At 41.3% G+C, this 72089-nt stretch overlaps 1 protein-coding gene across 3 annotated transcripts; it reads right to left on the bottom strand.

Moving 5' to 3' along the window:
• Positions 1–32058: 32058 nt before the first annotated feature.
• Nab1 (NGFI-A binding protein 1) lies at positions 32059–65833 on the bottom strand. 3 transcript variants are annotated; one of them, XM_027396853.2, is made up of 7 exons: positions 64999–65833; positions 52999–53132; positions 51618–51669; positions 41303–41392; positions 39114–39273; positions 36489–36605; positions 32059–33973 (listed from the first exon to the last, which is right to left on the bottom strand). In XM_027396853.2, exons 1-7 carry the CDS (start codon positions 65812–65814, stop codon positions 33885–33887), a joined length of 1458 nt encoding a protein of 485 aa, XP_027252654.1. In that variant the 5' UTR covers positions 65815–65833; the 3' UTR covers positions 32059–33884. The 3 variants fall into 3 exon arrangements, with proteins under 3 accessions (XP_027252654.1, XP_027252655.1, XP_027252656.1); XM_027396854.2 differs by having other exon boundaries at positions 39114–39270; XM_027396855.2 differs by lacking the exon at positions 41303–41392.
• Between the last annotated feature and the right edge of the window lie 6256 nt (positions 65834–72089).

Raw genomic sequence — 72089 nt, 5'->3', positions numbered from 1 at the left:
CTGAGAGCTGCTTTCAATAAATCATTCTGCAGTCATTCCTGCTGCCCCACAGCTGCTGTTTCTGCCCCTGGCTCTAGCCCTCGGTGTCTTCAGCACCACCAGCATGCCTTGCCTTGCATCTTGTACCCTATATTCACAAGCTTAGAGTCTCCTCCACCCTTCATGCCTATGTAGTCTCTTGAGTAAATGACTTGGCCATGCTGTGACTCCACTACCCAGTAAATACTTACTGAGTTACCTCTATGGGAATCATATGAGAATCTTTTGTCTTGAATTTCTGCCTCCTGACACTCACCCGTGAGTATTCCCCACCTTTCCTTTGCTTCTGCATAACACTTGTAACTTAGTCTCTATGCATACCCTCTAGAAAACTTTCCTTGACCATTCCCTCCATTCTACTCCCATTGTGACACCAAGTCATTTGCCCCTCACATGTCATACTCATCTGCACTCAATGAATCGATCATTTCTGTGTCATCCTGATCCTCTAGATGTATGGTGGTCACAACTGGTTCTATTGCAAGCTGATAGTAATGTAAGTCACACATGCACTTAAAACTCCTAACCTATTGTAGCTTGGCCTGCTCTATCTTTTTTTTTTGGCGGGGGTGGAGGGGGGCACATTTATTTGGGCTCATGATTTCAGTCCATCATGGTGGGGAAGGCATTGTTAAGTTCATGATGAGGACGGACTATGGTGCACACACCTTATAGTACACTGACCAGGAAGTAAAGAACCACAGAGGAGTGAGGGCAAGGTTCTAACTTTCAGAGTCTTTCCTTAGCAGCCTGCTTCTTCAGGCCACATAGAGGTGTTAGCCATTAATTAAGGCAGGCCCCTGCTGGGGTAGAGTCTTGTGTTAATGCACAAAGTATCTTTTCTGTTATGTTTAACTAAAACTTAGGTGCTCAGAACACTCAACATTAGCATGCAGTTGGGAAAAACGGTCTATCAAAGCCTATTTCACAGTGGTGCATTGAGTATACCGTGTGATTCATTGACTCCTGTACTAAAGTGGAAGCAGAACAATGGTACAGCTACTGTCACTGAAGCACCATCCTAGACTCAGAACACGGGAAGTGTGAGCACCAGAGGTCAGGGACTGTCTGTCCTCACTTTCTGAGTCTCGGGCAACCTAAGTTAGTAAGTAGGGCTTCCTCAGCTATGGTAGTTTCTTTTTCTTTCTTTCTTTCTTTTTTTTTTATCATGAGATTTTATGTAAAGCACTTAGCACAATGTTTGATATACAATAAATTTCTCTTTTAAAGACACCCTTGATCAACACCAAGTATGAAAAGCCCTCTTTTGGATTGCTGATAGGGTTGTTTAATAAGACTCCCCAGACAGGCTATTGCTATTGCCCTTGGTTGTTCCTCAGAGGTAGAAGGTAAGTCCTTATTGCAAAGATACTGTGTACTTCAGACACAGGGCCCAGAGTCCTGAGCTGGAGCTGACCTGAATGCCCTCTCCTCTCCCTGATGACTAGCTTTTATGGCACCAGAAGGCACCATGCAAGCTTCAGAAGGAGGAGAGCAATCAACAGTCCTTCTCAGCTACAATGCCTATGAGCTACTCAATGACTAGCATGGCACAACAATGCTAAGGGTACAGTCAGGGCACACACAACTTGATGGTCATCAACAGCTCTCTAATTGGACTTAAAACCTACTCAACAAGAGGTCAGTCATTCCTGGTACTGGAAATCTAGTCAACTCCCCAGGGTTAGTGATGTAATAGATCTTGGAGGAAACCTATAACCACCATTTTACTAAACCAGTATAACCTCTAACTATATTCTAAATATGTGGTTTTTTTATATGTAGTCCTCATCCCTCATCAAAGAATTTCACTTGGCAACATATGGAGAGAGACCATTACACAAAACTACAATCAATAAAAATGAAGAGCTCTCAAGCTCTGTCCCAAGAGATACATCCACACAGCAACTCTCACTCCTAAGGCTCAGGGAACATTGAGGAGGGGGCAGAAAAACTCTAAGAGCCAGAGGATCATGGAATTTGCTGTGAGACTGTGTCTCCTAATAAGGACAGAAGCTATATTCATAGAATCTCATTAACATGATTGCTTAAACACGAGCTGAACAAGGACAACAGTGAGCAGGCCAAAGCTGAAGCACACCAGGCTTCAACTCTACACAAGGAACCACACGCAACTAAGGAATACTGACAGTGGTAGAAATAGTCCTCCCTAGGGAAAAGCACACCAATTGGTTATTGAATAGCAAATCAATCAACCTTTAGACATTCATACAAATAGCATTACACAGACTGAGCAAGTTATATTTATGAATATATATGTATATGCATATATACACACATATGCACAGAACAACAAGTAGTGAAAAAGAGGCCATACTTTTGCCATTCATTTTTAAATTTATTCTTTGACCTACAGATATATAATATATTTTATCATCTTATGCACCAAGTCCTTTCTCTTATCCTTGCTCATCATCTGTGGCACCAAGTCCTCTCTTTTACCCCACTCACCATCTCTGGAATCCTTCTCCTTCTCAGTTTTTCCTTTTTCCTAACATAATATTTTTATTATTATTTAGGAATTTCATACAATGCAATCCAACCGCACCCACTTCCTATTCCTCCCAGATGCACTGGCCCACCTTCTTTTCCTTTCTTTCTTTCTCTCTTTCTTTCTTTCTTTCTTTCTTTCTTTCTTTCTTTCTTTCTTTCTTTCTTTCTTTCTTTCTCTTTGTGAGGCAGGTTTCTCTGTGTAACAGTCCTGGCTGCCCTAGAACTCTCTTTATAGATCAGGCTGGCCTTGGACTCACAGAGATCTGCCTGCCTCTACCTCCTGAGTGCTGGGATTAAAGGTGTGTGCACCACACCTGGCTCACCCTCCCATTGTTCAGTATCCCTTCCTCAAAAACAAAACACAAAAAACCACCAAGCTCAATGTGTGTTGCCCATACACTCATTGCAGCATAGTCAAACTCCCAGTGGCCAGCCCCCTTTAGGAAACTAAGTCCTTCCTCACCCACTGGACAGAAGCAATCAACCCTGAAGAGCTACACTTCAGCATCTTCATTGTGATTTTTAAGGTAACTCTTCAATAGTTCCCTGTCTGGACTTTTCTTCTGGGAGGTGGGTATTGGCACAGAAGCCTTAGATGTCTCTCATTCTCAGGTATGTGTCTACAGTCATCCTCATCACTGCAAAAGAAGCTTCCCTACTCATAGCAGCCACTGGCAGCCCGGATCATGGACATCCACATAGTTTTTGGTGGCAGCATGGATAGTGGACATCAACATGGCCTCCAGTTGCAACTTGGACCACAGACATCAATGGTGCTTCCTGTAGCAACATGGACCACAGTCTTTGGTGACAGCACAGATCAGGGACATCAAAGACCACGATTTTTTGAAAGAGAGCAAGGAGGGATATATGGCAGGATTTGGGGGGAGGAAAGGCAAGGGAGAAATTTTTTGAGATTATAATACAATTGTATAGTTAAACAAAAACAAGGGGACACCCTTGAAAAAAATGCCTAAAATTAAAATATTTATTCTCTAACAACAAGGAGCTTGTTCCATTATTAGATGATGTAATTAAACAGTAATTAAAGCAATAATGGCTTGACTCACACTGATTCTCTTGACATAAGCTAGCCCCCTCAAACCCAGTCACCACCACAATCCCAGTATCCTTTGTTAGGCATAAGAATCTTGGGACTTTCTCAGGGTTCCCTAGTATGTGATCTCAAGACCTGGTCCCTGATGATGTAATCAGCTGTTATGAGACCATCACTCGTCTCAGATAGTCTCCAGAGTGGATACTCTCTTCCCCTTCATTCCCTTTAAGACAGCAAGTTGGTGGAAAGTGTGAGAAGTGTGAAAGGAAAGAGGAAGGCAGAAAATCTGTAAGTGGTGACCCTGAGTCCAGTCTTCTCGAGAAAGAAGTACCCTGGGTCTCCAGGAGTCTCCATTCCTGGGGGATCCAGTCAAGATGACTGCAGGTCGTGAGTCCTGATTTCCTGCCCCTGGACTGACCTCTGCTGAGAATGGCTGTCAGGGAAGCCGCACCCACATAGGCTTGCGGTGACTCATCACCAGAGTGGTTCCCCAGAGATCCATGTTCAGACTTGCCTTTTGTCGATAACGAAATAGTAGCTACCACATCTGGCTCACTGAACAACCCATCTCCACAGGAAGCACAAACACAAAATGAGTTCATTATTCTACCAACACTCGCCTTCTGTCTCTGTCTCTGCCATGTATATAACCTGACTCTGGTGTCCCCCAGTAGCAGCTCTTATAGACATCCAGGTTTCTGGCTACACTCAACGAATAAAAAGCCCAATCTAGTCTAGTTCACTTTAAAATTTCATTCTTGCTCCAATGCAAATGACCATGTTCTCCAGCCCCAGAGTATAAACTTTCTTCTTGGGATATGCTCCTCTGTTTCCTGCATCGCTACTCTCCATAGTGACTGGGAAGAGGGGCAGGAGAGAGAGGGGAGAGGGGGAGAGATTCTTACCTTCCTGAGGGAATATGTCCTCTCTGCCATTACTGTCTGGCTATTGTGCCTTCCCTATAGCAGATATTCAAACACTGGCTTCCTCTTTTGTGCTTATGTGAACTTTCCTAAAGTCCCATTGAGGACCTCCTATTTTACCCTCCTATTTTACAACTCTTGTCAGTTGACTGGTGTTTGCTATGGGGGTCATTTTCCTGCAGTAAATTATCTTGGCGTACTGATGAGACAGGCTCAAAGCTGGCTGCCTTCGTTGTCCTCTTTGACCACGGCAAAGTTGCATCTATCACCAAATGCTAACTGTCAGGTGCAAAAGATGCAACTCTCTACTCTCTGTCTCTGTCTCTGTCTCTGTCTCTGTCTCTCTCTGCTTTGACTTTGATTTCAGATTCTTTTTCACCTGACAGATTTGACATGTGACCAGGCCATAGGTACAGAAAATCATGTCTGGTACACAAGTGGTACTGTGTAGTACTTAAGGATGGAGAAGACTTCCCAAAGCTACTCCCTCTCAGCCCCCATTCACCTACAGAGACCAGAGCCAGGCAGAACTATTCAAGGTCAGAGAAGCAGAGCAAGTCCAGCCAATCCTTAGCAAGCTCTCATGGAGACAGTAGTCCGGGTTCATTAACACAGCTGTACACTGAAAAACAATCTTTGGTGAAACAGGTTATAATGGGGCTGAAAATTCCTATCCCCTAGTGAGGTCATAGATGTTTCGATATCGCAGGTCAAGGCATTACTTGTATATTGTGAGAGATGTTAAGGCTAGCCATGTATTTTTGGTTGTGAGTCTAGCCTTTAACATCTGAGCCATGTCTCCAGCCCTCTGCTAGAGTCACATAAAAGTACAGTGCAGGGAACTTGGGGGATGGCTCAGTGAGCAAGAGTATTTGCTGTACATTTACTGTGGGGACAGAGACAGGAAGGTCACTGGGGATTGCTGGCCACCAGTATAGCTCAAGTTTCAACAAGAGACCCTGTCTCAAATGAAAATGGTAGAGTGATAGAGCAGGACACCTGATGTTGTCCCTTGGCTTCTGCACACATACACAAGGGCACGCACCTGCACATAACCACTCAAACTATACCCACTCACTCTCTCACACATGGGCACAGAAATGCAGTATGTACAATTGCTTAGAGTTCCTAATGCCTGATAGTGATAAAACAACTGTTATTGGCTTGTAGAAGTACTACTCTACTTTCTATAATCTTATGAAATATTTTTACTTACAAAAACTTTATGTACATACTGTGGTGTGCTAGACAGGAAGAAACCTCATATGTCTCCTATGTCTGTTTACCATGTCTATTGCTTGCATCATTTTCTCTTGTGCTTGGTTTAATACCATGTTATTTACATTTATACTAGCCTGAAGGTACACGATCTCATCTTACCTCATACCGTTTTGTTTATCATGGTCCAAGGATTAAGGTTGTACTGTATAGATTATACTGACATCTAGGTTTGTATGACAAAATCACCAATGATATATTTTTCTATTGTTAACCAAAATATCTCTGTATTTAATTATTTACTTATGTATTTATTTATTATCCAGTTAGTGTGTGAGGAAGTGTGAGAATAAGTTCATGCATGCCATAGAGCATGTATGGAGGGCAGAGGACCATTCTCAGGAGTTGGTTCTTTTTTACTGTGTGGGATACTGGGAATGGAACCTCGGTTGGGCTTGGTGGTAAGCATCGTTAGCTGCTGTTCTGCCCTTACATATATTTATTTACTTAATTAATTTGTTTATTTGCTTATTTTATTTTTTCTCTGCTAATTATTAGATCCAGGGCCTTAAGAATGCTAGGGAAACAGTCTCCCACCCATTTATACCCTCAGTCCCATACGTGCTTGTTTGATTTTTATGATACTTCTTCATCTTCAACTTTACATTACAAAGAAAAATTCCACAGTAGAAAAGTGCTTGTGAGTACTGTGCTGTTACCTGTGGTGTTTGAATAAGAATGGTCTCCACTGGCTCAAAGATTTGAATGCTTGGTCACCAGGGAGTGGCACTATTTTGAAGGGATTAGGAGGTGTGGTCTTATTGGAGGAAGTGTCACTGGGGATGAGCTTTGAGGTTTCAAGAGCCCAAGCCAGGCCCAGTGGCTTTTTCTTCCTGCTTCCTGAAGATAACAGATGTAGAACCCTCAGCTACTTCTCTAGCACCATGTTTGCCTGCATGCCACCATGCTTCCTGCCATGTTGAGACCATACTAAAACTTTGAAACCATAAGCAAGCCCCAAGTCAATGCTTTCTTCTGTAAGAGTTGACATGGACATGGTGTCTCTTCACAGCAACAGAACACTATCAAATACTAGAAAATTGTTCTAGGGCAATTATCATTATTATTACCTTTATTTTATTTTAAAAAATAGTGACTCCAAGGGTTTAAGTAGATTTCTCAAGATCTCAAGTTAGTAAGGATCCATCCAGGACTTAGACCCAGTGAGCTGTATTTTAAAGCCTTTTCACTCTGACAGAACATCTCTCATAGGAAGCTTTTGTAGGGATGAATAGAAACTTTAAACCTCACAGTTGTTGTGAAATATTGATTTAACGAGGCAAAGATGATGGGGAATGTACTGTGTATGTTTATCTTATTGATTGTTAAATAAAATACTGTTTGGCCAATGAGACAGGAAGTTAGACAGACTAGGAGTCGAAGAGGATGCTGGGAAATGTAGTAGAGAAGTGGTGATCCAGGCAGAAAGTGACATAGCAAGGAGACTCATATTTAAGCGAAGGAGAAACAGGAAGGGCTCTCTTTTTTCCCCTTCTTCCTCCAGCGGCAGGATGTGAGCCACCAGCAAGGAGGGATGCCAATAAGGTGTCCGGTAAGTCTTATAAAATATATAGATTTATGATAATTAAGACTGAGCTAACAGATGAGGAATCCTAGTCATTGGTCAAGCAGCTTTGAACCTAATACAAGTTTCTGTGTATTCATTTGGGCCCTGACTTGGGCAGGCGGCTGGCATAAAGCGCACACGTGGCAGTGGGGCTCAGGCAGCTTATGGTGGAAAGATTTATCGTAACACAAAGATGTGTTACATTTGTTTATTCTGCAGAATATTACCTTAACTATGCAAAAGTGTGTTACACAGAGATGCACTTGCTCTCTATTCAGCTTCAGATTGGTAGAGGAAACATCAAAGGAAGTTTTCCTTTTAAGCCTTAAGCTTTTTTATTTAGTCCAAGATGGAGATCAGTAGGCAACCAGTTGAAGATAATGTTGGAGAATTTACCAAATTTTCTCATGGTGACCCATTTCTTATTTGTCTTTTCCAGGATGACTTGCTGACTGGAGGTAATCTCTGTAGGTGAAGTTCAGCATCTTGGTCTCTTCCCACGTCACCTTGATGGACCTCCCTCTCCTCACCTCCCACCACTGTTGGAGCATCTGCTGTTTCAACCCCATCATGGTGGCCCTAGGATCTACTGCTTCAACTTCTGGGGAAAGTTTTTAACAAATTAAGGGCTATAACAAGATTTTTATCAGTTCCTTTCATTCCTTTTCCATTTTAGCTACATACTTGTCACACTTCATCTTGAGGCTTCTGAAGACTCCACCAAAATCTTTTAAAAACAGCCAAGCAGGCTTTATTCTTAAGAGGAGTCTGAAGATTGAAAGGACACCTATTTCTCTGCAATTGTTACTGGACTTTACAGCTAGTTTGAGCTGGTTAAATCTTTTCCTGACCCTTGTCTAGCAGCTCCCACCACAGGAAGAACGCTTGCTTGTCCTGGGCTCCCACATCTCCATTTCTAAGATAATCTGTACCTTGTAAGGCTGTGGAATAAATGCATACAAAAGTACCATCAACTTTCCTGAACATATGTATGCCTTCTGAAAATATAGCTCACGATAGTTGTGATTCTAAGATCAGAATTTAATGTTCTTCAAGTTTTCTAGAACAGTCTATGACAGAAAGCTGTTTCAGCATGTGTATCGTGCATAGCTGATTGCTGTATTTCATCAAATACATAAGCTATCACAATTAAATTGCTATATTTTTCAAAGGTATGTATGACAAAGTAGGTTGAAAAAACACACCATTGAAGGAAACAGCATTGACACATGAGGTTGTGAAAGTGTATTTTTTTTCCCTCTGAGGGTTGTAACATTAGACCTTTTACTCACTGGAGTGGTAAAGACAGCCTTTGTCAGGTCGGTACAATGGTCAGGAAGGTGCTTCCTCATTCTGACCTCAGCTTTGCAGCACTCTGATCTGCCCCAATTGCCTGTTGAGTTGTCTGTCTCAGCATGATCTCCACTGATAACTTCTCACAATTCACACAGTTTTTCTTCTCTTGCTCTTCTAGAGATGCAGTGGACGATGTCAGGTGATTTCTGAGTTTGCTTTCATTCTTAAGACTTGACAGTTCAAAAATGTGATCTCTTTAAAATTAGCTTCTGGAGCTGAGCACAGTGGCATAGGCCTATGATCCAGATGCTCAGAGAGAAAGGCAGAAGGAACACAGCTGGCAGTTAGCGGAGGCTACAGAGTAGAGTCAGGGCTAGCTTGGGCTGGGGACAGAGTGCAGTGGTAGAGTGCTTGCTAGCAAGTAGGCTGAAATTTTTAAAAAAAATATTTAAATTCTTGAAGAAATGATGGTTGGTTAAACACATAGAGCGCTGGATTGTAAATGTCTTAATCACGTATCTCTCCAGATTCAGTTCTTGTTGCTTTCCAGATTTTTGGAATATCAGTATTAAATTTAAAGCAAAACCTAATGAATGAAAATGACCAGCATCAGCATGCTACACAGCTTTCTTTATCAAACTATTAGAAATGAACAGCTATCTTTGTGAGCTGTGGCTTTTCTATCTTTCTTATTTTTATGTTGTTTCTTGATTATAATGTTAAAATAAAAAAGAAATCTGTGTTGAATAAACCATGTTTCCTAATCGCCAATTGTCTTTCAAGAAATTCATTCATGTTAAAATTGTTCTGAGGAGGAACTGTATATACTTAACATTTGTGGGTGGTGATGCCGCCCATCTGAATGGCCATCTACCTAAGCCCTTCAGAACACCTGACAGTGATTCTCTGATCCCATGCTGGCCACATTTGGCCTGCAGTCTGCCTTGGACCTGTGCACTCATATGGAGTTTGGAATTAGCATCCAAGAAGTTTCCTCAGGGCAAAGTTCTCATGTCCGGGCCTTGAGGTTTTCTGTCTCAACATGATCAGCCAGAAAACTGCAGAGCATGGAACCCTGGACTACAACTTCAGAAACCAGGGTCCTCTCCACTGAGTGCTTTGTTCAGATGCACATGACTGTGATGGAGAGAAACTAATGTAGGCACCGTGTAGGAGCAATCTGGGAGGGATACCCACAGGTTCCTCCATTCTCTTCCGTCTGATCCACAGGTGATCAGATAAAGACAGGTCCTTTTCCTTGGGAGACTCACTCTAATCTGGTCTAGAAGAAAGGATTTGCAGTGAGAGGGTTTCACCCATCTGGTGATACCATAACGTATTCTTATCAGTGCTTGCAACCTCAGAACAAAGTTATTTTGGGGAGGATTTGTAGAGTATGGCTCGATTCCTTCAGTGAGAGCAAGCAGAGCTATTTATAGCTACCTCATTTTGTTGCTTTAATTTATGTATCTGAGAGAGTCTGCTCTAATTGTGGGTGATTATCAGGAGGGAACTGTGTTCTCATGCGCCTCAGGGAATTTGTTTGTGGGCCGATAGTTTTAAATAGCCCATTTATTCCCCAGTGGGTAGAAAAATCAATTTTATGGATCTTCAAACATAGATAAGAACCACCATGAACAATAAAGCTAAATATTAAAGTGGTATTAACACATTCTACATTTGCTTTATTGGTTTCTCATTTAGTCTAGAAGCTATTATGTACTTTCAAGAGTATTGCTTATATAATATAATACAAAGGGGAATTTCAACATACTGAATGGATTACTAAGACTAATTGAGAGTGGTTAATGCAATGATGGAGGGAGCACAGGCCCCAAGCAACAAAAAGATCCCAAGGCATGAGGGATGACAGGACTGAGTTTCCACTAACTGCAAATGACCTTACAGAAGTATTATGTGCCCAAGAAATGCTTCCTAACCTGTTATGAAGCATTTGGTAAGCACACCCTTACAACCCAGCCCCTACACTAGAGTTGCTTTTCTCCACCAAAAGTCATTAAATGAAGACAATTTTTAAAAACTGAACAACTTTTTCTTTGCTAGTTTCAGAATATTGTTGGAAACCCTGCTCTCGATTGATTCCCCCATAATGATCCCCTGACAATTTCATTTTTGCCAACATCCTACATATTTGACCCTATTCCCATTGACCTCATATGGAAATCTTATTAAAAAATCTAAATGATAGCTCCAAGTCATCTTTTTTGGTCAAAACCAATGCTTTCTGATAAACAACATCCTCCCAGCATTTAAAACCTGTTAAGGGACTGACTTATTTTGCTTACCATGATGAATTGATGACTCTCCATTCCCTGTTTGCTTGTGTTTAGATAGTTCTATTTGTCTGCATCTCAATTATACAATCCACTCATATCTCCCATGTATAAATTATGAAAGGGGAATTATCCAGTTTTTACCATTCTATTGGCCCATTCTTCCAAGTTGAAACAACTGGTACTTCTTTCATGATGCCCAATACCATGATTTCCAACTCTCTCATGGGAAACAAACACACTTCTCATAGCTTCAGCATCTGTAAAGTCAAGTGGAGACTGTTGGGCTGGTGGGTCAGGCAGGCTTAGTGCAGGATGGGACATAGGTCTCAAATGGATTACTCAGAGCGGTACCTGTTGATGTCTGTGATGAAGAGACTTAGCCTCCACTGAAGCATAGAACATGTTGTGGCTATAGATGGACACACTGGATTGCCTGGCTGTGTCCATATGTTAGCAAAAATCAAACAAGAGTGGCACCATTGTTCTCTGTTGCTGAATGATAGGGGTTGTGACAAGGTAAAATGACCTCTGGCTGTCTATGACTCTCATACATGGAGGTTATCATTGGATGGTAGACTTGGGGTGCTATGTAGACTCTGTGCTGAAGTAAGGAGAGAAGATTTATAAAACAGTTATATTAAAGAAACCATTAAAGCCGGTAAGGGCCATCTTGATCTTTCTCCTCTGGGGAGAGCCAGGGTTGCCAGTCAACATCTCTGACTGTGCAATGTGAAGTGGAATCTAAAACATGTCTCAGAAGCTCAGGCCTGAGCCAAGCAGGTGCTCAAACCATTGATCTGAAGAGGCCAGGCACTGTGTAATCTGCTGGGACCTCTGAGCACATGTTTTCATCTGCCCAGAAAGATAGGCTCTGTTATTGGTGCAAGAAAGCTCTTCTCAGGTGATTCAGTTTTAAAAACTGCTTGTTTGGAAAATGTTCTGTTAGTAATAAATACTTTTGGAAACCAGTTGCTGTGCTGTTTCTCCCTGTGTTGACAAAAGTCCTGCTGAGGAAGGTCTTACTGAAAAAATATACTGTACATGTTGTAGAGCAGAGAGGTCAAAATTCCATGTGATGGAAAGGACTGAACAGAAGGGGTGTGTGTGTGTGTGTGTGTGTGTGTGTGTGTGTGTGTGTGTGTGTGTGTGTGTGGTGTTAGAGAGAGGATGTTGCAGGGAAGGAGAAACATAAAAACATCCGGAGAGATTAGTAACTAACTAAATATGAAGAATACAGAGACCCAACTTTCAAAGATGACTTGTTTCAAGTCTATCTGTAGAGAAAAGTGTCATCACTTAAAAGCTGTGGAATGAGAGTTTCCCTCATGGGCTTGTGGGTTTGAGCACTTGGTCCTTGGCTGGTGGCACTGTCTATGAAAGTTGTAGACCTTTCAGGAGGTGGAGCTTCACGGAGGTCACTTGTGGTTTGGGGGTTTTATAGCCTCACCCTACTTGCTGCTCTCTCCCTGCATCTGGTCTGTGGATACAATTCTCCTGCCAGTCTGTGCTCCTGCTGCTATGCCTTCCCCTCCATAATGGAACCATCCCCTCAGAGTCTAGGCCAGGTCAAGACATCTTTTTCCTTATTTCTTGCCAGATACTTGGTCATAACAATGAGAAAAGTAATTAAAACAGGAATAGAAGCTGGAGTTCCCAACATTTCCCCCTTCAAATTTTCTCTGAGAATATTTTTGTGGCAACATCTCACTTATAGAAGTTGATAAGATGAAACTCTTGGGAATGGGTAACTTGAGCCATGAAAGAGAAAGAAGGAACCATTTTCTAATTATGAAATTCATCTAACTAGACAGGGAAATCAGCTTTAGGCAGATCTCAATGGTGACATGTGATCCTTTCAGTTAAAATTCATGAACTATTGTTCCATATGTGGTTAGTGGGGGATAAATGGGTTTCTATTTAGCAAAAGCTATATATCCCTATAAATATACTATCACTGTTTCCCAGTTTAAAAATGTAAGCCTTCTTGTTTTCAAAAGGTATCCCAAATCCAGAGTGGAAAAAAAATAGGCAAAATATCTTCCTTTTGTGTGTGTTGCTTTACCTCTTCATGGGAGTTTTGTTCACTTAAGGTTTAGACATTGATTTGTGTACATATTAGCAGCTCCATCATCTTAACCTTTTATGGTTTCTTTAGACTGAGTTCATTTGAAATCCTCTCTTCTATTTTGAACCATTTTTATTGGCAATCAGAAAATGATAAATGGACATATGAATGGGAAACACAAACACAAACATGATTATAGGTGTGTCTCCTAGGTGATTCCAAATCTAGTCAAGTTCATGGTGAACGCACCAGGAACAACTATGGTGTCTGAAAACAGATGTTAATCCAGAATGACTAGTGTCCTATACAGCAGGTGACATGTATGTGTATGTGGAGAAGTTGAAGGGAAGGATGAGGGAGAAGGTGCTGGTCTACAAACTGAACAGAGAGCCCCTCCTCAGTCCTCAGACAGACTGCTGACAGCAGTCGTGTTCATCTCACAAAACTAGCCTCCAAAACTGTGAGAAAACAAATCTCCATTGTGTAAACCACACAATCCACAGTTTGCTTGTTTCAGGTGTCTTCGCACATTAATCTATCAGAATGCTGCTTCCCAATGGGATGTTTTGGACTCACTTTGCGATTTCCTGATATCAGGGACCAAAGATCCATTGAGTAACAGTTGTCATTTGCTGGGAACAGAGGGAATATTGATAGAAGCCATAGAGAATCATCTCATTACTACAAAAGAGAAACATCTGAGTGTGTCTATGAAGGTAAAAGAGGATTCACTGAACAGACAAGACCCACACTGAACATGAGTGACACCATCACATGGGACATCACACTACAATGGACCGTATACCCTCTTAAACCATCAGCCCAAATAATCTTTTATTAAAACTTAAGTTACCACAGGGAATATAGTCCAAGACCTCCAATGGATGCTTGAATCATGATAATACCAAATCTTACACATATATACTGAGCCCCACCCCAGGGGCATATAACAATGACAGAATTTATGTTTGCATCATAATGATTAATAAGAATTGTAGATAATGGGGAACTTTCATGAGCCACATTCTGAGATACTGGAAGCATGGATTTGTTTTGTGAATTTTGTGTAGGACATAATTCAGCCCACAGTATCTGAAAAACTTTTGGGCATTACAAATTTAGTGACTTTTATCCCTCAACTGAGTTGCAGTAGAACCTTGACATCTCAGGAAAGTTGGGTTCAAAGATGTCACCAAAGCACACCAGCAGTGCTTGACTACATCCAGTCTTTCTTTCTATTCTTTTATCCAGTTCCACTTCTTCTCACAAGGTGACTTGGGGAGGCTCACTGTGTCCATCAGGTTATGAGAACTCAGGGGTTTGTCTCAGGTGCCAATCCTTGGGGTATTTGGTCCATGTTCCCAGGCATATGGATCTCTGAGCTATCCCTCCCTGTACTCAACACCTATTGCTGTTCAGAGGGCCCCAAATCTGTCTAAGGGGTTTGGAACAGAGACCAGTCTCCCCTTTCTATCTTTTTCTCCCATGGTCCTCTAATCCCACAAAATGTCTTCTTCCTCATGGATTTAGGACAGAAATATTAATTCTAAAAAGAGGAACCAATTAACCTCTCACATGTGCATGTGTGTAGAGATGGTGAGGAGGTTGGGGTGGTGTGTGGTGATGTCCTGTGTAGTGGTGAGGTGGTGTTTGGATGTGTAGAGAGTGTTGTTTATCTTGGAAGATTTTAATCTTTTTAATAGCAATTGGGGAAAGTTTCTTTGCATCTGGGCCTGAGAATTGAACTGGCATAACGTATATCAACCAAAGAAAAGCATACAGACTCATCTAAAGGATGCTTCTCGTGGCATAAAGAAATGAAGAACCAAAGAAGCCATTAAAGTCAGCTGCCTATAGGCAGAATTTCACAAAGAATACATTATGAAGAGGCAACAAATTCCGCAAGGTGTCTTTGAGGTCTGCATAGCATCCTCTCAGCTTTGGCTTCTGCTCTGTGGTGATGTGACTGATGATTTTCCTCTGGGTGTAGAAGAGAATTTTTCATATGGGAATTTCTCCTGCATTTAAGAAACAGAAAATAGGTCACAATGATCTTTTCACACCTGCTGCTTTTCAAATGCTTTTAATTCAAAATAGTCAATATGCCAGCGGGTATATTTTTAACTCCTCCACTGTGTACAGCTATAGTGACATAAAAAGAACCATGGAATCTTAAGGGTGATGAGAAATACTACAGCTACTTCTAGAAGTATCTTTAAACTTTAAATAAAGAAAGTGGGCCACAAGAAGCACAGTACCAAAGATTGTAAAGTAGCTAATAAAGAATTAAATTCTGTAGGTCTGAAAGCTAGCATGTGTAATGATTTGTTCCTATGAATTGAAAGCGGTGTGAAGGGCTAGAGAGACGGCTCAGTGGTTAGGAGTGCGTGTTGCTCTTCCAGAGGACCTGAATTTAGTCCCTAGCACCCATATTGGGTGGCTTACAACTTCCTGTAACTCTAGTTCCAGTGGGATATGACACCTCCAGCCTTTACAGGAACTCACACAAGCACACCTTCTACACACACACACACACACACACACACACACACACACACACACACACGCATGCACATAATTTAAAAACAAATCTATAAATAGTGTGAAAAGTTCCATGTGAATTTACTCATAAGTGTGTTGGTATGGTATGGGACAGCTTCTTTAAATCACCTAAAGTGGGTCAACCTCTCCACTCACTGTCCCCATTTGACTGGACTGCAGTAGACATTTAACCCAGGTGTCCTAGTTTCCTTCCTGCTGCTATGATAGATACCATAACAAAAATAAACTTTGGAGAGAAAGGACTTATTTGGCTTTTAACTCCAGTTTTACCAATGTACTTGAAAAGTGTGTTGATTTATGACTTTCTTTGTTGTTATTTTTAACACTCTGTGACATGTCTACATCATGGGACCATAGTATTTGGGCAGGTCTGAAGCCCATTTGTGTCCTCAGCCCATGGTCACTCATACTTGTCTCTGGAATAGATCATCATTGCTTTCTTTTGTTGTGACAGCTGTTTTTTGGGGTCATCATTAGCAATGTCTCTTACTGTTGGAAATGATGATTGTCCATAAGGACACAGGTCCCTGGGATCAATAGATCCCTGAGTCTGGGACACCAACATGATATGTTGATGGAAGGGCTCCAAGGTAGCAAAGCAACAAAATCCAGCTAACTGTGACTCCTGGTACAGAGTGTGGGATTGCTGTCCATAACTGCAAGACAGGCTGGGCTCCCAGTGTTGTTTCTAGCCAAGGTGAACAAGGTCCTCGGCCTGTCTATCCCCATGCTATTTATTCTGCTGAGTTCAGTAGTCTAGGCTCACTTGCCTTGTCTTCCCTCTTTCTGGCAATGGGTAGTTACAGTCAAATCTTCCTTCCAGTTGTCCATAGGGTATAAACTCTATGCTTGCTTCCTTCAAGGTCTTTCCTTTCATCTCTCACAATCCTTTATTCTTAAAAATCAAACAAAAAACCAACCAAACAAACAAAAACAGACGGACCAAAAAAAAAAAAAAAAAAAAAAAAAAAAAACAACACCAAGCTCAAGCTTGTGTTTCTAATAACCTATTGCAAGACAGTCTATTTTGTAAATCAAATCAAAAATCTTTAGAAGCATTGTTTTGATCTTTGCATATGGGCTAACATGTATTGAATTTCCATTAGTCAATGTGGATTGCCATAAGCAGAAGGATGTGAATAGCATAAATACAAACAAACATTCATGTACATAGCAACATTCACAGAAGATCACAGAAATACACACACATACAAACACACAAATACAAATATATAAAAAGTAAACACACAAAACACAGAAACATACATAAAAAGACAAGCAACACAAACATTTATACTAACATATAAAGCAAATCCATATAACACATATGAACACCCAGAGACAATCAGATATACACAAAAACTAACACACATACATCATCACACAAACACAAAAACACACAAACACACCAAAATACACAATCATATGTAACATGAGCTTTCAGGCCCAGTAGATACCGCCACCCTTCTCTGCCCCAAAGAAGCACACAGATGCTATATTAATTATGAAACTGCTGGCCAGTAACTTGAGCTTTTTACTTCGCTATCTCTGTCTTAAATATTCACCCATTAATATTACTCTAAGTATTTCCATGTGGTCTTGGTTTACTGGGGAATGCCTGCCCTGCAACTCCTTTGCTTGCTACATGATGACTGTTCAGCATTTCTGCAGAGTAGAAAGCGATTTCCTGTTTGTCCCTGATTATATCCTGATTCTGCCAACCTACATCACTTCCTGTCTATCTGTACAGACCTCCAGATCTCTATGGTTAGCTAGTAGCAAGTTTGTGCCCAGCTACATCAGTCCTATTTGGCCAATCAGTCAATCAGTGTTTTATTCATTAACCAATAAAAGAAACATATACACAGAAGAACATTCCCCATCAATCACACATGCATAGATACAAACACATAAATACACACATAACCCAACAAATACACAACACAAGCGGACAGACAAATGTATAAATATACTAGTACACACAGAGACATAGAAATGCAAAACATAAACACAGATATAAGCACACACAGAATAACCACAAACATACAAGAACCCACAAATACCAAATATATCAAAATACACATAACCATGCAAAGAAACAAAACACACAGAAACACTCATACATACAAACTCACAAACAAGCAAAACACATGTAAACACTAATACAGTGTACCAACTATACAATGCAGAAACACAAATGCAAACACACCTGCAAAACCACAAACACACACATTGACAAACAGAAATACATGAAAATACAAATACATGTGCAAACACAGAAAATACACAAATACAATCACACAGGCAAATCCACACATACACAAATACAAACACACACACACACAAAAAAAAAAACCCAGGCAAAAACTTACCTATCACAAACTAATATGAATACACATACACATAAACACATAGACACTGCAAACACAAACAAGAAAACATGCATACTACAAACACACACACAAAGTACATAAGCACAATGCAAAAAGACATAACAACACATAACATAAATATATAGATACAGAAAAATTCATGACACATACAGAGATACATGCAAACACACAGAAACACAAATACATAAACATATAAACACAAAAATATGTATAAGCACACACAAAACACACCAACACTCACACAAACAGAAGCACACAAACACAATCAAATATAAAAACACACACCACACACACACAAGACACATAAAGAAGCATATACAATCACACACCAACACATAAGCACAATATTAATATACCAATACAGACACGTAAACACATAAAGCCATACTAGCAGACACACAGAATACATATAAGCATGAATTCAGTTACGAACACAAACATGTACATACAAACTAATATCAATTCAGAAACACAAAATTAGAAGCACAGAAACATACAAACACATGCATATGCAAATATATAAAAACATACTGGCACTCATGCATGCAAATATGCAAACATACAACACAAATATACAAACCAGCACAAATACACACATAAATATAGAAGTACACACACAGACACACAAACACAACTATACATACACACAATACCAATATATACAGACACACAGAAATACTCAAACACAACACAGAGAAACAAACACAGTAACAAATATACAAAACACACAAACACATAAGCACATACAAAAATACACACCTACATATACAAACATACATAAATGTACTAACACAAACACTATAAACACACACATGAATATACAGATGTCAGAAACATACAAATACAAACATCAATAATAATACCTATGCCCACATCAACACACACACATACACATGTGAGCATATACAACTACAGAGACACACACAAGCACAATCACACACTTACACATACAAGTAGAAATACAAACACACACATACAGACCTGCATAAAAACATATAAAACACTCACACATATAAACAGGCACAAAAACATACTCTCCAAACACTAGCATGCACACAAACACTATTAACATACACCAACACAAAAACACAATTGTGTAAATATATACAAACACAAGCACATAGACAATCACACATACAAACACAATTTTAGAGATACAAATACACAAACACACACAAAGGAGTACACATATATGTACACTGTTCCCCCTTGCTTTCTGTTACTTCGACAAACACTAGGATTGAGAGCAATCCCGGGGAAGGGGTTCACTTGGCTTACTGATTCTGATCCACCATGAAGGGAAGCCAAGGCAGGAACTCAAAGCCTAAACCCAAAGGTGCGAACTGAAGCAGAGGCCACGGAGGATCGCTGTTACTGGCTTGTTCCCAGGCTCATGGTCAACTAGCTTTCCTGTACATCACAGGCCCACATGCTCTGGGTTGGCACTGCCCACAGTGGTCTGGGTCCTCTGAGATCAATTGGCAAGAAGAAAATGCCCTGTAGACTGCTCACAGGCCAGTCTGCTGGAGGCAGGTCTTCAACTGAGGTTCTCCCTTCCTGTTTGTGTTAACAGCCAACTAGCCTTCACATGCACAAAACACATGACAAACACTCAAATACACATTGGCATACAAACACCTATACAAAGGTTTACAAACATATGTGCACAAACACACAAATCACACTGACATTCAGACTCACACAAACATACACACAAGCACACAAATTACTCTCAAGAAAATCATCTTGAAAAATGGGTGGGCTCGTTCCTTTTCAAGTCACACTCTCTGTGAACTATGGAGCTGATAATAGTGCTTGTAGAAATGAAAATGTGTGGAACTCACAGTGTTGGTCAGGGAAGCTGGTGGCAACGGGGATGTCTGCGTTCCCATTATGTTTGATATCTCAGCCCCGTCTTCAGCACCCCCCCCCAGATGCCCTTTTACCCTTATATCCTTAAATGCCCCCCCATTATTCTTCTTCCTTTAGAACGTGTGTGTGTGTGTGTGTGTGTGTGTGTGTGTGTGTGTGTGTGTGTGTGTGTGTGTTTATATGTCTGCCACTTGTGTGCATGTCTCTAGGAAGCCCAGCACAGGGATCCCCTGAAGCTGGAGTTACAGAGGCTTGTGAGCTGCCTGGAACTCAACACCAGGGCTCTGGAGTTCTTAACCTCTGAGCTACCTCTCCAGGCCACCATCCTTGTACATGAAATTTGAAATTTTCCTTAAGTTAGCTCAAGTCAAAGTCTATTTTTAGCAACCAAGGCAGTGTTTATTAATAGAGTTTTATAGTCTCAAAGCTATGCCACATTTCCCCAACTGTCTAAAAGACAAACACTATAGAGATGAGCATTGCAGGCAGCTCTATGGTCCAGTAGCTTTCACTATGAAAGTCTGAATTATTCATCGCCACTGTTTTTCATATGTTCCAGGTGAAGAGTTCAGATTGCTGTGGCAACTTCAGATCTTCAGGGCTGGAGTCATCTGGGAAGACATAGGACCAAGGCAGACTACTTGCCCATGCTAAGTGCTATACAGGGAACAAGTGTGGTGCCCATGCCAGCCACCCTCCATGACACCCAGCACCATGCCATGCTTGTCTTGATGCCAGAGGTGCCTTTCAGTAGAGATGCACTGTTTCCTTACGATGTTCACTCTGACCTGAAACTGAACAGTGGGAAACTGGGTAGCATCCCTTCTCAGAAACTTTACTTCATGTCTTCTACTAATCAGGCAGTTGTGTGATCCAGCTTCTTGTGACTCACTAGGTCATGTTCATGGCCATTGTGGGAGCAATTACATTCTCCCTGTGGGGAATTTGGAATCATTCTTAGAGACTTCAGTGAGTGTTGCTAGGGTCCAGACAGAGAGTCATTACAGGTTGAGCAGGACAACAGGTACATCCTGAAGCAGACACTGCTGCTCTGAGGTACAGCAGCTGTGCAGAGGGAAGTGGGGTGAGGGGACTGTGCACCCTCTCAGAAAGGGGGAGACAAGAGCTGCTGCTTCCCAGGACCCCATGTCCTGGGTTCCAGATGCTCTTGAGGGTGGGCTGCATTTCTGTTCTCAGATTCCCTAGAATCTCTGTGTATTCCTCCCCAAACGTCACTTTCTCAGACCTGAATATACCTATACCTCTCTACAGGCAAGGCATTAATTCATAGTGTGTGGCCTGTTGTCCCATCACCTGATGCTCAAAATAGGTAAATCACAAAAAACAACACAAACCAAGTTTTTCTCCTGCCTTCCCATGTATAACATCAGGGCAAAGAAGGGCATTTCAGTTTCTTGGCATTGCTCTTTAACATGTTCTGAGATCCCAGAATGTCCAAAGTAGCATTGTGTTTTTAGTAACAGGCCTAGATGTGACATCCGAAGAATGTTTTACCACCAAGACAGAACCACAGATTCTCAGTTCTCATCCTGAACAGTTCCAAAGCCATCCCATCCATTTCCTCCTGAATTCTGCTACCTGTGGGGTTAAGTTATGATTAGCTCATCTCCCTGCATCTGTAGGACTCCAGTTGCATTTTCATGAATATGAAAGCTAACTGAACATGTGATGCCTTCCTTGTCGAAGTCAGAGGCAGCTTGGATGTAGCATTTCTTGACAAAGTTAGATGAGATCAATTAGGTCAGGCCTTGCTAACCTGGAGCCCATGAACATGAAGGCTAGCGGGAAATAATGGGTATCTTTCTCCATCTCTCTCTCTCTGCCTTGTTAGAGATAAGATCTCTCACAGAACCTGAAACTTGATGACTTGACTAGACTGGCTGGCCAGCAGGCTTCAGGAATCCCCCTATGTCTGCCTTAACCCCTTTTCACAAAAGGAAAATGAGATCTAGCAAAAATAATCAGCTGGAGGTTGGGCATAGTGGCTTGTGCCTGTAATCTCAGAGCTTGGAAGGCAGAGGCCAGAAAATGTGAACCCAAGGCCAATCTTGGCTACATAGCAAAATTCTGTCTCTAAAAACCTAAATAAATGAGATTTGTTGAGTAACACATGAATGCAGTGGCAGAATCCAGGACTAGAATCAAGGTGCTGGGAATTACCCAGCTTTCTTCGGCTTCATCATAGGCCTTCTGCATGTTTAAATGAAGCCCCGTAAAGTGACAATGCCACAATGGATTAAATCCTGCTCTTCAATGGCAAAAGAAACGTTTGTGGATCCAAGAATTCATTTTCCAATATGTGCTGGTGATTATTTAAACTCTTAAGACAAAAGTTGGGGGCTGAGGAGATGGCAATGGGCAAAGTGTTTGCCATGCAAACCCGAGGACCTGAATTTGACTTCCTAGCACTCAAGTAAGAAGTTGGGTATGGTAGCACACAACTGCAATCACACATAGGGGATTCCTGGAGCCCATTGGCCAGCTAGTTTAGCTGAGTCATCAAATTTCAGGTTCCATGAGAGATCTTGTCTCAAACAATGAGGTGGACGTTTTTGGAGAAAGACACCCCCACCCTCCCAAAAGTAAATAAATAAATAAATAGAAAATGGGTGAATGTCATGGATTCTTGATGCAATGCATGCATGCATTCAGTAGGCAAGTATTTGCAAGTCATAAGATATGCCAGTCTTGGCATGTCTCTGTCTTTTTACATCTCAGGACAGTCTATAGATTCACACATTACAAGTGATAAAACTGAATCCAAAAGCATCAGGAACCTGCAGAATGTTCATCCTGAAGATGAGGCCAGTCAGAAGGTGAAGGCACTATTTCCTCCCCAGCCTTTGATTCATCATGCATGGATGTGAACTACCAAAGTACAAGGGAAGCTTTGGGTTTGAAGCCATGATTTGGAGATGTAAATGGGCGTGCTTACAGTCAAACCAGGGTAGATGTGTCAGGACTCAAACTCACGTTTCCTAAGCACTAGTTGTAAAAGGTCATTGTGATTTGTCATCCTCCTCTTTCATACCCACTGAGCCTAGTTTGTGTTAGCTGACTACTCCTAGTGTGAGCACTTGCCCCGCAGTGGGCCATTGTGGAATAGATTATTTACTTAACTATGTAAAGATGTCTTGCATTTGTTTATGTTGCATTTGTTTAATTATATAAACATGTGTTGCTATTTCATCATGCCTGCCTAAGGCACCTGATTGATCTAATAAAAAGCTGAAGGGCCGATAGCTAGACTAAGGAGGTTATGGGTGGGGGGCTGGCAGGCAGAGAGAAAAGAGGAGGCAGCTATCCAGTCAGGGGCCAGTCACCCAATATGGAGGAGGCAGGAAAGTAGGAAGGACAGTACAGAGATGATGTCAATGAGCCTTGGGGAAGCACATATAATAGAAATTGGTTAATTTAAGTTTTAAAAGCTAGCTAGAAAGAAGCCTAACCCAAAGCCAAGCATTCATAATTAATAAGTTTCTGTGTCATGATTTGGGGACTGGTGATCCAAGAAAGCCTGCTACAGTGGGGTCAATATGCCAGGTGTCACATACTAACTTTCCTTCTCCCAGCAGTGATCAAGTATCAACAGTTCTCCAGCGATAGCATTTGCCCTCCCTCTCCAGGCTGGGATTTTGTCTGGCTTGAGCTTGAGCTGATCTGCACTTGCTGTCACAGCCTCTCTGGGTTCACATGGACAGCTCCCTCACTGTGTTTAGAAAACACTGTTTTGAAGTAATTCACCACCTCTGGCACTTGCAATCTTTCCTCTGTGACACAAGGGTCCCATTCAGAGCTGGGCACTCTGAGCACTCTTGTTTTCTGTATACTGTGGGACTCTGTGTTGGCTCCTACTTTGAGAAGCATCTTCGCTGATGAGGGCTGAGTGATGTAGACCCATGGCTATAGCAAGAAGCCAGGGGTTATTTTATTGCTATGCCCATTTACCAGAATAATATAGTATAATAATAGTAGTGGGCCCTCTCTTATGGTCCATGACCTTTCAAACAGTGGGCAGAAAACAACTACTGCCTGGGGGAATCTCTCAGCCTTTCACCTGGCAGCCCTGAGATCTTAGCTTGAGGTCCTTTCTGGACTGGGCAGATGGTCTCAGCATTCTATGACCCTTCAAAAGTTTCCTTAGGTTCTCTAGTCTGGGTGGCAGAGACCTCGTGATAACATTTACCAAATTAGATTTCTGGTGCATTCCCTGCTATGAAAATAAATTGATGTGTTGTAAGAGACTAGCAGAGAATGAAGAGGATTTTATTTGTTTTAGTTGGTTTATGGTGTGTGTATATGACGTGTGTGTGTGTGTGTGTGTGTGTGTGTGTGTGTGTGTGTGTGTGTGTGTGTGAAAGCCAGTGGAGTCCTGATGATAGGTATGTTTTCAGAGGGAGTTTTGCCCTCCACCTTGCTTTAAGGCAGGGTCTCTCTTAGAGCTTGGCCATGGGATGTTGATCCCTAAGTTCCCAAGAGATTCGCCCGTCTCAGTCTCCCATCCTCCTTAGTAGTGCTGGGATTGCAGATGTGTGCTACTGCATACAGCCTTTCATAGAGGTTCCAGAGTCTGTGTGGGTATCAGGTTTGTGTAGCTAGAGCTCTTATCCATTGGGGCATCTCCCTACCTTGAAGTGAATTTTAAAAGCCATTTTTGTTAAGTTAAAAATACTTCTTTAATTCAGAATTACTTATCAAAGTTAATTACCTTGAGCGTTGGCTCATGAATAATAAATTGTAGGTTTGTATAATCTTAGAGGGTTACAGGTCTTGTTTTCCCAGGCTCTCTTCTTCCCTGACTTGTGGTTGGACACACTTCATCTAGGTCGGTCATGTGCACACCTGTGGTTGGACACACATGCCATCAGGGATGGTCATGTGCACACTTGTTCTTGGATAGACTCAGTCTAGACTGGTCATGTGCACACTTGCTCTTTAGTAGCAGAAGCTACAGGTAGAGTCGGCAAGTTTACTTTCATGGAATTAAATTCATCTTTTGGCTGCATTTAAATTCACCATGTAGTAGAGGTCGGCCTTGAACTCTGATCCCCGTCTCCACCTTCCAAGTGCTGGGATTGTAAACATTGTACCCACCGGTCTACCCAGCCTTGGCTTGGTTTTGAAACCATGACAACTGTAGATAAGCAATAGTAGCAATAGTAGAAGTTTCAAATAAAAGAAACAAGGTTCTTAGGAACATCCAGATGTCTACACGGGTAGCCTGGGACTTGGGTCAAGAATCATTAGTGTTTTGCAGTTTAAAAGTCATTCTACTGAAGGAATAAAAAGCAAAAAAAAAAAAAAAAAGGCAAAACATGTTTTCTTTTGCATGAATTTGCTCAACTATAAAGTTTAGGGGTTACCCAATCTGTCATTCTGTGGGTTTCCTTCTACCCTTTGAGATACAGATTGTGATAGGGACTGAAATGAGGGTTCTAGGTGCCCTGAATTCTGGCATGCATAGAGTATTCGTATATGCCAGGTAGTTAGAAGTGACTTTCTAGCCTGTGAATGGAGTCAGGATGAGGTATATAACGGCTAGTTTTATGTTTTATTTTATGTGTGTTTTACCTGTATGTGTAAATGTGTGTTACATGCATGCCCGATGCCTCTGGAAGTTGGAAAAGGGCTGCCAGGTCCTCTGTATGGGATTGGAGTTACAGATGTTTGTGAGCCACTATATGGGTGCTGGGAAGTGAACCTGAGTCCTCTGCAAAGGCAGATGAAACATCCCTCCAGATCCAATGGTTAGTTTTAAAATAATATCAACTTACACAGCTTAGAATCACCTAGGAAGAGCCCGAGTTGAGTAATTGTCTATCATGTTGGTAGATGGGCATGCTTATGGTGCGATTGCCAATTGATACGTGAACATCCAGCCCATAGCATCATTCCCTGGTGCTTTGTCACACCAGCAGATCTGAAGCCAGGCAGGATATTTATCAGAGAATCAATAACTCTCAGATATGAAAAGATACCTCATATCAAGCCCATTACTAGTGTTTACAGAATTTACTTTTTATCAAAGTTTTATATTTTACTTGAGTATATTACATTAAGCAATTCCAATATTTATTCTTCCCAATTATTCTGCTTGGTACCACTCTCCAAATTTTTATATAGACCTCCTTAAGTCAGTTCATCCTACTTGACTCTTATTACTGATGGCCTTCATTCTGTGGCTTCTTCCTGCATGGCTCCCAGAATGCTCCGCTCCTTAGTTGTCCTCTCACCTCTGGCTGCTTAGTTCTTTGATGTCTCTCGTCATTCTACCCCCACATGAGCTAGTATTTCCAAATTTTATCCATAGCCACCTTCTTCATTGCTCGTATTCTCATTAGATGCCCTGGCTTCAAATGCTTTTATAAAACACGATGGCTCACAACAAGGATAAGAATTGATCTGAACTCCAGGCTTTTGTTTCTAAACAATCCTAACTAGCTCAAAGATGACTAGTGATTCAGTGTGTTCCAAATAGAGCTTGGCTCCACTGCTCTGGAAGATGGCCAAGATGACCTCCAGTGTTTCCCATTTTCCAAGATCACTTCTATGAATCAAGTCAAAGAACAGGCCTGTGCACTGGGTATAGTTTGTAATTCTTCCTTATTCCCAGCATTTTTCACGGCACTTTCTGTATTCAATAATAAACATTTTTGGTCCTAGAATCATTCCTTTTCTTGTTCTTATTGGGTGTTCCTGAAAAGCTTAGACAATGATTTCTTGTACTCAAGGAGCCTTTGAGGTTTTTATTTTTGTTGTTTTCCAAGACAGTGTCTCACTGTCTAGCTCTAGCTGTCCTGAAACTGTGTAGACCAGGCTAGCCTTGATCTCATAGAGATCCATCTGCCTCTGCCTCCCAAGCACTGGGATTAAAGGTGTGGGCCACTATACCTGGCATGCATTTGAATTTTAAAAAAAATAGATTATTTTTTTCATCTTAAAGACCCTCAGTGAGTGTAACCAATAAGAAATGATATTTCTATTTGGGCTTGAAGTTATTTTAAGTTATCTGCACTGCTTCTTCTCAGCTACTGCACATGAAGGACACAGGTGCCCTCATACTGGCCAGCAGGTAGGAGGAGGGGCTGGAGGAGCAACCTACACGGTTAAGCAGTCTGTGTTTCCCTCATTACAGAAACTAACCAGGACAGGAGCAACACACACGGCATGAAAATTAATTCCTTCTCTCCGTATCAATGAGTTCTGGAATTTCTTGGTAGTTTTTCCCTCTCATAACATGAGAATGACAGAACCAGATTGTAAACTGGATTGTAACTGTATGATAATGTTAACCTTGCAAGCTTTAAGTAAACACACTTGTAAAAATTTCTCACTGGAGGCAGGAAAGGAGAACAGAGTTCAGGACAGTAAAATTAACTCTTTCCCATTGTAATTTACAGATGCAAATGACGTTAAAATGAACCAAAAGACTGAAACAGAGCTAACTCACTGCCTCTTTTGAACCTGGCTTCCCTCAGATTCCATATAGAACACACACAAAACATACCTCAACCACTAATCACAGGGTTCCCTGAGGTAGGGGTGTGTGTGTGTGTGTGAGGTAGGGGTGTGTGTGTGTGTGTGTGTGTGTGTGTGTGTGTGTGTGTGTGTGTGTGTGTGTGTGTGTGTGTGTGTGTGTGTGTGTTGATGTGTGTGGAGACCAGAAGGCAACATCCTGTGTTGTTTCTCCCACAGAGTACTTTTTTTTTGAGACAGGGTCTCTCACAGACCACCAAGTGGGCCACCATGCACCTGAACCATGCCTGGATTTTTACATAGGTTCTGGGGTCAAACTCAGATCAACTCCTTAACTCTAGCTTAGATCTTACACTGTCTTTGTCTTTTCCTTTCCAATCTCCTACCCCCAATGCTGGGAATTGGATCTAGGGCCTCACTCATGCTAAGTGAACACTCCTATTTCCAGTCTACTCCATTACTTCTTGATGCCTTCAGGGTAGCTCTTCCCACATACACTGACAATGCCAGAATAATCCCAGGCAAATTATTGAGGACCAAACTCTCCTTCATAAATTTCCCTCTGGCAAGCCTGTTTCCTAAGTTGAGGAGCCATGGTTTATTTCTATCCAATGGTCACAAGCTAGACATTTAAGTCAATTCCTACAAGATGGAGGTGTCCCTGAAGGCAGGGACAGTTTAAGATCTTGTGTCTTTACTTCCTGACCCTGTGTGTGCATAGACATCTTTAGGCAAATGTCTTAACAGATGTTTGCTGAATGAATTATCATCTGTGTATCTTTTACTGCTTACTCGGTACATTCAGTTTGAGCTAAGGTTGGACAACTCCAACAGCACCCTCAGACCTCATACCACAACCAGAGGCCCAGTCAAACCCTGTGGAGCTTCTTGGAATACTCAGGCATCCAGTTTGTATTATTTAGGGAGTATGTCCAATCTTTTTGCACCGTTTCACTGCCTTTCTTAAAATGCTTCTGATTGTTTCTCAAACAAATCCTTGTATAGTTTTTAGGGGTTGGATTCAGCGGCATTGACCTTGCTGTTTCATCTCTAATCTTAGATTCTCCACCTCATCCTAGGAGTATGTGCCTATGCCTGTTTCACACCCCACCTTGGTGGTTCCGTTCCAAAGCAGTTGGTGCATTTTGCTTCTGGCTTCCAACCTTGGCATTCGATGTGTTGGTTTCCTTCAGGGAGTCTCTGGGGAAATCTTGGCACTTAGTTACCTTGTTCATACTCTTATCAACATGATCATCCCATACATGTCTGGTGTTTCTTCATATGTGAATATTTATGCTGTAGAACGTGCTTACTGGGCAGTGTTCATGTTCCTGGGTTTAAGGGATATCTGTTTATAGTGTGATGGACTAGCACAGGTGTGTAGCAACTATCACCACATCTTAAGGGTGTGCCCTCTCATCTGCATAGTTAGGGTGACAAAATTTACCTACAGAGATTGCAGATTAAATGTAAAGCTCTTTGCCCTGTGCCAGGAAACTGTGGCTTTGTGACATCCCAGTGTTGCAATTAGGACTAGTTCAAGAAGATTAACATGTTCTAGTTCATCTGGCTCATTAGGCAGAACTAGTCTTGTCTTTTAATATGGGACCAAAAAAACAAAAACCATGACTTTTTTCCTTGTAAACTGTCATACACAAGTCTAGTCTCAGTGAAGGAAACCCTTTTCCCATTTAAAACATTGCAGTATAAGGATGTTCTTTGAAAAACTAGGTGATCTCCATTTACTTTACCTTTATGTTAATTCTATATGGAATCTGCCATCGACTACCCCAAGAACTGGAGTTCAGTACTTAGCGTCCCTATGATAGCCTGCTGTCATCATATATGCTACTTATGTTTTATCATTCAAATCAAAGAACTTGAGTTAGCTGATGAACCTGTATACATACATACAGACAGACAGACAGACACACGAGATAAACCAGTACAGAGAATACACAGGTGTGTTTGGCAACAGAAGACTGGCTGTAAGGGCAAGCATGGCCTTATCAGCATCAGCTGTTGGTGGAAAATCACACCGTATGAGACAGGACCTGAGAGGAGAAGGTACGGATGTTGGAGAGAAATAAAACTAAGATGGTGAGACGCAGCAGACTTATGTGTAAGGACATCTTCACAAAGAAAGCCCTTTGTCTGGGGAGGACAAAGGTAGGCCCAGTGCTAGACCACAGATAACAGGTGACGACAGTAGTCAGCCTCAGAAAATCACCAGCTGCCTTTGCTGAGCCGGTTCCTGGCAGGACTCCACCTACACGTAGCATCTTCCTACGTACTAAAGCCTAAGTGACCTGCAAGGTAGTGCCTAAGACAGTTACAAGGGCATGGCCTAGGATGATGTGTGGGCGCTGAACATGGCCCTTTAGACATAAATTTATGAGGTGAAAACTCTTAATACAAAATGACTCATAAGGTTTCAGAATGTGTAAATATGAAGCACATATTTATAATGCCATGGGCTCCCACCCACAGCAAGCCCTGTGGGCTGAGCAGAAAACTGTTTGGACTACCAGCAAACTTCTAAATTTGACACTCTAAAGTTGATGGAGAAGAAAGACTCTTGGGTCCTTTTTAGCCTTGTGGCATTTCCATCTTGAACTGATGTTACATACTTGCCTGCAGTTTGAAGTATCAGGCCCTGACAGCGGCATCAGGCCCTGATGGCAACATCAAGCCCTGGTGGCAGCATCCACTAAGAACACTTCTGTGGGGTTCTGAAGAAGCAAGTTGATTCTTCAGAGCTCACATGAGCAACTTAAATAGGTGGCAATTATAAAGATTAGAAAACAGGCTAAGAGGATAGCTTGGTGACAGTGTTGACCTTCGATGCAAGAGGCTCTGGGTTCAACTCTAGGACCACAAAAAAATGGGTACAGTTCTAGGGCCTAAAGTTATATTTATGTCTTTCTCAATTTCTATCAATGTAAAACTGTTTTGTGCAGCTATGTTGGTGAAACATAGCAAAGGCACCCTGGTGAAAGTTTAGCAAAGGCAAGGAAACTGCCTAAAAATGGTGAGTGACAGTTGCACACACAATCAGGGGCACTTTCCCACCAAGGTGTCTTGATTTGTTGGTGGTAATCAGCATGCCCTATACACAAAAATTAAATGAGCAGGGCTGTTGAGGTGGCTCATGGGAAGGGTGCCATACAAGCCAAGCCACCTGGGTTCAATCCAGTGCCAAGAGGAAAGTCAACTCCACCAAGTGACACTCACATATGTACACACAATAAGCACATTTTCAAAAAAAATTAGATGATCATTTTTATACACTTGAATATATATAATTTTTATTTACTAATTAATGCTTTTCCTTTTGAGACAGTCTTCCTGTGTATGCCAAACTCAAACTCAAACTCACAGTGATCCCCCCTCAACCTGCAAGGACTGACTGAAGACTGGCATTACACTGGCCCAATCAAATATTTTAAAACTAGAAAAGGAAAAATAATAGTAGCCAGCATTTCACATGAATGCCGAGAGAAACCCTAAGATTAGCGTTTTGTGAATTATTTCAGATGTTTCTTTTTTGAAGGTCATACTGAATTACTACTAGTATTAAACACTTTCTTTGGTTGAAGACGAACTGGCAGAAACTGAGCCCTTAATGTCTTTATGGTGAGACTTGGACATAGGTGGAGCTATCAAAAGCACAATCATGGAAATTGTGACCAGAGAATCAGACTTCTAGGGGACCAGAATTCAAAAGGACACTATTGCAATGCCTAAGGATTATGTGCCCTAATAGATGTGAACATATCAAGGAAGGAAGGAATTCCAACAAACCAAATTTATAATAAACCAGTTCTTACTTGTCATTCTTTCAAAAACCATGGTAAAAATTTGCTAAACGGACAGAAGAACATCTGTAAACAAAATGTAAAACTTTAAAAATTAAGAACTTAAACCTCTGATGTATATTTTCTGCGTAAGAAACAGTGATTGCTTTTCTTCATCTTAGTAAGTCAGTAGAACCAGAGCCATGGAAGTTTTGAAGATCAACCATCACACATTCAGAAATAAAAAATGCTACCACCAGTGCTAGCTTTTGATCACTTAGGTGTCACAAGTTTGTTTTTAGGGTCACTATGGAAATCAAGGTTTCTGGGATTAATATGTGTTTTCAATAGGACACTTTGTTAACTTGAGGCCCACTGGAGAACCTCACTTGTGAGGATGCCCACAGTTAACAGCAAGTAAACAGGGTTGAATTCCCTGAAACAGTGCTTGCACACTTCTGGACCAAAAGTAGGTTTTAATGAAATATTTGCTACCATATTTCCTCATATCCTACAAGAGACAGATACAGCCTCCTGCTCACTGTGGTGACAACCTGTTTGGCTTTCTTTTGAAGATTCAGAGCAGCAACAAACTCACAAACAAAATGGTGCTGTGCCAATAGTACTTAGATATTTGGAGTGTGTAATGTGTGGACCACACACTAGCAAAGGCCTCCCAAGGTGACCACAACCTATCTGGTCCACAGAGTGAATTCAAGGTCAGCTCAGGCAAGTTAATAATCCTGTCCCAGAATAAAAATGTAAAAGGAGTGCTGGGGCTATCCCCTGGTCCATGGCAAGGCCTCTGTGTTGAGCCCTCATGTCACCCTGTCCCCTTACATGCTGTAAGGGAGGCAGAGTGGACAAGTGTCACAGCTATGGAATGCTCTAAGCACCGATCCATGAGGCACAGGAATTCTTTATTGCCACAGGAAGCAAGTGCACTCAACTCATCTTATCAACAGTTTTAAGAATCACAAGAATGTAGAATCCACACAATAAAGAATAACACAGACTTGGGGAGAAATGGTCCTTGGATTATATTGGCTGTAATACTGAGGTAACCAATTGACCTTGTTCAGTGAAAATATCTTAAAATGAAAAAAAAAAAACACTAGTTATAACATCCAATTTATATACACCATTCAAATAAAAATATATATTATTTGCTTTAATGTATAGCAAGTTTAATACATTAGTGTTTACAAAATAAAAACTGTATTCTACTGACATTTTTTTTTTGTGCTTCTTCTTTATCTCTAAGCTTGAAAGTCAGAATAGTATGCTACTTAAGGAAACTTACTTCTAGATTTAAAGATGCAGGTTCTGGGTCCGGGAGTGACAGACAAACACAAGGGGCAAGATTACTGCATCTTTTAAAACTTGCATGTTAAAACCTACAAACTTGAACTGTAAGACACAATTTTTTAAAAAAGGACCACAAAATTTTCTCAAAATAGATTACAGAATACAGGAAACAGTTCATGAAAGTAGGGGGACATTAACCAGTGCTGTGGCTAATCAAAAAACTGAATGTTCTATGCAAATGGTATCACACTAGCTCTATACACAGCGGACTGTGAAACCACAGTAGTCAACATCAAGAGCAGCAGAGGTCAAGGTCCATGACACACTTCTTCCAGTGGGCAAACGCCATGGTCCGGTAGAAACATTCAGGAAGGGAAAAAAACCTTTTCAGTGGTAGAGAAGTTTACTGGTGTTTCTACTGTAACACTCTTCTACAGGTCAGAAGGAAAAGTGACCACATGACAGTGATTAGAGACTGTGGTGAGGACATCTCATCTAACATTTGGTCAACAGATTTCCACAGAACAGATTAGGAACTAATATTTATTACAGCCATGATTTAAAGCAGGACTAAAAACAAAACACACACGCCATGTCAGTTCTCCTGTGTCACCACCTTTATCACATTTAGGGTTAATTTACTATGCCTTAATTTACTTAACACACTCCGAAATCCCAATGTTTAAGTCAAGGCTTTTACACATTAGCACGTTTATTTCAAGTCTTCTGTCTTACATCTTGAGCAGCTGTCCTAAATGTAGCCTACCTCATATTGGAAATATTACTCTAATTTTTAATTCATGCATGGATTAAACCAATGAAAGTGGCATTATTTAGTGATGGCTACACATTTCCTATTAACCAAAATCAATTTTAATCAAGTATTAAGTACACAGTCTTTTGGTGTAAACTGAGTATTTGCCTTCCATCTCTCTACAGTCACTGTCACCTTGCCAATAACTACATTGCTTAAGCTTTCTTTTTATGACTCAAAAGTCCTAAATGTTGATGAGTAACATTTACCGTAAATACACTTAAAGTAGACAACAAAATTTCAAGTAAAAAGAATGGTATCCACATCTATTAGACCAAAAGGTCTTAACAGCTAGATTTGCTTCTATAAATTACACAGACACATTGTACATTCTTAAATAGTGAATGCCTATAATATTGAGCCTTTCCATACAAACAACTTACACAGGAAGGTAATGGTCAGTGTTTGTTACATTGCAACACTCTTGATTTCTTCTTCTGTGGATGTTGCTTTGTCCTGGTTTCCACAGACTACTGTGAGTTCTTATGCTTTGGCTATGGTCTGTTTGAGCAGAATGAGGCAACACTGGTTATTAAGGCTTATTCTATGATGGAGCATTATCCTTGAATCTGGCGCCATTTTCAGAGACAGTGGGAGAATCTAGGCTATCTTGAGTCTTCAGGCTCTGTTTTAATAACTTTCTTTTCCAATGTAAAAGCTGAGTGAGGGTAGTCTTTTAAAATCCCGAGGGTCTCTGCATAAGACAAAACCAGAAAGAGTTTGGTATTTGAAATCAGTTACTAAGTTACTAAGTTACTAAGCCCCCAACTTCACAGCAAATAGTATTAACTATTCATAATTGTGAAACTCCATATGTGACTTTATTTACAGACTTGTGGTTAAAAGCATGGGTTTTGGATGAACATGGTAGTGATGTATTCCCAGGACTTAGGAGGCTGAGACAGGAAGACTGGTTCAAGTTCCAGGTCAGCCTGGGGTACATGGAGAGTACCTAGCTATCCAGGACCACACAGCAAGACCCCGTCTCATGAAAAACAAACAAAAACAAAAACAAAAACAAATCATGGCTACATTTCAACCCCAACTACATCAATTGGTTGCAATAAATTAATGTGAGTGAGTTACCAGCCGAACCTTCATGTCCTTACCTTTAAATGAGGAAAGTATCTACAGAGTAGGATGAGGGGTAAACATGAAATGTACATGAATAAACAGACCTTTTTAAAAATGCTGGTGTACTGTGGTAAGTACTGAAAATCAAACAGGTCGTTCACATACAAATGTTAATAGCTAAAATACTTACTATAAAATTGTGACTGAAATACACCTTCAATTTTAAACATGAAACTATGTCTAAAAGTTCCATGACATTCTAAACCGGTTTAAGTGGGAAAAAAAGAATGAAAACTTTACTTTCACAAGTAAAGGTTCCATGGTGTTTTATTAATAATTATTTCAACAACATGGACTACTAAATGTAAAATGTAATCCTTACATAATATACTAATACTTGGAGATATGTACACAGATATTTATTATATACATGCAAATATGTGGGCAAATGTACACACATACATCACACACACACATACACACACATACACACACATACACACACATACACACACATACACACACATACACACACACACACACACACACACACACACACACACACACACACACACTACCTTGAAAGGGGTGCAGAAAGGGAATCAACATGTCTAATGTCTATCTATCTGAACATAGGTAGATAGCTCACTGTATGTAGGCAACCTCTCTATACAGAAAGGGATTCAAATTGTACTCAGGAGTAAGAAAAGCAGCCACAATACTTTCATTTTAGCAGCTGTTCAGCTCACACTCTCTTGTTTATGACTTAAAATGACCCCGTGGGTTATCTACTTTACAGATGAACCCATGAGAAGCAAGGAGAACAAACTCCAGGTCACCTGGTCTTACTGCATGGAATCTGTACCATCTCTACTCATTTTTTAAAGAAAATATTCTTCAATGGATTAACACTGGTACATATCAACCACACATGAATCAGACTCCAAGGGGTTTTTGTTCTCTGAGTGTGTGGGGGTGGAAGTGGGCTTTTTTTTTTTTTTTTCTTTTTGAACATAAAGTTGGGTAAGTAGTGAGGCAGGGAGGATCTGGGAGAAATTGTGGGAGGGGAAAGTATGATCAAAATATATTGTATCAGATTCTCAAAAAATAAAAAAGTTTAAAAATTAAAATTGAATAAAAAAAAAAGAAGCAAAAGCTTTTCTTTAGATATTCCTTTGTTCTGTTCCAGGTAAAAATCCCAGTTTAACTAAATCTCTATGTAGCAGAGATACCAAGTGTGTCTCCACAGAAGACAAATATGGTCACTGTAACTTCAGTATTTCTTTTATGTAGGGTCTTTAAAGCAATATGAGTTTGTAGAAAGCATGTTAGTTTGTTAAGAACTTGAAAGAAGAGCTTGCTTTTTCATGTTGATGAAAATAGGAGACCAAATTGGTATCATTTTAAGATAGTTTCATTTGTCAACCTCTTTGACAGTCCATGTGAAACAGTGGACGAGAAAGGTCACAAGCACAGGGCATAATTTCACACATCAATTTTTTTAGCATCTGCTCCTGGAAACATGAACAGAAAGACACAGACTCTCTTGACAAACTTCCTAGGTAATCCTCAATCCACGGTCAGCTGCAAAGTCACGTTCCTCCCGACTTAAACAAATGCAGTGGTCTGGTCTCTGCTTCCCCATCTCTAAAATCAGTGACTACCGTCAAGTGATTCCTAAAGTTACTTTTATTCAAAGACTGAATGATACCAGACTCTCCTGAGTGGTGCTGGCATCAACTAACCGCTGTGAGATTCATTTCACTTGAGTTAATACCAGAAAACTTCACCCTAAAATGCATCTGCATGAAAAGTCAGGTTCGGGTGCACATGGCTTCCTCAGCACGAGAACAGACGCAGAGCACACCTGCGTCCTACCACAGTAGTTGTCAGAAAAGGAATGCCTGCCCAACTCATCAGAGCCATTTATTATATAGGCAAGCTGCCATCCATGCAATGGCTAGTCCAAGAGTCTTAACCTCCATTACTCTTCCTTGTCATTCTCAAAGAGGCTGGCTGATATTTTGGTAATCTATAATTTCCAAGGGGGAATGACAAATGACACTGTTCAGTGGGGACAGGAAGGGGAGAGCAGAGCTGAAGGAATGTTACCCAGGTTTTCTCTGCATTCTCACCTGATGAGTGGGACTTCGCCTCACTGGAGTAAAGTCTGCTTAGCTCCCCATCGGCCACAAAATGATGGGGCTGTCTGTTCTGTACGTTAGGCATTCGGAGATTCAAAGGTCTTTCTCCTAATGGAAGGGAGGAGGAAGGGAGGGAGGGAAGCAAAAAACAAAGTAACATTTAAAACATTCCCAGTATTTTTTGTTTGTTTTCTGTTTGATTTTGTAGAAAAATGTTCACAAATTGCCAGAACACACCTTCTGAGAACGGAAGGGTCAAGAAGCAGTGAAGCGTGTATAATAACTGAGAAAAGGCATTTAAGATAACAACTTACCAGTGAAGTCTCTAATGCTAGCACCTCAAGTAAACAAACCGCTGGGGTATGTACAGCTAAGATGAACCAAACAAGAGATGGACATTTCTAGATGCTTCCAGCACTGAATTAACACAGCCCTTCTGTACAACGTTTTTCTTAGCATTGTAACCAGCACTAAGTGTGCCCTTACCTAACCACACATTTGCGAGTAGAGGCAGAGATGGCTTCGGGCCAATTATTGTTTTGTTTTTAAGCATGATCCATGAAAAAAGAATTAGTACGGACACAGCAAAATGCTTTCTAAATGATGTTATATTATCCATCACAGCAGCCATCCTACAGTAAATTACACTAGGGTCGTAAGCTAAGCTCCATCAAATCTTTCATAATTGTGTTTGCTTAACTGTTAATTCTTAGTTACTAAGAAGGGTCAGAGAAGCTAAAGACCTCAACTGAAATGTTTTTGTCATGTTTTAGAAAGAAAATCTTTTTTACTCTTGTGTCATGATCTAGGACAATATTTCATTCCACTGCTAGAGAATGCTTGCTAACATGCTATTCTTATTTGGGTGGGGAAAAAATCTTTGGCAATACACACCATACAAGGGATTAAGATCCAGGACATATAAAGGAATGCAGAAGTTAGTCACCAAAACCTCTAACCTTCCAAGTAGCTGCACTAATGGAATAAAAAAAAGAAAAATACACATGATCCCCAAATGTTTGAAAATCTGCTCAACATTCTCAGCTATCATGTAAAAGCAAATTAAACTGCTTTGAGATTCTGCTTCACCCCCCCATAAGAATGGCTACCATTGAGAAAACAAATGCTAGCAAATGCCAGAGAGGATGCAGGGCAAGAAGATCCCTACTCAGTGCTGGTGAGAGTGTGCATTGGTGCTGCCAAATTACTGGGAACCAGCGTGGAGGGACCTTAAAAAGCTAAAGACAGAAACGCCATATAATCCAGCTATACCACTCCTGTGTACAAGCCTGCAGGATTCCAGAAAGCATCCCACCGAGATATGCACACACTTGCTTATTGCTGCACTGCTCACAACAGCTAAGACATCAATCAGGTCCAGATGTCCACCAGCAGATGAACGATACGGAACACGAGGCACAGATGCACAGGGGAGTTTTATTCAGCCGTAAAGAAAAGTGAAATGATAACACTTGCAGGAAAGCAGATGGAATGGGAATCATCATATATTATGGTAAGCGAAATAAGCCAAATTCAGAAAGACAAACACCGCATTTCCTTTTGTATGTTGAACCTATATGTGTGTGTTGAAAGCAGAAAGGGACAATAAGCTGGGAAGAAGGGACTTTAGGGGAGGAGGAGAAGGGCTGTTGGAGGGAGGAAGGTACTGGGGGAGGAGGACACATAAGAACAAAGTCTGCATCAAATGCCAAAATGTTACTTTGTATGAAATTAAAGCATTTTTAAAAAGATGGATTCACACTTGAAAGAGGAGTCACCAACGGTGCTAGTCACCTGCTAGAAAGTGAATAGTACATAAAATAAGACAATATGAAAACACCGTTTCCCTTTAAGGCCTTAGTGTTTAGTGACATTTGAAAGTGCAGGTTTCGTGGCATGTCTCTCTACTTGGAGCTAAGCTATATATGAGCAAGAATGGGTTTTGAATTGCCATGCCTTCTGGGGTTAGAGGCACGCTAGCATATAGAAAACACTTCAAAAAAAAAAAAAGCCTCTGAATAAGTGGATAACAATGACTTGCGATTTTCTTCATGCTGAAGACATGACAAAAGTAAAAGAGTTTTCCCAGTAAAAATACTCATGACTCACTCAGCTTTCTAACATGGACTTGTGTTCCGTGTGTCTTAGAAATAGCCACCACATCCTCTTAGGAAACAAATGTTACAAGTTTTGGACAAATTGGTTTTGAAATTTAAAGAAAGATGTTTTGATTGTTTTGAAAAGGTAGGGGTATACCTCAATGCAAGGTCCTGGGTTCGATACCTGCCAAAACAAGGAAACAGATTCAATCTAAGAAGTGTCTTTGATGGACTCTGTTTTCTTGGAAAAGGCCTATATGCTCACATCTCCGTCTTGACCAAGCCTCTACAAGACATATGTGCAAACTACAGTGAGGGAATAATAAAAATTAGGATTTCAGAAATGAAAATATACAGGATGGATACTTTCCTTTGAAAGGAACTAGTTAAAAATGGATTTTCACAGTGGTAAAATAACCCCTTCAAAATACTGATTTGAATTTAATCTGTCCTCCTCATTTCTCTTTGAAAGGTACATGGTGCTGGCTCTAGAGGCTAGGTCACTGCAGAGGCATACCTTGTCCATCTGAACCATCAGAAGGCAGGCCGTCTGGGCTGTGCTCGCCGGAGCTCTGCCTGTAGAGCCCTGCTGTCAGTCTCCTCTCCTGCTGCAGCCTCTCATAGCTGGCCTGGGCACACAGGAGCTCCATCTGCTTCGCCATCCCCTTTTCGGCCTGCTAGAAAGTAAAGCAAAAATAAAACCAATAACTACAGCAGTCTAGATTTCTTAATAGCTTAAAGATGTTAATCTGAGACTCCAGCAAATGTATTTAGTATTTATTAAAATGAGCTCACACTTCCTATGGCATGCTTGCCTCCATAAATATAAATAAATGCCTGTGTCATGTGAGATACTGAGTTTGTTCAGAAGGTTTATTTTCAGTCCCATAAAGAGAATCCCATGTAAGCTTAAAACAGCATAACCTTCACTTTGTTTTAAGGTCCTGGGTCTTTTAAAGGATTTTCCTTCTTTCTTAGGAAGGAAGGAAGGAAGGAAGGAAGGAAGGAAGGAAGGAAGGAAGGAAGAAAGAAAGATCCCAAGAGCACCAGCAACATCTGCTGTCAACTACTTGGAACACAGGGTGAAATCTTATTTTAGGATTTGGCGCTGCCCAGACTTTGCTATGATGACAGCCTGCTTGGAGGAGAAAAGGTGTAAAACGGCTGTCTAGAAGAACAAGACAAACACACCTCCCACCAAAATTAAACAATGCAAATTATGCAGAGATGCATCCGTGCCAGCAAGGATCTCTGCCTCCGCCCCAGAGAAAAGCAGCATTTCCCCACCAAGCATAAACGGACATGTTTAAAATACAAGGCTGGTGTGTGACATCCAAAGTCATCTCTGTGTGCATTTCAGAAGCTCCTTTTATACTCGATGTTCTAAATTACTTGTGTGTGATATTCAAAGCAGTGTATCTATGACATTTGCCAAGGAAGTAATAGTCAAAATGCAGATATGATTCATTACCATGTTACATAAAAGTACTATAAGAATTCTGCTATATAAAATTGGTTACAAAAGTTATGATTCATAATTTTAAAAATCAATAGATGGAACAGATAATGAATTAAATAACTAGGAAGGATGCCCATACTACTTTTCTAAATGTGCACAAATCAAAGCAAAGGTAACAATAACTTGATTTCACTTGAAATTTCAACCAATTAACCAATGACATTTCGGCCAGCCATTCCGAGAGGGAAGCAGCCTTACTCTCCTTCTCCCCAGTAACCAGGTTTGGCAATACAAAACATGAATACAAACAGGTCTGTCCTGCATTCACACATGGACTTTGGAAATGTCCATTTCTGAGCACATACATTGTTTACTAAAATTTTGGGGTAGTACTGGCTGCACGAGCCTGAGAAGCCACATTCAAACCCCTGCACCCACACAAAGAGCTGGGCATGGAGATGCACTGTGATCCCAGCACTGGGGAGGCAGAAAGAGGTGGATCCCTGGGACTTAGCAGCAGTATAAACATGATCAAGCCCAACAAGATCTCCTGTCTCCAAAAACCAAGGTGGATGGCTCCCGAGCAATGACACACACCGTTTTCCTCCGGCCTCTACAGACGAGTGCACACACCCCTGCACACCCACACAATCACGCACCCCTCACATCCAGAAATGTAAACAGCAATGAATAAAGCTATCCAAGCCACACACTAACTTAACAATTCTTCAGGAAGGCTTTAAGTGAGATAAGAGTTACAATGCTGACAATATGTTACTGAGATCTTGTGCTATTTTACCTAAGAACTGTGTTGTACACAGCCCTAGTGAGAATGGCTGCTTTTTCCCCAATACTAAAAGAATGTCTCATTTTCTACAGGTAAGTAATGTATTACCAGATTTGCTCATGAATCAAATGAAACCATGTTGTTATTGTCACCTTACAAATACGGCTGTGGGGCAGACATTTTAACAATAACCAGCAACAGCCGGGCGGTGGTGGCGCACGCCTTTAATCCCAGCAGTTGGGAGGCAGAGGCAGGTGGATCTCTGTGAGTTCAAGACCATCCTGGTCTACAAGAGCTAGTTCCAGGACAGCCTCCAAAGTCACAGAGAAACCCTGTCTCAAAAAAAAAAAAAAAAAAAAAAAAAAACTTGAACCTCAAAACCCTCAATCTGCAACTGGCTGAAGCAGCCCCCTATCTTCCAGCCTACAGCTATCTCTTCGAGGTGCCCCCTGCAGGTTACCTGTGAACTGAGAGCTGCGAGCTCCTCGCTCTTGGCTCTGGCCTGCTGGAAGAGTGTTTGCACAGGTTCCTGGAAGTCTGGAAATCCGTCCTGTGGGCAGAACACAGGGCCTGGATGTTTAGACTTTGTTATCACATAAAGCAAAAACACTTCATCTTCAGTAGCAAATGATTTGCTCAGGTTGTAGAGCGTGTCAGTCTTAAGCTACCTCACTTTTTTTCTATGGGAAAGCCACAAATGAACAAAATGGGAGATACAATGATCACTGTCATAAGCGAAGATGGGCAAGTGAACTCTGTGACCACAGAGATGACGACAAACATCTCAGCCAGCATCCGACTAACCACCTGCTCACACTGGACACTTCAGAGCTGTCCTAATTTCTGGTTTTATGAAAAGCACTGTGAAATACTTCCATGGAAATAGCATTTTCTTACAGTTTCAACATCCAGTAGAAAAACATCGCGGCAGAACCCTGCCCACCAGGACATCACCTTTGCTGACCTCTATCACTGTTTGCAGTGGTCCTCAGCTTTCCTAAGGCTGTGACCCTGTAATACAGTTTCTTAGACTGTGGTGACTCCCAACCATAAAATTATTGTCTCTGTCACTTCATAACTGTAATTTTACTGTTGTGAATCATAACGTTAACATTTGTTTTCCTGTGGTCTTAGGAGACCCCTGTGAAAGGTTGCTGGACCCTCAGAGGGGCCATGACCCACAGGTTGAAATCCACTGGTTAAAGCTCTCCATTGGTTTATCTGTCCTAACCAGTATGGCTTTCCCTGCTGGCACTGGGTATTGCTGGGATTTAAAAATGTTTTCTTGTCAACTTATTTTTGTTTTGACATCCAAAAACTTAATCTATACATTGCCATTGTATAAGCTTCTGTGTTACTGTGACTTCGACTGCACTGAAGTTCAAAAGGCAGTTTTAGAAATTCAGTAAATGGACAAACGGCCAGTTGTTCAAAAGTCTTTGTTGTTGTTTGCAATCCATCCAGAACTAACTTTGTTATGTACAATGTGGTAAAGACCTAAAGTAAAACTTTAAATTGCCAACTTGAATTTCCCAGTATTGTCCAGTGAGTCCCCTTGTCACGACGACGGGACATGGGAACTGCAAAGACCTCTAGTAACTGCCCTCCTGAGTCAGTCTCCTTTCAGGGAGGGTAATGACAAAGAGAATCTACTGGAGCAGCTGAGAACAAAATGGGAAGAGATGATGGATCACGCCTTTAGCATGTGACAGCTGCTAAGCAAAAACAGCAACCAAGTCCATACTTTATGGGCTGGGGTCTTTTTGCAGGGCATTCTAGGCCTGGGCAACCTTTCAGCCACAGAAGTTCAGGTCCTGTGTGACTGGGTGAACCACCCACCATTTCAGGTCCTGTGTGTCTGGGTGAACCACCCACCATTTCAGGTCCTGTGTGTCTTGGTGAACCACCCACCATTTCAGGTCCTGTGTATCTGAGTGAACCACCCACCATTTCAGGTCCTGTGTATCTGAGTGAACCCACCCATCACTTCTTTCAAGATTCTTTTAGCTACCTGCTTGCTATTCTGCATGAATATAAAAGCTATGGGCAACCACAATAACTTCAGTAAAGTTAAGGAAGGCCACTAACAGTCTCCTTACAGAAACCGTTATTACCAATGCAGCTTCCTCTTGGTTGGATAAGCTACATACACAGGGTTAACAATTAAAAACCAAATTTGTTACAATAACTGAGTAGAAAAAGATGTGGTAGTGTAATAAAAATATTTTACTTTATTTGAGACACAAGATACTGGCTCAAAACATTCTCCCATTATGGTCTTTATGTGCCAAGCTTTCAAATGTTTAATCTACCAAATTAATTCCCTAAATAACACCTCGTTACCTGTTTTTAATTTTAAAATGATTTTGTTTTGGGATGGCCTCACCCTACAGCCCAGGCTGGCCCAGAACTCACAATGTAGCTCAGGCTGGCCTTGAACTTACAACCTTTCTGCCTTGGCTCTTGCGGGCTGGGATAAAAGGCACCACAACCACAATGAGCAAATTTATCAGTTTTTTCGTTTCAAGTCAGGCATGAAATAACATGACTGGTGGTAAAGAGTGAGTAACTGACACTGTGAACAGCTTCACGTACCTTCCCATCCAACAGTCCTTCTGAAGACCCTGCTTCTCTAGCTCCCACACTGATGTGCAGGAATGTACAGACTATGATCAGTAGGTGAGCTAGAGTCAACTTCACATAAGAGCATGAACATATACAGTATTACATTTTTCTTCCGAGATTTTTTTTTCTCCTGAAACTCCAGCCTCAACTTGAGCAAACCTTCCTTAAGTTCAAGCTAGTGGACTTGGAATATCAGAGAGAGTTCCCCAGCAAAAGCCCTGCTGATTGGCAGGAGCCCCAACTGCCCTGGTTCCCACTTCACAGGCATTTTCTTCTTAGCTCTCACAAACGGTGCTTGGTTTCCCACGGTCTACAGCTACTGACACACTAGCTCCGAGCCTGGGCTCAACCCATACATTCCTACTGTGAAGACACCTCTGAAACATGACCGGGATAAGGGTCGCCACAGCTGGTTTTCATGAGAACCGACTTCCGCTCTATGAATGGTATGGAATCTAATCCTATTGCTGTTTCTGGTATGCAGAGCGGACTATTCTGCTCTGGGTGTATTGTCCTATCTGATGAGGGACACTATAGCAGCCATGAGGCTACTTCATACATTCATTTTTAGAGGAACAGAAATGCATAGGAAACACTTAGCTCAGTGCTTGGCACATAGGAGTTACACATGGAAAATGTTTCTGCCATTTAGACAGAGCAGCCAAAAATCCACCAGGCTTAATCAAAATAAAACAGCCCAGTATAGGTAACTTACCATTCTATATATATATATATATATATATATATATATATATATATATAAGAGAGAGAGAGAGAGAGAGAGAGAGAGAGAGAGAGAGAGAGAGAGAGAATGTGTGTGTTAGGGATATTTACACAGTATAGCTATCTGAGCATGAGTGGGGACTCCATACTTTTTTTTTTTTTTTTTGGTTTTTCAAGACAAGGTTTCTCTGTAGCTTTGGGGTGGGGGGCTGTCCTGGAACTAGCTCTTGTAGACCATGCTGGTCTCCAACTAACAGAGATCCACCTGCCTCTGCCTCCCGAGTGCTGGGATTAAAGGTTTGTGCCACCACCACCGGGCAGGACTCCATACTTAAAACTATACTTAAAAAATCCTGGATATATTGGTAGGGGGCTACATTGCTGAAACCACAGGGGAAATCCAGAAGCATCTGGGGGCACAACAGACAAGGGAGTCACAGTGCTCCACCTTGACAAGCAGGCCACTGAGGGCATCGACAGAGACCCAGAACACTTAGGAGGCTCCCAGAGGGCATGGTGCTGAAAGGTGAAGAGTTCTTCAGGAAAAGGCACAGCTTATACAAAGGCCCAAAGGCAAAAGCAACAGCCCGCACAGCACTTTGTTTATTATAGTTACAGTCAGAAATGCCACAAGGAAGAGTGTGGCCGTGAAGCTAGAGATGCACGGCCAGATTCTGTGAGGCCCCATACGCCGCTGCAACATCTGAATCTTATCCTAAACAGATGAGGTAAATACTCTCTTTAGTATAGAGAAGCCACCGACATTCTCAGAAGACCTGATTTTAAAACGGCCTCACTAAACACAGCTGAGACTAGTTAGTGCCTGTGGTGCAGACAGAACAGAGGCCTGGGAGTGAGGTAGGGACAGTTGCTTCAATAAAGGCTGCAGGGCCAGGCACAGCTTAGCAGGGGAACTAGAAAATGGATGTATTCAGTCAGAGGCAAGACGTCCCTGCACACAAAGCAGGTAAGAGGTATAGAGTCTGGGCAAAGGGATGAGGTCGGAGCTGGAGGCTCAGAGCAGTTACCAGCTCAGGGACAGGCTGTGGGTGGAGCTGCCGGTGCCCCAGATGCTCCAATCTCTCAAGCACTGTTTGAAGAGGCTTGTGAAGGAGGAAGAAGCTAGCCAGTCTGCTTGAGTTAGGACCAGATGTGTGGTCTCAGCAAGCCAACCTCATTATTCACAATGTTCCCAATTTTTCCACAGAGATTACATCACCTGCTTTAAGGGCCCAGGGGAGATCTGTGGGCATTACATGAACTAATGCAGATGGCAAATCTTGTCACAGAGTCCCTTCATGGTCAGGACTATTCAGCCATGAGAATACTGCAGAGCTGGGGAGGGTCCCTCCAAACCCTGCACGTGAAAGCTTTCTTGGAAGTGGGTAGTGCTGCATCGTTAAAAATGAGAAACAAGCTATCTTGAATGTATGAAAGAGAGACAAAAGGGAGGCCATCCCCAAGACACCGGTAGAGGAATAGCTCGGTCTCCTTCACTGTTTGTCACAGGACTTATTCTGGGTCTCTGTAGCTTTCTTTCTAGGCACCAGCTGTACCAGACTATGAGCAATTTATCTCCATGTCACACTGATGGCTGCTGCCATTAATCACAGTGTTCCCCTGGTGATGAGACTTGGGGTCTCGGCACTGAGAAAATAAGATATATGTTGGGAGGCTGAGCATGACCTAATTAGTCTCACCCCTTTGGTCTCCACCCTCGCTGCTCTCTATCTTTCCCACCAAGTACCAGTGAGCTGGTTTAAACACGGCCCAGCTGTCTTGAAGTGATGTGTAGCGGCAGATGTTCTTAACCCCACATGTGCGTTTTCCCTTTTCTGTCTTCACGCTTTCTGTATGAATAGCAGATTGGACAGCTTCTGCTTTTTTGATCCAGGGAGAAGAGCTTCAGACTCACCAGCTCTCTTTTCACAAGCTTAGTCACAGTGTAGGTGGATATGCTGACCCTGCTCCGCCCCACCCCGCCCCACCCCGCTCCTCTGGAACAGCTGGCAGATGTTTCCTCTTGTTCAAACCCAGTTCTTTGACTTCCTTGGCTCCATTAACAATTCATTTCTTCCACTGAGTTGTTTCTGTACTCTACTCCACAGCGACAGGAGAGTTGTCGCCTCTCACTCCTGTCCTGTTTCTAGCAATGCTGGTGAAAGAAAACTACCAAGGAAAGGACACACAGCACAGTCCATCCATGCAGTCGGGACTGTGTTCCACCTCTTTCTCAAAAGCTCCTATGACACTGTCATTACTGGAGATAATGACAGTTTGTTCAAGGAACCTCGTGTGTTCTTAAATAAAAAAGAAACGTTACCAACTGACTCTACTTTTAACCAGTATATTACATTTTTAAGCAGAGACATGGCAGCCAGGGATTCTGGCTCCTGACTCTTCACGTTCTATGATTAGTTATCAAGCCATCTTACCCTGTTACGGGTAGAGTATAAATACACCAACCAACTTTTATGGGTATACTCTATCTTCCCAACAGGAAACACACCACACCGTACTCTCTTTCATGTAAATATATTTTATAGTTACCACTGTTAAATTTTCTACTGAAAACTTAGTTGTTTACCAGACAGCCATCCTTGGATTAGAAAATAATAATTGCCATTCCTCCTCTTCAGAGACCACCAGTCCTGTACACACATTTATAAACACAGACTAGGAGGTTCTAGGCCCAGCAGTGCTTTTCCGTGCCTGTGAGGTGTTTTGTGAACACCCATTAGCACCCAGAAAAGCACTGCTTGAAGCTCAGACCTAAGACATAGGCTGGAAACCCAACTCTGCCCCTAGACAGCAGCATGGCAACCCCGAGTCTGCTGTGGCTGCCAAATGGACATCATAGAACATACATAAGAGGGTTCATGATAAATGTCTAGTGGGGACTAGCATATAATAGCCTGAATTAGAAACCCAGAACTGTTATGACTGTCCCACAGCTGAATGCTTTGGGGTCCCTAGTGAAAAACAAGAATGACAACACACAATTCATTCTCATTTAGCTAAAGGTGGACTTACTGCAGTGCAGTTGTTCATCGCTGCCGTGTTACCAAGCCTGACTTTCTAACAGGGCTTGAGTAAGGGCTCTCTTTGGAGGTCCATGTCCACTGGGGCCTTCAAGGCTCACTCCCAAGCAGGAAGGGTTTCTCTCTGTGGTTATCATTTAATCTCCAAATTGAAGAAATGATGCTCAAAATCCCTACATATTTTAACTTCTAACATACCTTGTAAAGTAGTTACACCATTTAAGGAGAAAAGAGATATTTCTATACAGTGTATGTTGATGCTTGAGAAAATCTAATCACAGCTATTGTTATGGGAGAACGATATGTTCTCGGGGAGAAAAGTCAGATGAGTATTTTATGATTTATCCCACCAAACCCTTCAGGTGCAGATCAGGACACAGCGTTCAGCGATAGGAACAGTTCTTCTGCCCTGGACACAGCATTGCTTTGCATGCATCACAAGCACCGATAACAGCAAGCAAAATTGTTTCTTTCCTTAACATGTCAAATTATTCTGACATCACTTTTACCTACCAGACATTTCTTTGTTGCTCATTGCAAAAAAATATTCTGTTAAACACAGAAACCGAAACAAATGAACAACTTGTATGTGTGCTTCCTGGCAGCTGGAAGAGCTTTTGGAACAAAGGTAGAGAAGTAGTTGTTGCATTAATTTTGGCCTAAGCAACTGGGAATCCATCCCAGGTCTATTTTTACGTTACTATCTTCAAATAAGGAATAAATTGGGAAGCACAAAAAGTTTACTAAAGTGAGAGTAAAGTAGGTTCAGAGAGTTCTAAAATATTGCTGGCCTCAGGCATCATTATGAGGTCCTTTGTATCAGGCACGTCTCTAGACAAGTTTTTCTACCTATTGTTTTTGTAAACATGATTACTATTTTGTTGTCTTTGTCTTCCCCTCATACCAGTCAATCTTTACAATGCCACCCTGAATGCCCACTGGCATTCTACCTTCTTTAAAACCGAGCTCAAACGATACCTCCCCAACGGAGCCCCCACTCACACCTTATGCCACAGTCTCCCTCTCAGAGTTGCCCCACGGAAGACAGGCATTTACAAGACACTACTACTTGGTGACAAGTATTCCAGGAAACAGATCCCATGACAGCCAGTACTATCTGCTCCAGGATCAGCTTCCAGAAGCAATGGGCAGCTACAATACCCAAACATGACTCAGAACAGAGCCAGGCTAGGTTTGCCAGGTCACAGCCTGGGAAACATGTCACCACACACACTATGTACAGAACACACTTTGAAGTAACTGATGGCAATTCCTAGGTGCCTTTACAAAACTAAACAAAACAAACAACAAAACAATAAAAAGGGGAATCACTGTCCTAAATTCAAGCTAAGGTTTCCTCTTATTTCTAGGAACAAATTAGGAATCTAGGATGTACATGAGTTGTAAAGAGGCTTGTAGTGATATATTATTCATGATTTATTATTAATATAATATTAATATAATGTAATATTAATATAATAATAATTATTATTATTAAAGAGGCTTGTCTAAAGATTCAGAAAGCAAAGTCGGCCACAAGCCACAGAAGCTGGGCACACACCTTTAATCCTAGCAACGAGAAGCTAGGAGATGGTGGTACACACCTTTAACTTTAGGACTCAAGATTAAGAGATAGATAGATCTCCGTGAGTTCAAGGCCACCCAGGGACACATGAGATTGAGTCAGTCTAAAAGAGTAAAGATCACATGCCTTTAATTCCAGCACTATGGGTTATAAAAGATAGAAGCAGGGACTTCAGTATTCGGTCTGAGGCATTCATTCTCCAGCCACGTTGATTGAGGATCCTCCAGCCACACTGAGGAGGATAGGCAGCAGGATCAGCCCATTCAGCCTAAGATAGTAGTAAGAGCTAGTGGCCCACTACTTTGCTTTTCTGACTTTCAGCTTGAAGTTTGAACCCCAATATCAGTCTCTGAGTCTTTTTTACTTTTCGAGATACAGAGACTTGAGCAAATTAGTCAATGGCTTTCTCAGGAAAGATTAGAACTTTTACAGGAAAAGGCAACACTGATTATTTTAATGCTGAATTGAAAGCTATTCAAGTGGCTTTGTAACCATAATAAAATGGTAAGCCAATCATACAGAACTATTTCAATTACCCCCAGTGAGATGAATTTCAAGGAATTAAAAATTCACAGATAATGTAATCACCCAACACTCGAGTTTCTGATGATAAACTCAAAATACTGCAGACAGAACTTGCTTAAGTTGCAGCTCAGGGCCACTGAGAGGGTCAAGAAACAGTGGCAACTCCAATCAGCCATGACCACACGTTTCCATGTGGAACAGGTGGGCTTACACAAAGAGCAGACCGAGTCATAACCACACTGAGGTCCAATGCTGAAAAAAGGGAAGGTAGGCTTTTCCCCAGCAGCAGCCATCGCTTGGTTAGATTGGAACCTTCTCTCCTTCAAATGTTCCAACAGCAAAGGCTGGGCAGTGTCTTTGTATTCACTTGTATTTTGGCGGTGGCGGCGGCCATTATCTTGGTGTGCAGTATGATTAACTGTCTCACCATCTTTCAACATAGCCTATTAGACAATATCAGCAAACCTCCTGAGTGGTATCTGAGGCTAACCCATCTCAAATAGTACTTTCAAAGCGGGCATCAGGACAAGATGACGAATATGAACACAACTTAAAAGAGAACTGTCTCTTGGGAACAAAGTACTTCTTTGAGAATTTTTACGTGAGGATAACTTTTTAGGAACCACAAATACTCGTTCACAGCCATTCATGGTTTTATCCAACAGCTGTTATCCGTGCCTGTTCAAAGCAAACCGCTGCTATCAACTTATCATGCAGTTGGAGGCACCCAGGCTAGAGCCCTTTCTTCTCCAGCAGGGCAGACTGACAATAAACACAAACGTTCAAAAATTCCAAAATCGTAAGCGGTATAATCATAAGTGGTATAACAAGCTGGACCGCGGCCAGAGGGTGATTTGGGGTACATAAGCCCCATCCCCTGAACTGGAGGTGACAAAGTAAAAGCTCAGGCATAAAACAGGTACAGTGATACATGCAGTGCACACTGAGCTTTGTCAGTCCGTGCAGGTGGAACAGTGGGAATGACAATGTAAAGTAGCAAAGAAGACAAGCAAGCTGGAGCCAGACTACAAAGTTAGGTTTCCTCACAGGGACAGAAAGCCACTGGGAGGGTTTAGGCAAGATAAAAATATGCTTTTACAAGATAATTCTGGCTTGGTACCAATAAAGGACTCTGCCACACAGACACTAGGCAAGGATAACGTAGTGATGGGAAGTTGGAGTTGTGAACCACAGTTTATCTGCTGGAACCAGAAATTAAATAATGGGGTAGGCCACAGAGCACTTCCACCCTGCTGCAGACTAGACTCAGAAAAGGCATGCCACCCAAACTGAAAAACAGTAGTTCTGAAACCACTCTCGACTTACAGGAATCCTAAAAGAAGCACGTTTTTCTCGATCAGTTTTCACCGTACCACTCACAAGTTAAAATCACAATAACAGTCTCAACCAGGGTCCCCTGAGAAACGTTTTAAGTACAGTGATGTTTCTGCAATTGTCAGTTTCCTTGGAGAACGAAAAGCACCGAAAGCCAACTCCTGAGTGACCTGCGGCTAATGAGACATTTGATCAGTGGAGACTTTCAAGTCCCTAAGACACTGATCTGTAAGCCAATCTTCAATAAACTTGCTATCAATCTAGTCAATACAGTTTCCTTTTAAGAATCTCCTGGGTTAGGGGGATGGGACTGGAGTGACAGCACAGTGGTTAAGAGCACCAACTGCTCTAACAGAGGACCCAGGTTCAATTCCCAGCACCCACATGGCAGCTAATAGCTGTCTATAACTTCAAGATCTGAGACTCTCACACAGACATACATGCAAGCAATACACCAATGCACATTAAATGAAGGTAACTAAATTAAAAAAAAAAAAAGAATCTCCTGGGGGGGTGCGGCAGAGACCAGAGAGATTGCTCAGTGGTTAAGCACACTGTCTGCTCTTCCAAAGGACCTGGGTTCAATTCCCATTACCCACATGACAGCTCACAACTGGATGGATCTCCAGCTCTAAGGATCCAATGTCCTTTTCTGGCCTGCATGAGCACTGCACACATGTGATGCACACCCACACACATAAAAATAATAAAATCTAAAATATGTTTTTAGAAAACCATCTCCTTGGTTTGCTCACTGGAATTACTACAGATACTTCATGGTAACAACATTCTATACTGCTTTTAAGAGTCTATAATTTTATTTTTTTAACTAAATTGCAGGTCATTTTTTTGTCTGAACTAAGAAGATTTTACATTATTTTTGGTGATCTTATAAATGAGGCAAAACATCTTAGCACACAATACATAACCTGCATCCATACCTCCACTTTGATTCTCTTTGGAGACAACTCATCTCTTTCGCCACATTTTAACCTAAAGGGAAGGGAGAAAGAACAAGCTTGAGAAGATAACAAATTTTATTACAGAGTGATCTCAGTCTGAAATGTTCCCTTGGAATATTTAATTCTGAAACCATAGCAGGAAAAATGACATACAGTAACCATTTACATAATGGAAGGGACTGTCTCATCATTCCCAAGTTAATATTAGGGGATATGTAGACAATATTACATACTTTAAAAAGCCTCTAACTCAAAGGACTCTACCAGAGAAAGCAGTATTCATGACAATATAACAAAAAAAGAAAAGAAAGAAGAAAGGATCAGGGAATGTGTCTCTTTAAGAGTTCAGCAGGGACCATGTCAGATAAAATGATTAAAATTGTCATTTGATATGAATGCATAAGGCAGTGTGAAATAAGATGTGTTGTGCCTATCTCCCAACAATTCAGACAGTCTGACCTGGCTATGCCAGAGTCACACTATACACCTATGACATGGCACCTGTCAGTACTAGGGCATCCACTCTTTAAGTCACCACCTTAATATATTTTTGTCAAATATGAGAACTAAATTATGAGAAGTCAAATCTAACTTACATGTCACTGTAAAAAGATACTAAAATGTAAAAAGTGTATCTTGGAATAGGCAAAACACAATTTTACTTATTGTGGCATTATTTCCAATAACAAAAGACTACAACCAAAAATCTACCCAAAAAGGGACTGTGCCAGTGAGATCTTGTCTTCTTAGACAGCAAAAGAACCAGCTTCCTCACAGCTATCACCAATTCCACCTGTTAGTGAGTGTGTACGTGTGTCTGGAAGGCTGTAGAGACCTCAGGGTCACACTCAAAGCCAAGGTCTGTGTGACAGAATGTCTATACCATGGCCAGAGCACTAGAGCCCTAGAGACTGTATCTTTCAAAAGTGAGGATATAGAGGAGGATTACAGAAAAAAACAAAAAACTGCTGTTAGGGTCAGAAGTCCCAGTAGCCACCACATAGTAGACTGCTGTGGATAGATTATGTACATTTATTTCAAATCTCAGAGAAAGGCTTTGGGATGTCTTCACTAAGAACACATGACAAATGCTTGAACAAGCAGGTTTAACAACCGATTTCAACATCATACAATGCATACATGTATTCAAATACCAAATGGTACCTATTTTTTATGTTTTTCAAGATCCAATTAAAATAATTTAATTTAAAAAATCCCTTTGGGCAATGTTTTGAAAAGTCACTGCACTGTTTAATTCTGTATTAATCATGTTACCTTTTCTGAGACACTCAGTCTATACATGAACGATGTTTCAAACTCTGCCCCTACCCAACGTGCAAATGTACTGCTCCGGACTCACCTGGTGGTCCTGTAAGTGTACTTGTAGGTAACTTCTCGAGAAACCTGCCTGGCCAGGGCAAAAAGTTCATCTCTTCTCGTCAGCAGGGCATTGTCCTTCACACAGAGCTGAGCGGCTGCTTCATTGACAGTGAGCTAAGCATCCAAAAAAAAGAGATTCACAAAAATAAGCATTTCTATTTCATTTGATAATGGAATGTTTCACTTACTGTGAAAAAGTCCCATCATTATAGGAAGAAATAATTCATAAAATCACCCGTTACCCCTCGTGTCAGGCTGCAGGACAGGTAGCCGACTTACCGTCTTCTGAAGCCCAAACAGTTAGAAATAATTGCCTTGCTTTTACCTACTTGTATTTATTTATTCTGCATTTTTGACTAGGTAGGGGGAGTTATGAATGATAAAGAAATATTCTATATCTCATTTCTGCTATGGAAAAAAAAACCCAAAAGCTAGTTTTTTGAAATGCTGACAATCTTGTTAGTTAAACACGATTATACACAGTCAGCATGTCTTACCTGAACTGACATGCAAATTCCTAATGCAACCCTGATCAGACTACTTAAACAGCAAAGTAATGACAAGTTAACAGTGGCACTGGAAAGGTGACATTCCAAGACTAAAATTTTATATTTACTCGATTCAATAACTCTTAAAAGACTGCCAACATTATTGCTGGCTGATGAGACACACCTGTACTAGAACTTAACACAGCAAATCTCACAGGAACTCATTAACAAGTCAGCAGTTCCCCACAGTTCTGAGAAGCAGATGCAGGGAACTACTGGTGGGTAAACCAGACTTCTTTTAAAAAGCAAGAAATGTCCTGCATCACGGTGTGCACAGTGTGGGCAGTGACAGGAAGCAGGCTTGGTATTGACAGATGGGGGTTAATTCTGTTCCGCCACTCAGTCACGGATGTGTGAGTCTGGAAGAACAAAGGGCTCGGTCTCCTCGCCTTTGTATGTGCAGCAGGAAGACAGCACCCCCTCAAAAGCTCTCATAGGAGAAAAGTGAGGAGCCATACCTGGTGGAAAGCCACTATTGGTGTTATTGGTGTTTAGTTCTTGTTTTGCTTTAATTAGAAAGTTCAGACATTGACCGTTTCCCTCTACCCAGGCATCTCACCTTTAAGGCTAGTAGCTTCTTTTATTTCTGTACACTAAAGCCTTTCAAGTCCCTTTTAATTTACATAATAATGTACCTTTTATTTTTTATCATGGTTTATAACAGAGACTTGGCACAATTACATCAGCACCTGATATGGGCTCAATGCACAGTAAGTATCATTGATCAGTGAATTTTAAAATCCTTTCTAATGTCACTTTTGCTATACATATGAAATGCCATTCCAGAAAAGAGCAATACATTATTTAACCCAACCTTACCTGGATAACCCCAGTCCTTCAAGTGTTATAAGTGGCAAAGCACATTCACAAATGGGCATCTTTCTTTGCATGCATTCTAATTATTTATTTGGCATAAGCTCTAACAAATGGACTTGTTAGATCACAGAACACACTAAAGTTTAATAAGATTCCTTTAAGGTTAATTTTTACTTATATGTGTCTGTCTTGAGGGCATGTCACATGTGTGCAGAGGCCTGAAGAGGTCAGAAGAGGGTGTAAGGTCCCCTGAAGCTGTACTCACAGGCAACTGAGAGCTGCCTGACATGGGTGCTGGGAAGTGAACTCAGGTTCTCTAAGAGTAGCAAGCTATTCTCAGACACTGAGCCATACCATCAGTTTCGAGACAGAGTTTGGAGACAGGGTATCTCTGTGTAGCTTTGGAACCTATCCTAGCACTCGCTCTGGAGACCAGGCTGTCCTCGAACTTGCAGACATCCGCCTGTCTCTGCCTCCCAAGAGCTGGGATTAAAGGCGTGAACCACCAAACCCAGCCCTATTAACTTTTTATGCCCTACCATAATTTCTGTTTCGAGAAACTTCTCTAAATAATACCATGGGCACTCACAGGGAGACTGTTACTAGAACCCTGCCTCATGTTGCTTCCCGTATTTTAAAAACTTTGCCTACTTCATATATGGTATTGATTAACTAGAAATCAACCTTTTCACATGTCCAAGTTATTTCTAAAATCTACTGCTAGCAGCTTGCCGTTTCTTTTCTCGTGGTGTTTCCTTTTTGTATGGACTTTAGAGATTACAAGGTAAGCATTCACTTTGTATCCTATGTGGTACCAGTCTCTTTTCTTACATTTTTCATTAGCCTTATAGGTTCTCCTTTGGATGCTGTCTTAGTCACTTTTGTGTTGCTGTGAAGAGACACCATGCCCAAGGCAACTCTTATAAAACAAAGTATTTAACTGCTTATGGTTTCAGAGGATGTCTTAGTCAGGGTTGTTACTGCTGTGATGAAACACCATGACCAAAGCAACTTAGGATGGAAAGGCTTTATTTCACTTACATCTCCAGGTAACAGTTCATCATTGATGGAAGTTAGGACAGGAACTCACACAGAGTAGGAACCCCAGGGCAGGACCTGATGCAGAGACCATGGAGGGGTGCTGCTTACTGGCTTGCTCAGCTTGCTTTATTACAGAACCCAGGACTACCAGCCCAGGGGTAGTTCTATCCCACAATGGGCTGGGCCCTCCCCCATCAATCAGTAATGAAAAAAAGGCTCTATAATCTTGCCTACAGCCCAATTTTATGGAGGCAGTCTCTCAATTGGGATTCCCTCCTCTCAAACGACTCTAGCCTGTGTCAAGTTGACATATAGCCAGCACAGAGATTTAGCCCATTATCATGGTACTGGAGCAGTAGCTGAGAGCTATATCCTGATCGAAGGGCAGGGTTGGGGGCAGCGAGCAAGCACCTGGGCCTGGAGCCTGGCATGGGCTTTTGAAACCGGAAAGCTCACCCCAGTGACACACTTCCTCCATCAAGGCCATACCAGTATGAGCCTATGGGAGCCACTCTTATTCAAAGCCATGCATGGACCTCTTCCTTCTCTAGAAACAGGTAAAGGTTCCTTTTTTAAGCCTACCTTACCTTTCTACCCAGGTGTCATGGTATGTAGCATGACACAAGTGTCTGACATCATGTGTTGTGGAGTGTGGTATTGCCATAAGTGCCTGACGTCACACTTAATTATATGTAGCATGACACAAGTAACTGACATCATGTGTTATGGTATGAAGTATGACACAAGTGTCTGACATCATGTGTTATGGTATGTAGTATGACATAAATGTCTAACATTTATGTGTTTCGTTATGTTTACCACCATCCTCCCTGAATTTCCAACTGCACTGGAACACATGTCCTGAGGGCTGGTTTTACTACTGACAGCAAGGCTGCAAGCCTGGACTCCCATGGTAAGCTCTCAGCTGAGCTAAACACCCAGCAGGAAGATGAAGGGCTTACTCCTTTCCCCTATAGCATCAGCAAGGACCAGCTGCGTTCTCAAGGGTTTTCTTTTTCCTTGTCATTGCTTGTCTTGCTTTTGAGGCAGGGTTTTATGTAGTCCATGCTGGCCTCAAACTCTCTATGTAGCAGAGGATGGCCCTGAACTCCTGATCCTCCTCCACTTCCCAGCACTGGATTACAGGCATATGCCACAATGCCTGGTCTCTGCTTTTGGAGGGACACCATGTGACTGAGATTAAAGGGGAAACACTTCACAGACTGATGCCTCTTGAACTGCAGGCTCGGCATGCTTGCCGCTACAGTGACCAAGAGGATTCTTCTCCAATTGCTTTCTAAGTAGCCATTTTTATACTCGCAAATGTAAATTACTATGGGAAGCCTTAGATTACCAGTGAGATTCCTGAATTACCCACACTTCAGAACTACCAGTTTAGGTACAAACCACAGAAAATAATTTTTCAACATAAACTGAAAAAAACTTATAAGTCTTTTGAAAACTTACTGGCAAGCAACAAAAACAACCTAACACATTCACTGTCATGGAATTTCAACTCCCATCGACTGGAAAAGTAGGAGGAACTTTCCCTGCTTTAAAGGACCCTCCTGTCAGAAAACTAAAACTGGAGTGAGATCCCTGGCTCACTCCCAAGTGTAGTAAGACACTAAATTTCGAGTCCCTCCCTTCAACTCATCTGTCAGTTATAACACGATTAAATAAATGACCCAAAGACTGATACTGGGGTTCCAACTTCAAGCTGAGTAACAGAAAAGCAAAGCAGCTGGCCACTAGCTTCTTACATCTACCTCAGGCTGAAAGGGCTGATCTTGTCTTCAAGAGCTCTCACCAAGCCTCAGACATGGCTAGAGAATGAATACCTCTATCTTCAGTGTGGCTAGAGAATGAATGCCTTCTACTGAATACTGAAGACCCTGCTTCTATCTTTTACACCCCAATCCTGGGATTAAAGGCGTGTGAGCTGTTACTCTTTTAGACTGATTCAGTCTTGTGTATCCTGGGTGGCCTTGAATTCAGAGAGATCCATCTACCTCTTAATCCTGAGTGCTAGGATTAAGTCCCCCTAGCTTCTGGCAGCTGGGATTAAAGTTGTGTACCTGGCTTCTATGGCTCGTGGCTGACTTGCTTTCTGAATCCTCAGGCAAGCTTTCATAAATCATGTATCACCAGAGTCAGTGACATATTTCATGGCCTTACTTGACAATAATTAGCAAATCAGTAACTAATATACTTTTAAAGAAAGATGCAGTTGCTATCTCTGACACCGCTAGCTTTTGCTACTACTGCAATTTTGTCAAAGTAAAGAGTAATTTCTCCTAATTCCTATCTTCATAACCCCAAATAGTAAGTTTCCATTTTTATCACCATGTGAAAGATTCGCTCTCATTTATGGCAGAACTTAAAACTTAACTCCGTTATCTTCGTCTTCAGAAAAAGGTGGCGAACTGATTCTGTGAAAGTTTCTTTTACTGTAGTTCATCTTTAGTGACCAAATTACTATAACTGTCAATGAAGTATAATTGACATAAAAACACTCTGCAAATGCTGGATGACAGAGAAGCTCAAAAGGCAACTGAACTTTGTCTTTTGACATTAAAGAGGACAAAGACCATGATTACCCTTCCCCCCAAACAAAACAAATTGTGGTGGTTAATTTCAATAGTCAACATGATGAGACCTGGGAAATGGGCCTCTGAGTGTGTCCACCACTGGACGAGTTGGGGTAGGAAGGCATGTTCCCTGTGGATGACACCATTCCCTGGGCTGAGAGCCTAGATCAGCAGTTTTCAACTTGTGGGTCATGACCCCTCTGGCAAACCTCTTTCTCCAAAAATATTTACCCTACAACTCATAACAGTAGCAAAATTACAGTTATGAAGTAGCAATGAAATAATTGTATAGCTGGGGGTCACCACAAAATGAGGAGCTGTATTAGGGTCGTAGCATTAGGAAGGTTGAGAACCACTGTCCTAGACTGAATAGAAAGGAGTCTTGTGCATGCATGGCTCTGCTCTTCCTGTTTCCTGTGCCACTGCCTGGACTTCCCACTAATGATGAACCACGCTCCAAATTAAACTCTTCCTTCCTTAAGTTGCTTTTGTCATGATGTTTTAAGAACAGAAAAATTACAATATAAGCCAAACCCAAAACAAACAAACAAACAAACAAAATGCTGAGTAAAACAAACAGAGAGGGGAGGCAGGATGGCAGGGACATTCCCTGACATGTTTCCTGGGCCAGAAAAAGAGTAACATGTGAGCACAAAACAAAGATGGCAGAACCTCAAAGAGCAAGTTAAGTCAAGGATATAGTGTCCAAACAAGACTGGAAAAAAAGTTTCCATCTTCACAAGGCTGGAAAGTATGGGAAAGGACCAAGGAGCAAAGTTTGGTGCTCCCCAGGGTGAGGAGTGCTAAGCTGTGTTCTTCTACAAAGCTCCAAGCATTAGCATTAGAAAATCAGCTGTCACCCAGGGGCATACAGGGGAAATGACCACTTGCCCTGTACCTCACAACTATGTGGAAGACAGCAGACACAAGCCCCTTGGTCCTCACATTGGCTTCCCCCATAATTCACTCGCAATAAAATGAGTTGAGAACTTACCCTAAAGTTTTTGTAACCATGTTAACTTGTAGAATCAAAAGCAAGTAACTGCTAAGGAAACCTACTTCCTTCCAGGGGCTTCTAGACACTCTTAAAAATATGAGTTCAGTCAAAGAAATCAGACATCAAAAACAGGGTCAGTGAGCTGGTACAGTGGGTAGGAGTTTGCCACCAAGCCTTCTTGCCTAAGTTCAATCTCCAGCACTTTCATGGGGGAGAGAACCAACCACCATGTAATTCAGACAGAAATCATTAGAAAAACTAACACCGGTGAGGGAGATTTCTTTATGTTTAGAAACCAACAACAACAAAAATTCTAAACAACTCATGAGCCAGAAATCATAAAAATAAGAAATATCAAAATTTTAAGAATAATAATGGATCCATGCACACTGAAAACTCAGAGCTATAACAGCTTAAATCAGAAAATATAAAACCAATGAACACTAATGAGCCCAACACCCAATTTAATTTAGAAGAGACCATAGACACAACACAACCAAAAACCTCAATGAAGATAACAAGTACTTCAAATAGAAGAATCTCTTTCTGTAAAGCACAGAGGGACATTTTAGGATTCACAGGCCAGACCGTGTCCAGCTGTCCAACTCTGCTACTGTAGTTTAAAAGCAACCATTGACATTACATAAAAAAAAAAGGCATGAGCTGTTGCAATAGTTTATTCACAAAAACAGGAGGCAGCCCAGTCCAGGCCCACTGACCCTTGTTTGTGCAGTTCTCAGAGAAAAACTGTTGAATTTTTGGACAAGAGTGATGGGTGGGAGAGAGATCGTGTAAGACTAGGTTAGGTAATAAAAACTATAAATAACTTTGTGCCAGTGTTTGAAAACAAATTTACTCAACATGTTTAGAAAAATGTAAACTTACCAAGTGATTCAAGGAGAAATATACTACACCTTAATAGCCCTATAATTTATTTCTTAGAAGCATCCAAAGAAAACCCAGCACCTCTTTTCAAGTGTCAGGTGCTGAAAAGCATCCACTCAGAGCTGAAAGCACCAAATAAAACACTGTGACTGTGCACAGCTTGTTCTTGTTTGGGAGAGTCCCAGATCCAGTGCTTCTTCTCTCGAAACCCAAACTGCTGGAGTCTTCTGCAACATCTCATCTTTGGCTTCTCACACTGAACTGGCAGCTGACTAAGGTTGGCATCACTGTTTTGTGGGCCTAGGGTTTTACCTTGTTGACTTCTTAGCAGCTGAGTGCCCACAGTTTTGATGGAACTATAATTTCCATGTTTTTCCACGGTCCCTTGATCAGCCAATAGCTACTGTGCAGTGCAAACTGCTGACGTGCTTATGTTTCTGCACTCTAAGTCCTTACAGTTTCCAATTTTCAGTTTATTTCTTATCATCCATGGACTCCAGATCCACAACACACCACCTGCCTTCATCATGACCTCTTCTCTTCGACTGCACTTCTGGACAGATGAGATCTTCTGCCTGCTGAAATTCCTAGTACCACACCTGGGTTGTCCCTGGTCCTTTAGCACCTGCCCCACATCAAGAATATGACTGGTTCTAAGCTTTGCCATTGCCCAGGACTGTGTGTGTGTGTGGTGTATGCACACACCAAAAATCTATTCTTTAACTTTAAACACAGAACAATGTTCTACTGTGTAATTTTTTACTGTAGAGGATACAAATGCTTTGGGGAACAAATACAAAAATGTTTACAAGAAGAAAAAAATCCTATGGACTTGCTGGAGTTGACTTTTTGCCCCTGCTGTCAGAGATGCCACTACAAAACACCACTAACTACAGACAACACTTGGCTTTGAAAGATTTAAAGAAAAACTCCCAGAACAGTTAGATAGAGCTAAGGAAGTCACATATTTCCTTATTTGGAAGCTTAAGATAAACTGGTAATATTGCTTCATTTTAAATATTTATAAATATTGAAAGTCTTTCTCTGATTCATATAGTTAACATTTTCATAATGCCTGAAAGGTCACAACAGCACTTCTACCTTTTAACCTCTCATAATTTCAGACTCCCACTGTTCTCCAGGGTCTGAGAGAGTCTGAGAGTTGATGAAAGCTGGGTTTGTTAACTTCTACCCCCATCCACACTGTTTTGATAGATTGACACACTTGAGCTCCTAGTACCAAGAACTGTCCAAGTGAAGAAGTAAGATGACTTTCCCAGAGCTCCACACTCGCCTCCCATCACCCATCACTTGACTTTCCAAAAGCTCCGCCCTTGCCTCCTAGCCCCACCCTCACCCCCAGCCCCACCCCGCCCTGCCTCCCAGTACCCAGCATTCATTTTGTGTGCAGGGTCATTCAGAGACTTAGGACAGCCCCATGAGACTTATACACCATTTATACCGAGTTAGTAAAGAGTCCTGCAGCAAAGACCTTGCATAAAAATAATTATCTTGAATTGTTTAATGTAAAGGATGTTTTTCATATTGAAATTGATTAGGCTATTAATCTTGTAAAAATCACTTTTACTTTTATAAAAATATGGTTTTTTTTTTTACTCAACTTTGTGCTTCATCTGTAAAACTTTAGAAGTTATATAAAAGATATGTTAAAGCACAAAACTAAAATCACCAACACATTTCACCCACTTCCTACGAATTACATTTTCTTGCTGGATACCCTTATTCATCCAAATGCTCTGGCGCACATGCTGACACCCAGTAACTGCGTACGCTAACCCCAAAACAGACTGGTCCATTCTGGTCAGTCATTCCTGCTACACAATTCTGTGGTCATAAACTTCAGCCTGCATATCCAAAACCACTTATTTTAAAAGGCCAGATGGTGAAACTGCTGAAAATCAACTAGTGATGGCCATTAAAAGGGGAGTGGGAAAATTCTCACATCCTTTCACATCTACTTGTACCTTTAAAGCAGAGAAACAATTCAATATATGTAATATAGGCATTCAACATACATAGAATTTGACCCAATAAGAAATGTACAAAAAATATATGTGAATAAAAGAATTACAAAATTAATTAATTACTGAGGAATGTAAAAGGTCTAAATAGGGAAAACCATATTCCGTACTTTCATACAGGGCCCATTATTATAAAAATGCCAACTAATTACCAAGTTAACCTACATGGTAAAACATTTCTAGTCAAAATTACACATTTTTAAGAAACCTGATAAATGTATCTAGAATTTTATTTGGATGGAAAAATGTTTAAAATTACCACAACCTTAAAAACAAAATAAAACCCAGAAAAGCTGTAACATGAGAGTACAGAAGTACTTGTCCCTCCATGTGGCAGACTGCATTGTAAGGATACTGAGTTATTTAGTCTATGCCAGTGAGGGGAAACTCAGCTGTGCCAAACAGGGTCAGATCAACAGATACAACTAAGTAAAACAGTGAAACATCAGAGGAAGAATGACCATGTGAAGAGACAGTGCTATATAAGACAAGGGTTTATGTCCATAAAATATAAGAAGTTTTCACCAATCTTTGTTTTTTGTTTGCTTGTTTTTGTTTTTGTTTTTGAGACAGGATCTCACTATATAATCCTAGCTGTCCTGGAACTTACTTTGTACACTACACTGGTCTCAAACTCACAGAGATCTGCCTGCCTGTGCCTCCTGAGTGCTGTGACTGAAGGTGTGCACCACTCTGCCCAAAACCAATCAATTTTTAAAACTACTAGGATAGCTATATGAGCGTATAACTGATTATGTGTTATAGGAAAAGAAACCCATTACTCTCAAGAGGAAACGAAAATCTGAGCTTTAAGTTTTTATCATTTAACACTGGCAAAGATAAAAATGTAAAATTCATTACTAGCAAGTTGTGGATAAAGAGACACTCGCATAGCAATGATGGAAGCACAATGTTTCCTGCCTTTTAGAATGTGATTTAGCAGCAATTAGCATTAGATTGAAACATCACATCTGCACACTCCCTGCTCTCACAATTTGTATGTTGGGATCCATTCCACAGAAGAATACATACAAGACTGTAAAAGGTATGTGTAATTGGGGCTGGAGAAGCCTCAATGGTTAGGAGTGCATACTGTTCTTGCAGAGGACCCTAGCTCAATTCCCAGCACCCATGACAGGTGGCTTACAGCTGCCTGTAACTCCAGCTCCAGGAGATCTGACAAAGGTGGCCTCCGTGGGCACGAAAACATATATCTATACAAAAGACACATAGATTTAATTAAAAATAATAAATACTTTTAAGTGTATGCCATAATGTTCACATACTAGTATATGTAAACGTTTTAAACTGGCAACAACCAAAATGACACTGCAAAGTGAGGAGTTAAGGTGAATGATGGCCTCTGATGTACCCCACAGTGGACTAACTTGGGCAGCTCTCTGTGGAAACATGGTGTTTCACCACCAACAAAGGAATTTGGAAAAACAGTTTGTGAAGCATGACCTCATGTCTGTACATGTAAAGATAAGTCTTTGGAAGTTTACAAGTCAGTAATTTACCTCCTTCTGTATCAGAATACCTTCACAGAGAAATTTGTTCCTTTTCGTATTAAAAGACAAGACTAGGGGGAAAGAACACAATATTGAATTAAATACTATAGTCAACCTAATGTTTTTTTCTGAGTGTTTTCTTCCTTTTTTCTAAAGGGTATGTGGTTATTTTTTTAAAATCTCACCAACAAAAGTCTTTTTTTTTTCACCTCTTAAATTCATCATTTTCTAAGCACTCACTGGATACATTAGACTCTAGGGATAAAAAGTGGAAAAGACATTAGCCAGCAAGGGACAGAGCAGGTTACAAACACTACAACCGTGTGTTCTGGCGCTACTGTGACAAAAGTGGATGCAGTGAAAAGGAATGGACAGGCCGTTCTCCTTGGAAGAAAAGATGACAGAAAAGACAAGCTTACATGTGCACTGAATTTTCAAGATAAATGTAGTCAGATAACAAGAGAAAGCAAGAAGGTGGAAAGATATATGCACATCCATTAAAGAGGTATGCATATAACATGTGTGCATATATACATGCACATATGCATACTTAAGCAGAACTGCTGGAGAAAGTGCTGTGGAGATAAAACAGTGAGACCTTTGTATACCAGGCATCTAACCAAAGCAAGATTCAAAGCTATAATCTCACCTCCAACATTCACCTGCCATGTTCTCGTCATTTTGCATTGTTTTTTGTTGTTGTTGTTTTGTTTTCTTACAAAGGTTTACAAAAAAGTTTTAAATGAAGGTTGATGGGGAATGTACTGTGTATGTTTATCTTATTGATTGTTAAATAAAATACTGTTTGGCCAATGAGACAGCAAGTTAGACAGGATGAGGAGCCAAAGAGGATTCTGGGAAATGTAGTAGAGAAGTGGTGATCCAGGCAGGAAGTGACATAGTAAGGAGACTCATATTTAAGCGAAGGAGAAACAGGAAGGGTCCCTTTTTTCCACTCTTCCTCCAGCAGTGCAATGTGATCCACTGGCAAGGAGGGACGCCAATAAGGTGTCCGATAAGTCTTATAAAATATATAGATTTATGATAATTAAGACTGAGCTAACAGATGAAGAAACCTAGTCATTGGCCAAGCAGCATTTGAACCTAATACAAGTCTCTCTGTGTATTAATTTGGGCTCTAACTCAGGCGGGTGGCTGGCATAAAGCACACATTTGGCGAAGGGGCTCAGGCGGCTTTTGGTGGAAAGATTTATCGTAACGGAAGGTCCTCTTTTGAAATCCTATTTTATTTCTTAACTAAAAGACAAAACACCTTGCAAATGCAAAGTTTATGTTTCACTGCTTGGATTCTGACAGTTTTGAAAAGCTACCTTACACTGTAGATTTAAAACTCAAATGTGTTTGAGTTCAACACAAGACTGCCCTAGGGCAAGCTGCTCACAACAGAGCTGGAACACTTCAGTATTTTCAGGGCATGCAGGCGCTAGTGCACGTGCACGCATACATACATACATACATACATACATACATACATACACACACACACACACACACACACACACACACACACCCACCCCAGGTTCCTTACCTCATGCAATGTGAGGTGTTTGCCATCCTTTCTCTTGGAGTCGAATCGCCCATAGATGGCACTGTACTTCCGAATCTCCTCTTCTTTATGTGGATCTTCATCACTCATCTCGAAGATGTGACCAATCATTTTGGCCAACTTCTTATTGTTCTTGAGCAGCTCTTTCACTTCATTCAAGTCACTTTTGGGCAGCGTGGAGGCCATCCGCTCCACACACTCAGCCACAGAGAGTGCAGCGGCAGCATCCAGGGCCTCACTGCTTTCCTTTGGAGAGGCTGGGGAGCCCAGGTCTGCTGGGGAGAGGCTGTGCTCACTCTCAGTGGCATGGTGTCCTTGCCAGAGTCTGGACTCACTGACACTCTGCAGTGCCAAACTTCCCACCTCTGACTTGCCCTGACCCAAGCTCTGCACACATGTGGTGGCCGCACACTTAGGGATTTTTAAATGCGGTTCCCGCACACTGCTATTCCTTTCATAACTATTGCAAGATATCCCCAACCATGTTGGTGATCCCTCTGGTAACTTATAGATGGGTATGCTACTGACAGGAAGGGAAGTCAGTGGCTGATTGAAAAGGCCAGGGTTTGTAACCCAGTCTCTCAAAGCCTTCTGTAGCCTTCTGACGTGAAGGGGCTTGCTTGCCATGCCCACGAGTGCCATGATTTCCAAAAATTCCTCTTCTCCAGCCTCACAAAGTTGCTGGACATCATCGCCACCTTGTTGAATGAAGGCATCAAAGTAAGAAAGCAGGTTGGCTTTCTGCAATATTCTATACAGCTGCAGCTCCCCCAAGGTCCTGGGTAAGGCTGTGGCCATTACTGTGGATGGGCTTAACCTACAAAGAGAAGAGAGAAAAGACTCACCACACTTGCTTCAAGCTTCATAAGTAGGTTGAGACACTGCAAGATTTTGACAGGCAACATAGGCAGAAGAAGACCCAACGCATCTGCAGAGCAACTGATAGTTAAGGAGGCTCTCTCCCAACACTCATATTTTATCGAAGTCTGTACTCAAAGTCAGTTGCTAAACTGGCCTATGTTCTCAAAGGAAAACAGCCATTAAACACGGACTGGGAACCGAGACCAACGCTCACAGGGTTTATCCCACATTGTCATCTTTATATTTTCTTCCCTTCACAGTGTGGACATGGTGGTGAAGAGGAATAAAAATTAGCAGGAAGAAAGAAGTCATTACAATACCATTCACTGAACCCTTGTCTGTGCCTGGCAACATGATAAACACTATCATATTATGTCTAATCTCCATGTAAACCCCCTGAGACATACTATACATCTCACTCTAGAATTTAGCCAGCAAAGAGATTTCAATATGAATTGAAGGTAAGAAAATAGGTAGCATAGTTAGAGATGGATGGGGTGAGGGAAGGAACTGTGAAATGTATGATCACTCAGACATATGGGATACGGAAGGGAACAGAGTTATCATTTATCAACAATTCCCCTGTGTTCAGGAAGGAGAGGTGGCAAGTACCCCATTAAACAAAGAAACCTTGTAACCAACACACCCATAAATTGAGAGGGGGCAATGACAGAGAGCCAACACCCTCACACCCTGGGGGGGGGAACAGAAGACCAATTCTACTATAGAGGGCAGATGACTGGAGGCAACAGAAGCAGAGACGCTTGGAGCACACTGGAAGACAGAAAGTCACCATGTTCTGACCTGTTTTCAAAAAGTACCAACTAGAATGCTATAGAAATGACAATTTCAGCCCCCTTCCCTGATACAGAAGGAGTCTATTACTCTGAGAACTGCGTACTCAGCACTATCTCCAGGGACCTCTGAAATCCACATTTTGATAAACTAGCAACCTCCTCCAACTCCATGGCTCTCGATTTACACTGACTAGTATAGGCATGACCTCATGAATTTCCAACAGATTGAAAAAATGTTAATGAGTGTTCAGTGGCTTCTGCTAACACTTAAAAAGGAAAAACATCCAGCGTGCTTTTGAAAAACATTTCCTCAGTCCCTCAGCCCCATTGTGTGAGACTCTGGATTTGGCAAATGATGCAAACTTACAAGAAGATTCTCAAGTCTATACATCTAGGCCACAAAAAACTGCACGTTCTGTGAGTGCCTCAGAACTTCAGGTCTACCATTGCAATCACACCATCTCACTCCTCCGAGTAAAACCTTCTGTCTTCTAAGTCACCTCAGTGAGGACCCACCTAATTGGACACTAACCCCCAAAACACAGCCTTGAGAGTGCCTGCAAGTATAAGTGTGCATTGAAGCCCACTGTAGCAAACAGAAGGACTTCTGGAGTATATCGGGGGCAGGAGCAAAACAAAACAAAAACACAAAACAAAACAAAAAAGAAAACTTACTTTCTCATCATTTACCTATGCTCTCACATTAGTACAGAAAAAAATCCACATGAATAAAAGTATGTATATATAGTCTTTTCTGGAAGAGGACTGCAGCCTTGCAGGGCCTACTGAATGCTACACTAACTCACCGTATTTTTTTTTCCCAGATCATTGGCTATAGGAAACAGTTCATGGTAACATTTAGATTAAAAGAACCCTTTAGTCATTTTATAACAATGAGAGAAAAAGAGTATTTATTAGACACATATAAAAATACTAAAGGATGTTAGGACCCAAAAGACTGGAACTTAGATTGTAGTCTTCTGAGGCAATGGTTTTACAAAATAGCAGTTTTCAAGTTTTATCCTTTCTCTTGTACTTTTCCAAACCTCCTAGCTCTTGAGAGAAAGTTCTCAAGGACTGGGGAAAACAGTTAACAATATAAAGAATGGTGGGAACAAGTGTACATTTCCAAAGCCAAAATAACAGACAAAAGACGGACATACTACTCAGAACCCTAGAAGGCTTTCTGAAGACCCCCACCTGCAGCGCCTGCACTGTGGGGAAAGTAGGTCTCTCCCCAAGCTTTCCTGCTGGACCATTGCAGAGTCTCCTCCAAAGCCCGCTGCGATCATTTAAACACCCACCACTTCATACATTCACTTGATTCAATTTAAAACTCCTATGAGATTTTCTGTTTCCACAGAACCATTCATGCTTCATTATGAAGGTCAAATTAGCTGAAAAGAAGCTGTGCCTGAGTCTCTCTCTGAGCTGAGTATCAAGGGGTCCTAACACACTGACACATACGGGCGGCTGATGATTCAATAAATCCACTCAGCTAAAAGCGACTGTGATGGCTGTCCTATGACACTAATGGAGCACCAAGTCAAGCCTGGCCTTTTCATAAAATCCATGGTTTAAAGAAACAATTGACTCATTCTTGCTGTTTTTCAAAGGTAACCCATGCCCTGGTGCCCCTGTAAAGCATGCAATTCTTACACCTGGGTCGGTGAGAAGAACCACAGCATTAGAGGAATTTAAAAACAGAAAAAAAAATTAAGTAACAATTAGTTGTAGACTGCTTATTGTTCACTAAATGGTAACCTCACACAGTATTCCTAAGCCTCACACAATGTTTCTCACAGTGGCCCGGTGAGTAGCATCGGTCACCTGCCTGGCTCAGGCTGTGCTAAGTGAAATGAACAGCTGTTTGGTCACAGCTCATCTTTTACTTGCTGGGGGAACAGAATTTTTCCAGGGTTGGGGCTGAAGATTCAGGGTAAGACACAGGGGGGCTCTCACAGTCATCAAGCCTACTCTGTCAGGACCCACTGGGCTATCCAAAATCTCAGGGGCTACAGAGTTTTCATCAGGGCTTTCCTGCAATCTCCCTGCCATTTGCTGTGCCCTAAGACATTGTCATTTGAGTCTGGTCAGGGCACACTAATTTCCTTCCCGCACTATATTCTAAGTTCAGGCACTCTTTGAAGATGTTAGCGTGGAAGGGAATTTACTATGATGGCTGGAGTAGTCTTGGGTGGGCCTCTGCCGCAGCCTCCTTGGTTAGTGCTGAGATTTCAGTACAGGTGTAGGACACCACCAATATCTCTGCAAGTTCTGAACTTCTTCTCTTTTCTAGTCCGTTGCATTATTCCTTCATGTTCTCTCCTACATCCAAGGGTCAACTGTTATTGCAGGCAGTCACCAAATCTGAGTCTGTGGCTTTGACCAGGATTTCTTCAACCTGTTCTACTTGCCACTCCTTTCTGAGAAATTGTTAAAGAGACACTAGTGTACACACACACATATTTAGTACATATATATATATATTGCACATATATATAGTACACATACATATATATGTATATATATGACAATACAAACCAACATTTACTGACAATAAATCATAAGGAAGCCTTTTTAAAAAAACAACTCTTTAGTAAACATGTAATTTTACATTTAGTAAAGATGAATGCAAATTTATATACTAAGGAGGTGGAGTGCCTGTCTTTACATAAGGAATGAGCCTTGTTTGAGTGTGTGAAGCTGCAGGACACACACAGCACCTGCACAGGTTTTCAGAGCTGATCAATATTCTTATTTTATAATCATCCATGCTCGGTATGATGCTTCACATAAATATGTAAAACAAAATGGCAGCAGTGTGTTTAGGGCCATTTCAGAAACTGTTAGAAATCCTGTCCCAATCTTAAGCAAAACTTATTTAATAAATTTGTGTGTTTATAAAACTTGTCAGCAACTCAAAACAGCAATTTTTAAACTCAAACACCCTAACATAATCAGTCCACAGACATGCTAATTAGATACTAGCCCACTACAGAAGGATGGCAGAATAACAGTCTTTGTTTTCTGCATCTAAAATATTAGTTTCTATAAAAGCAGAAAACTTTGTCTATACAGTAAAAACAATGTAATTCATAAACTGTAATAGTCTCAAATGACTCGGGTTTCTAGTTGCTCTTGTGGATATTCTGTGGAGTGAAGGCTAAGCGGTACAAATGTGTGTGTGTGTGTGTGTGTGTGTGTTGTGTGTGCGCGCACGCATATGTTGTGTTCAGAACCAAGGCCTCAGTAAAGAAGCACCTCAGCTTCATTACACCTTTAATTATAAATCTTTTATTTATTTTTCTGATTCTTGTTGAGTTCAGAAACCTTTTACTATTGCCAAAACCTACACTGCCCCACACACTGAATTACATGATCCTGCATGGGGTCATGACCTATACTTTAAGAACCTGTGGCTTAGTGGGGATATGGAGTCACTACAAAGAGATCTCAAAATAAAAATTAAGTTTTCACTACAAATTATTAAAAATATGTTTCTAGCTTCACAAGATACAAAGTGATCTAAAGTGTAACTAAATTTGTTACTTTGAGAACATTCCATGTATTTATCAATGAACAATGCTAGAAGTAAAGTAACCCTGAGTATTTGCAGAATTTTATTTTAAAAAGTGATTCTCAGACCTAAAATACTTGAGAATGATGAGCCTGAATTGTTCTTCTGATTTGGCATTACCCAAGAGACTGCCAAACCTGAGGACTGCCACACCGTGCTTAGTGAGCCCTGAAACATGGCAAGGCCTCTTCTTCTTCCTGTCTTCCAATTCCCAGATCTGTTCTTTGCAACCCCTCCAGTCTTTTTCATTGCACTAATTTTCCTTTTTCTCCGATTAATAAAAATGTTTCATCCTTGTTTCCTCCGTTTCTTTTTTCAAAAAATCTACATGTACTTAGGCAGTATCATCAGCCTCTTTTTCTCTTTCCCCAAAGCACCCAATTCTAGTTCTCATTGCTTCCCCCACCCCCACTTCAATGAAGACATGGCATTTCACTCTTTGCAAGTTTCCTCACTGTTTAACACAAGCCATCTAAACTACTCATATAGGCATCCTCCACCTAAACCTGCCTTCCAAACCTTCTGTGGCCCTGTCCTGGGCATTCCTCTATAGCCTTTCCCATAAAAATTTCCATACACAGCCTGGCTATAGATTTTCAGACTTGCCCACAGTAATGTTTTCCTTCCTTTCTGTCCAACAGTCTCCCCAGTTATTTCTTACTTATTCCAACTTCTGAAGCTCTGAGGCAGATCTAAGGACAGTGAGCAGAGTCCTTCATGAAGAGCCAGGTAAGCAGATGTTTAAGCCATGTTTAAGTACTGTGATAACTACGATGCAATGCACTACACAAAAGGGGCTACAGAACGAAGGACTTAATCTGGCTCTGAAAACAAGGTGCTGTTTGGTTATAGGCACTCTGAGGATAGGAATGAGGTGTCATTAATCTTTGCCTCCCCTTCATACTCAGCGGTGTTCTAAGTGGAATACTATTTCTATAGACTTCGGTACAGTGAAACCCAACGTGTGAGTCAGTCAGGAGCCTCCTTTTGTATCTCAAAAGGGATACCCTCAGTCAACTGCTACCCCAGTGAACTTCCAACACAGCAGCAGCATATCATCCGAGCTCTATCTACTATCCTCTCTCTCCCTCATCCAAACACTTCACTTTCATAGAGGGTTAAGATACAGACTCTCCTAAAAGGCTATCAATCCAAGAGAACAAAGGATGAGGGCCCAGAAGGAACTGAACATGGTCAGAAGTGTAACATACATTGTTCATGAAGTCAGCCCCCTAAGTCAGCATTTTTTAAGAATTTAGTTGGATCATGAGAGATCCTGGGTCATTTTTGCCTGTCTTCCTAAAAATCCAATACAGTGTGTCTCAAAGAAACAGCATCTCCTAAATCATCATTACCCTGTAACAGATTCCTGTCTATTCTTAAATATTTTCCCTCGATGCTGTGACAATGATTGCCACACACACATTTAGCCCCTGAGCATATATATTCTATATGCTTTCGGGAAGTCTGGGGCAGTCCAGAACACTCAAGGACTATCGAGAAACCAAGGGAAAAATCTTAGTAAGGCCTGACTTATTTAAGCAACATAGCCTGAGTTTTCACTTCAAGGTTTCAGAGTTAATAACAACCTCTTAGAAAACATTATGTTAAACCTTAGTGAAGACATCATGCATCACTGACAGATAAAAGGGGATTAATTTCACTAGATTGTTTATCTGTTAATATCCATCCAAGTGAGGTCTGCTGCCCTTAACAAGTGAAATTTTAAATATGAAGAGCACACTGGCCTTAATGCCTCTAACATACCAGCAAGTTTCAAACTGTAGCTTGGAAGCAGAGAGGCTTGGAAGAAGGGAGCAGTAATCACAGCAAAT

This window comes from Cricetulus griseus, chromosome 2 (assembly GCF_003668045.3).
Source record: "Cricetulus griseus strain 17A/GY chromosome 2, alternate assembly CriGri-PICRH-1.0, whole genome shotgun sequence".
NCBI lineage: Eukaryota > Metazoa > Chordata > Mammalia > Rodentia > Cricetidae > Cricetulus > Cricetulus griseus.
The sequence above is the reverse complement of the archived record's forward strand: the minus strand, read 5'-3'. Positions and strand labels throughout refer to the sequence as shown.

Coding starts and splice junctions, on each gene's coding strand:
- Nab1 (XM_027396853.2), bottom strand. CDS start 65,814: ATGGCCACAGCCTTACCCAGGACCTTGGGGGAGCTGCAGCTGTATAGA. Junction 39,274..41,302: donor TCGCAGCTCTCAGTTCACAG/GTAACCTGCAGG, acceptor TTTACTTTCTAG/CAGGCCGAAAAGGGGATGGC. Junction 33,974..36,488: donor GGCGAAGTCCCACTCATCAG/GTGAGAATGCAG, acceptor TGTCTTATGCAG/AGACCCTCGGGATTTTAAAA.